Genomic DNA, 71,823 nt, shown 5'->3' with positions numbered 1-71,823 from the left:
CAATCTCATTGTCTTCAAATTCTGGCCTCAGGGGAAGGTGCTCTTTGTCAAGAAGATATGTTCATGTCCCCATCTTGGAGTTGATTAGCATATGTATGTGAGGGGCATATGCACATGATCTCTTCTGATCGGCTACAATTCTCTTCACTATTTCAACTATTAAGCTCATCACTTTGAACTTTTCTGGCACATCAAACATATGGAGCAAGTTGATGGAGTGACCATGGATCATCCTATGATCTCCTGACTTGGGTAATAGAGTGTGCCTCAAGATGGTGTTGATGGTGGTCAAACCTGCCAGCAGATAGTATATAGACCCAAGCTTGTGAGTCTCCAAGGCTTTATCAAGAATTTCCTTGTACATATTTGCCATGGAGTTGTGATCCTTACTTGGCTTGGCATATACATCAATGTCATTTTCATCTTCCTCGGGAGCATTGATCAACTTGGCCCATTCAGCAATTGAAGATTGATATCTGGTTCCTTCTGTCATCCAAACAATCTTTCCATCTGGATAGAAATGAGCAGTGGAGTAGAATTGCATAATCATTTCATCATTCCACTTTGTCAATTTCTGACCAACAAACTTGTTGATGCCATTCATCCTGAAGCTCTCATGCACACCTGGGAAGTAGTCCTCATTACCATCAATGTATGTGCAGTCAACCCATCTCATATCACTAACAATAGGCTTCTTGCCTAGGAAGACAATCTCATAGAAGTCCTGCTGTTCCTTGGTGTGGAAACGATAGTCTACAACAGTTCTTATCCTGGTGGCATATGGATCATCCTGTCTCCACAATCTCAGACCTGCATCCTTCTTTTCCTTCATGTTCTCAGCAACAGGATGATCATCACTATGATCAAGAATCTTTGGCTTTAACTTTCTGAGCACTTGTTGCTCTTCATCCTCTTGAACTTTTGGCACTGGGGCCTTGTTCTTCTCAGCAGCAAGGATGTTTCTGGTGGATCTCTTGGGTGTAGAAGGTTTTGAAGCGTGAGCTTGAGTTGGAGGCTTGGGGGCAGACTTGGGCTTAGATGGAGCAGCCCCTAATCTTATAGCATCCCCCATGAGCTTTTGAGTTTTTGCAGCAGGTGCAACTAGCTCTTCCTCCTCCTCTTCAGACTCTCTCCTTCCTCTTCTTTCCTCCAGCAGCCTCTTCCTCTCTTGGTTCAAGAGTGAACTCCATGGTTTCCTGAGTGGAGACTCTGGCATTAGACATGGGCTTCCTCTTGGCAGGATCTTTCACCTTCATCCCAGGCTTGGTGGTAGCAGCATACTCCTTCTTGAGCACTTTCTTCTTTGAGGTCACCTCCTCATCAACAACAAAGTCCTCATCCTCTGAATTTAAGGTTCTCTTCTTCCTTTGCCTAGTATCAGCCTTAGGCAAGTTGCTTGGAGTGCTTCTGCTACCATCATCATAACTGCTATTGGAGGGACTAGTGCCCTCATTGAGATTCACCTGCTCCTCAGACCTGTTCTGACTATCACTGCCCTCTGACATCTCTGAAACTGACCCTGTGAATAGATAGGTATAGGTAGAGTGGATGAGTATCAAAAAGTACAACTATTTTTCAAAAAAATAGAGTCAAAAACTTAACTTTAGTTTTCTGCAGAAAGCATTTCAGAGCTACCGATATGACAAACTCGGTGACACCAAAGCAGCAACAAAGTCTAAACATGCAATTTCGGTCAGACCAAAATGCAGTTTGATGACTCCGAGATGCCAGGGTTTCACAGAGTGAGTGATTTCGGTCACACCGATTAGTAAGCTTTGGTTAGACCGATTTGTACTTGTGCCATGGCCTGAGCCAAATTGGTGAGACCGAGATCCTCAGATTGGTCGGCCCGAGATGAGTTCGGCCGAAACCTAACCCTAGGTTTTTGCATCAAGTCTATTCTAATGGACTTTTCGGTGGATAGACTGATCTCATTCGTGGCAAGAATAATGATAATAATTTTTGTGCAAGAATTGGAAAAGGAACGCACAAAGAGGTCGAGTCCGTACCCTAACTTGGCGATGAACTCGCTACGGTGACAACAACGGTGAGATTTCCATTGACAGCGACGGAGTCCAGTGGCAGGAGGACACTAGTGACGATGGAGACGATCTGGAGACCAAGGGGGCGGCAGAGCTGGGAGGCACGGACGAGTGGTTTGGAGGAGTTTCCAAAATTTCAACCTGTGGTATATATACCCAGTCACTGTCGGTGTGACCGAGTGGAACGACTTGGTGGCACCGAGATGCAAAACTGCTAGCATTTACTGCAACTTGGTGTGACCGAATTGTTCAAATCGGTTGCACCGAGGTGAAAACCTAGATCAACTTAATGAATTCGGTGAGACCGGGTATAGTGAATCGGTCGAACCGAGATGCATTAAGAGGTTTTGGAAGTTTAAGCCCTTGACGGATTGGTGGCTCCGGTGCTCCTCACCTGGAGGGTCCGAATTCGACTTGTTCAAGCTTTGTGATGTAGCATGAATAGAGTTTGAGACGAGAAAAGCATAGATAGCTAGAGGGAGTACTTAGGCATTCTTGTCCATCCATTTGGCAAAAAAAACCAAACAATCAAAGCAACAAATGGACGTCCTCGAATGGAGAAAATTATGCAACCAACATGCTCACACAATAAGATAGCAGATGAAATACGTGGCAAAGCATGCACAAACACTCTAGCATCTACCAAGCAATTGGCGATGACTAGGTCATCTATATATGAGTATATTTACTTAGGAGCCAAATGAGAACATTTGATCATAGGTCATACTCATTGTTTAAGCACAAGTGGGGTTACCACTTTACATAAAGCATTGTTGTGTTCACACCATTAGAGTTGCTTTATCTCAATTCTTAGAGCAAAGCTCCCCTTAGATGTGATATCCCCCCTTAGAGGGATGAACTAACCTTGGGTTTTGTCAATGATTGTTGGAAATATGCCCTAGAGGCAATAATAAAAGGATTATTATTATATCTCCTTGTTCATGATAATTGTCTTTTATTCATGCTATAATTATATTATCCGGAAATCGTAATACACGTGTGAATACATAGACCACAATATGTCCCTAGTAAGCCTCTAGTTGACTAGCTCGTTGGTCAACAGATAGTCATGGTTTCCTGACTATGGACATTAGATGTCGTTGACAACATGATCATATCATTAGGAGAATGATGTGATGGACAAGACCCATTCCTAAGCATAGCACAAGATCGTGTAGTTCGTTTTGCTAGAGCTTTTCCAATGTCAAGTATCTCTTCCTTAGACCATGAGATCGTATAACTCCCGGATACCGTAGGAGTGCTTTGGGTGTACCAAACGTTACAACGTAACTGGGTGACTATAAAGGTGCACTACAGGTATCTCCGAAAGTGTCTGTTGGGTTGACACGGATCGAGACTGAGATTTGTCACTCCGTGTTACAGAGAGGTATCACTCGGCCCACTCGGTAGTGCATCATCATAATGAGCTCAAAGTGACCAAGTGTCTGGTCACGGGATCATGCATTACGGTACGAGTAAAGTGACTTGCCGGTAACGAGACTGAACGAGGTATTGGGATACCGACGGTCGAGTCTCGGGCAAGTAACATACCGTCTGACAAAGGGAACAGTATACGGGGTTGCTTGAATCCTCGACATCGTGGTTCATCCGATGAGATCATCGAGGAGTATGTGGGAGCCAACATGGGTATCCAGATCCCGCTATTGGTTATTGACCGGAGAGCTGTCTCGGTCATGTCTGCATGTCTCCCAAACCCGTAGGGTCTACACACTTAAGGTTCGGTGACGCTAGGGTTGTATGAATATGAGTATGCAGCAAACCGAATGTTGTTCGGAGTCCAGGATGAGATCCCGGACATCACGAGGAGTTCCGGAATGGTCCGGAGGTAAAGAAAACTATATAGGAAGTGCTGTTTCGGCCATCGGGAAAGTTTCGGGGTCACCCAATATTGTACCGGGACCACCGAGAGGGTCCCGGGGGTCTACCGGGTGGGGCCACCCATCCCGGAGGGCCCCGTGGGCTGAAGTGGGAGGGGAACCATCCCCTAGTGGGCTGGTGCGCCCCCCTTGGCCCCCCTGCGCCTAGGGTTGGAAACCCTAGGTGGGGGGGGGGCGCACCACTTGCCTTGGGGGGCACTCCACCCCCTGGCGGCCGCCCCCTTGGGAGATTGCATCTCCCAGGGCCGGCGTCCCCCTGGGGGCCTATATAAAGGATGGAAGGGGGGGGGGCAGCTGCACCCAAGTCTTGGCGCCTCCCTCCCCCTGCTACACCTCGTCCTCCTCCCGCAGCAGCTTGGCGAAGCCCTGCCGGAGTTCTGCTGCATCCACCACCACGCCGTCGTGCTGCTGGATCATCATCAACCTCTCCTTCCCCCTTGCTGGATCAAGACGGAGGAGACGTCACACTGACCGTACGTGTGTTGAACGCGGAGGTGCTGTCCGTTCGGCGCTAGGATCTCCGGTGATAGGATCACGACGAGAACGACTACCTCAACCCCGTTCCTTTGAACGCTTCCGCTCGCGATCTACAAAGTGGTATGTAGATGCATCTCTCCTTTCACTCGTTGCTTAGATGAACTCATAGATGGATCTTGGTGAAACTGTAGGAAAATTTTTATTTTCTGCAACGTTCCCCAACAGTGGCATCATGAGCTAGGTCTATGCGTAGTTCTCTTTTGCACGAGTAGAACACAAATTTGTTGTGGGCGTAGATCTTGTCAACTTGCTTGCCGCTACTAGTCTTTTCTTGCCTCAGCGGTATTGTGGGATGAAGCGGCCCGGACCGACCTTACACGTACGCTTACGTGAGACAGGTTCCACCGACTGACATGCACTAGTTGCATAAGGTGGCTAGTGGGTGTCAGTCTCTCCTACTTTAGTTGGAGCGGATTAGATGAAAAGGGTCCTTATGAAGGGTAAATAGAAGTTGACAAAATCATGTTGTGGTTATTTGTAGGTAAGAAAACGTTCTTGCTAGAACCCAATTGCAGCCACGTAAAAGATGCAACAACAATTAGAGGACGTCTAACTTGTTTTTGCAGCAATTGTCATGTGATGTGATATGGCTAGAAGTTGTGATGAATGATGAATGATATATTGTGATGTATGAGATCATGTTCTTGTAATAGGAATCACGACTTGCATGTCGATGAGTATGACAACCGGCAGGAGCCATAGGAGTTGTCTTTATTTTTGTATGACCTGCATGTCATTGAAGAACGCCATGTAAATTACTTTACTTTATTGCTAAACGCGTTAGCCATAGAAGTAGAAGTAGTCGTTGGCGTGACAACTTCATGAAGACACAATGATGGAGATCATGATGATGGAGATCATGGTGTCATGCCGGTGACGAAGATGATCATGGAGCCCCGAAGATGGAGATCGAAGGAGCTGTATAATATTGGCCATATCATGTCACTACTATATAATTGCATGTGATGTTTATTATGTTTTATGCATCTTGTTTACTTAGAACGGCGGTAGTAAATAAGATGTCCCCTTATAATAATTTCAAGAAAGTGTTCCCCCTAACTATGCACCGTTGCTAAAGTTCGTCGTTTCGAAGCACCACGTGATGATCGGGTGTGATAGATCCTTACGTTCACATACAACGGGTGTAAGACAGATTTACACATGCAGAACACTTAGGGTTAACTTGACGAGCCTAGCATGTACAGACATGGCCTCGGAACACAGAGACCGAAAGGTCGAACATGAGTCGTATGGAAGATACGATCAACATGGAGATGTTCACCGATGATGACTAGTCCGTCTCACGTGATGATCGGACACGGCCTAGTCGACTCGGATCGTGTAACACTTAGATGACTAGAGGGATGTCTAATCTGAGTGGGAGTTCATTAAATAATTTGATTAGATGAACTAAATTATCATGAACTTAGTCCAAAACTTTTGCAAAATATGTCTTGTAGATCAAATGGCCAACGCTCATGTCAACATGAACTTCAACGCATTCCTAGAGAAAACCAAGCTGAAAGATGATGGCATCAACTATTCGGACTGGGTCCGGAACCTGAGGATCATCCTCATAGCAGCCAAGAAAGATTATGTCCTAGATGCACCGCTAGGTGAAGCACCCATCCCAGAAAACCAAGACGTTATGAACACTTGGCAATCACGTGCTGATGATTACTCCCTCGTTCAGTGCGGCATGCTTTACAGCTTAGAACCGGGGCTCCAAAAGCGTTTTGAGAAGCACGGAGCATATGAGATGTTCGAGGAGCTGAAAATGGTTTTCCAAGCTCATGCCCGGGTCGAGAGATATGAAGTCTCCGACAAGTTCTATAGTTGTAAGATGGAGGAAAACAGTTCTGTCAGTGAGCACATACTCAAAATGTCTGGGTTGCACAACCGCCTGTCCCAGCTGGAGATCAACCTCCCGGACGAGGTGGTCATTGACAGAATCCTTTAGTCGCGCCCACCGAGCTACAAGAGCTTTGTGTTGAACTACAATATGCAGGGGATGGTGAAGACCATTCCTGAAATATTCTCAATGCTGAAGTCAGCAGAGGTTGAAATCAAGAAAGAACATCAAGTGTTGATGGTCAATAAGACCACTAAGTTCAAGAAGGGCAAGGGTAAGAAGAACTTCAAGAAGGACGGCAAAGATGTTGCCGCGCCCGGTAAGTCAGTTGCCGGGAATAAGTCAAAGAATGGACCCAAGCCTGAGATTGAGTGCTTTTATTGCAAGGGGAAGGGTCACTGGAAGCGGAACTGCCCCAAATACTTAGCGGACAAGAAGGCCGGCAACACTAAAGGTATATTTGATATACATGTAATTGATGTGTACCTTACCAGTACTCGTAGTAACTCCTGGGTATTTGATACCGGTGCCGTTGCTCACATTTGTAACTCACAGCAGGAGCTGCGGAATAAGCGGAGACTGGCGAACGACGAGGTGACGATGCGCGTCGGGAATGGTTCCAAGGTCGATGTGATCGCCGTCGGCATGCTACCTCTACATTTACCTACGGGATTAGTTTTAAACCTCAATAATTGTTATTTAGTGCCAAGTTTGAGCATGAACATTGTATCTGGATCTCGTTTGATACGAGATGGCTACTCATTTAAATCCGAGAATAATGGTTGTTCTATTTATATGAGAGATATGTTTTATGGTCATGCCCCGATGGTCAATGGTTTATTCTTAATGAATCTCGAACGTAATGTTACACATATTCACAGTGTGAATACCAAAAGATGTAAAGTTGATAACGATAGTCCCACATACTTGTGGCACTGCCGCCTTGGTCACATTGGTGTCAAGCGCATGAAGAAGCTCCATACTGATGGACTTTTAGAGTCTCTCGATTATGAATCATTTGACACGTGCGAACCATGCCTCATGGGTAAATGACCAAGATTCCATTCTCCGGAACAATGGAGCGAGCAACCAACTTATTGGAAATCATACATACCGATGTGTGGGGTCCAATGAGCATTGAGGCTCGCGTAGGATATCGTTATGTTCTCACTCTCACTGATGACTTGAGTAGATATGGGTATGTCTACTTGATGAAACACAAGTCTAAGACCTTTGAAAAGTTCAAGGAATTTCAGAATGAAGTAGAGAATCAACGTGACCGAAAGATAAAATTCTTACGATCGGATCGTGGAGGAGAATATTTAAGTCACGAATTTGGTACACACTTAAGAAAAAGTGGAATCGTTTCACAACTCACGCCGCCTGGAACACCTCAGCGTAACGGTGTGTCCGAACGTCGTAATCGCACTCTATTGGATATGGTGCGATCTATGATGTCTCTTACCGATTTACCGCTATCATTTTGGGGATACGCTCTAGAGACAGCTACATTCACTTTAAATAGGGCACTGTCTAAATCCGTTGAGACGACACCGTATGAATTATGGTTTGGGAAGAAACCTAAGCTGTCGTTTCTAAAAGTTTGGGGATGCGATGCTTATGTCAAGAAACTTCAACCTGAAAAGCTCGAACCCAAGTCGGAAAAATGCGTCTTCATAGGATATCGTAAGGAAACCATTGGGTATACCTTCTACTTAAGATCCGAGGGCAAGATCTTTGTTGCCAAGAACGGATCCTTTCTGGAAAAAGAGTTTCTCTCGAAAGGAGTAAGTGGGAGGAAAGTAGAACTCGATGAAGTACTACCTCTTGAACCGGAAAGTAGTGCAGCTCAGGAAAATGTTCTTGTGGTGCCTACACCGACTGGAGAGGAAATTAATGATGATGATCAAGGTACTTCTGGCAACCCTGTCCTGGAAATCATGTTGTTAGACAATGCTGAACCTTCGAACTATGAAGAAGCGATGGCGGGCCTAGATTCCAACAAATGGCTAGAAGCCATGCAATCCGAGATAGAATGCATGTATGAAAACAAAGTATGGACTTTGACTGACTTGCCCGATGATCGGCGAGCGATAGAAAACAAATGGATCTTTAAGAAGAAGACGGACGCGGATGGTAATGTCACCATCTATAAAGCTCAACTTGTCGCTAAGGGTTATCGGCAAGTTCAAGGGATTGACTACGATGAGACTTTCTCTCCCGTAGCGAAGCTTAAGTCCATCCGAATCATGTTAGCAATTGCCGCACACTATGATTATGAGATATGGGAGATGGACGTCAAAACGGCATTCCTTAACGGTTATCTTAAGGAAGAGCTGTATATGATGCAGCCGGAAGGTTTTGTCGATCCTAAGAATGCTAACAAAGTGTGCAAGCTCCAGCGATCCATTTATGGGCTGGTGCAAGCATCTCGGAGTTGGAACATTCGCTTTGATGAGATGATCAAAGCGTTTGGGTTTATGCAGACTTATGGAGAAGCCTGCGTTTACAAGAAAGTGAGTGGGAGCTCTGTAGCATTTCTCATATTATATGTAGATGACATACTTTTGATGGGAAATGATATAGAATTCTTGGACAGCGTTAAGACCTACTTGAATAAGTGTTTTTCAATGAAGGACCTTGGAGAAGCTGCTTACATATTAGGCATCAAGATCTATAGGGATAGATCGAGACGCCTCATAGGTCTTTCACAAAGCACATACCTTGATAAGATTTTGAAGAAGTTCAAAATGGATCAGTCCAAGAAAGGGTTCTTGCCTGTACTGCAAGGTGTGAGATTGAGCTCGGCTCAATGCCCGACCACGGCAAAAGATAAAGAAGAGATGAGTGTCATCCCCTATGCCTCAGCCATAGGATCTATTATGTATGCCATGCTGTGTACCAGACCTGATGTAAACCTTGCCGTAAGTTTGGTAGGAAGGTACCAAAGTAATCCCGGCAAGGAACACTGGACAGCGGTCAAGAATATCCTGAAGTACCTGAAAAGGACAAAGGACATGTTTCTCGTTTATGGAGGTGACGAAGAGCTCGTCGTAAAGGGTTACGTCGACGCTAGCTTTGACACAGATCTGGATGACTCTAAGTCACAAACCGGATACATGTATATGTTGAATGGTGGAGCAGTAAGCTGGTGCAGCTGCAAGCAGAGCATCGTGGCGGGATCTACATGTGAAGCGGAGTACATGGCAGCCTCGGAGGCAGCGCATGAAGCAATTTAGGTGAAGGAGTTCATCACCGACCTAGGAGTCATACCCAATGCACCGGGGCCGATCAAACTCTTCTGTGACAACACTGGAGCTATTGCCCTTGCCAAGGAGCCCAGGTTTCACAAGAAGACCAGGCACATCAAGCGTCGCTTCAACTCCATCCGTGAAAATGTTCAAGATGGAGACATAGATATTTGCAAAGTACATACGGATCTGAATGTCACAGATCCGTTGACTAAACCTCTCTCGCGAGCAAAACATGATCAACACCAGAACTCTATGGGTGTTCGATTCATCACAATGTAACTAGATTATTGACTCTAGTGCAAGTGGGAGACTGTTGGAAATATGCCCTAGAGGCAATAATAAAAGGATTATTATTATATTTCCTTGTTCATGATAATTGTCTTTTATTCATGCTATAATTGTATTATCTGGAAATCTTAATACATGTGTGAATACATAGACCACAATACGTCCCTAGTAAGCCTCTAGTTGACTAGCTCGTTGGTCAACAGATAGTCATGGTTTCCTGACTATGGACATTAGATGTCGTTGACAACGGGATCATATCATTAGGAGAATGATGTGATGGACAAGTCCCATTCCTAAGCATAGCACAAGATCATGTAGTTCGTTTTGATAGAGCTTTTCCAATGTCAAGTATCTCTTCCTTAGACCATGAGATTGTGTAACTCCCGGATACCGTAGGAGTGCTTTGGGTGTACCAAACGTCACAACGTAACTGGGTGACTATAAAGGTGCACTACAGGTATCTCCGAAAGTGTCTGTTGGGTTGACATGGATCGAGACTGGGATTTGTCACTCCGTGTTACGGAGAGGTATCACTGGGCCCACTCGATAGTGCATCATCATAATGAGCTCAAAGTGACCAAGTGTCTGGTCATGGGATCATGCATTACGGTACGAGTAAAGTGACTTGCCGGTAATGAGACTGAACGAGGTATTGGGATACCGACGATCGAGTCTCGGGCAAGTAACATACCGTCTGACAAAGGGAATAGTATATGGGGTTGCTTGAATCCTCGACATCGTGGTTCATCTGATGAGATCATCGAGGAGTATGTGGGAGCCAACATGGGTATCCAGATCCCGCTGTTGGTTATTGACCGGAGAGCTGTCTCGGTCATGTCTGCATGTCTCCCGAACCCGTAGGGTCTACACACTTAAGGTTCGGTGACGCTAGGGTTGTATGAATATGAGTATGCAGCAAACCGAATGTTGTTCAGAGTCCCGGATGAGATCCCAGACGTCACGAGGAGTTCTGGAATGGTCCGGAGGTAAAGAAAACTATATAGGAAGTGCTGTTTCGGCCATCGGGAAAGTTTCGGGGTCACCCGGTATTGTACAGGGACCACCGGAAGGGTCCCGGGGGTCCACCGGGTGGGGCCACCCATCCCGGAGGGCCCCGTGGTCTGAAGTGGGAGGGGAACCAGCCCCTAGTGGGCTGGTGCGCCCCCCTTGGCCCCCCTGCGCCTAGGGTTGGAAACCCTAGGTGGGGGGGCGCACCACTTGCCTTGGGGGGCACTCCACCCCCCTGGCCGCCGCCCCCTTGGGAGATTGCATCTCCCAGGTCCGGCGCCCCCCCGGGGGCCTATATAAAGGAGGGCAGGGGGGCAGCTGCACCCAAGTCTTGGCGCCTCCCTCCCCCTGCTACACCTCGTCCTCCTCCCGCAGCAGCTTGGCGAAGCCCTGCCGGAGTTCTGCTGCATCCACCACCACGCCGTCATGCTGCTGGATCATCATCAACCTCTCCTTATCCCTTGCTGGATCAAGACGGAGGAGACGTCACGCTGACCGTACGTGTGTTGAACGCGGAGGTGTCGTCCGTTCGGCGCTAGGATCTCCGGTGATAGGATCACGACGAGAACGCCTACCTCAACTCCGTTCTTTTGAACGCTTCCGCTCGCGATCTACAAAGTGGTATGTAGATGCATCTCTCCTTTCACTCGTTGCTTAGATGAACTCATAGATGGATCTTGGTGAAACCGTAGGAAAATTATTATTTTCTGCAACGTTCCCCAACAGTGATGACTTCATGTAGATGTTGAAGATGTGGGTGCTCAATGTTGATGTATATCATTTGGAGCAATCCATTAGAGTGAGTTGCACTTTCAATACCTACATGGGTTAGTCCCACAAGGAACAAACAAGGATATCCATAGACATAGAGTGAAGTACACATATGATGATGTCCATGGAAGCATTTGGTTACCTTGTCCCTTGACCTACCAACAAGAGGGTTTGTGACTCCTTGAACTAGTGCAAGATATGGAAGTTGATTGAACTTGTCCTCGCCAAAGTGAATATGAGTGAAGTATGTTGGCAGAGTCATCCTCAAGAACTCTCTAGTTCTTCTTCTTTGGGACCCACATCAACTTGATGGGAATCCTTGGAGTTGTAGTCGTACTTGATGAAGTAGAACTTGATGTAGTCTTGGGAACCCACTTGACCAAGGCCTTAGGAGCTTCTTCAAATGCATCAATCTCCTCTTGAAGCTTGTCTTTGCCTTTTTGCTTGTGGTCTTGTGGTGGAAGATCATCTTGAGCGTGTGTTCCCTTGAAATAAGTAGGGTCATACTTCTCTTGTTGAGGAACAAACTTCGTCTTGGGGTATTGATATTCTTCCCACTCAACTCCATTGGCATTGAACTTTCGTTCAAAACCAACACCTTGATTCTTCCAGTGCCTTCCTTGCTTGCGTACAATTTCCTCAAATTGCTTAATTCCGGCAAGGCTCTTGTAAACACCTTTCTCTATAATTCCCTTCAATAAGATATTTTCTTGCTCAAGTGTAACTTGGATAAGAGAATCATTAGTGAAATCAAGAGAACTACTAGAAGCAACAATATTGGATTTAGCATGATTATTGTTACTACTAGAAGAAGAATCTTTCTTGCTCTTGTTGCTAGATTTTACTTGTGGCATGTAAGTAGACAAGAGTAAATGCTTGGCAATGTAAGAAGAACTTTTCTTTTGAAGATAATCATTGATTGCTTTTAAGAACCCATGCTCTTGCTCCAAATTGAGCTTCTCAAAGCACAACTTCTCATGAGTCTTTAAAAGCTCTCAATGATCCTTTAAAGTAGTTTCATGAGCTGACTTAAGAGTGTTTAGTTCTTCAGTTAGATGCTCAATCTCCTTCTTATCATTTTCATTCATTTTATCTTGATTAGCATGATTAATATCAATTTCATCATATTTTTCATCACAAGTGTTGTCAACAAGTAAATCATCATCACCTAGCAAATCATCTTCATCACTATTTAAATCAACATACTCAGGGTGTGATACCTTGGAGCCTTTAGCCATGAAGCATCTTCCAATCCCTTCATTTGGTGAGTCAAATATGTCGTAGGATTAGGATGACACAAGTGCAAGACCGGCAACACCTTCATCTTGAGTATATTTGGAGTTGGAGTGATAACTTCTCTCGGAGTAGTTGTCGGAGTCGGAACCGGATACCCATTCACCAACGTGAACTTGATGTCTTCGTCTTGTGTAGCTCTTTGATAACTTGTCCTACTTTTTTGAATCCTTGCTTCTACAAGAGGGTCTTCATTCACAAGGATCATCTCTACTCCTTCTCTCTCTTGGTGGTGATTCATCTCTTTTATTTCTCCTTTTAGGCGAGTCTTCTCTTCTTTTGTAGGGAGCCATACACTCATTGGAGTAGTATTCGGGTCTTCCACAATTGTAGCAATTGCGATCATGACTAGAAGATCTTTTGTCATTGTAGGACCTTGACTTGGAACTTCTCTCTTTGCTTCTACTCTTGTAGAACTTGTTAAAGTTCTTCATCGTTAAGCTCAATTCTTCATTGAAGACTGATACGTCTCCAACGTATCTATAATTTTTGATTGTTCCATGCTATTATATTATCTGTTTTGGATGTTTAATGGGCTTTAATATGCTCTTTTATATTATTTTTGGGACTAACCTATTAACCGGAGGCCCAGTGCTAGTTTCTATTTTTTTTTGCCTATTTTAGAGTTTTGCAGAAAAGGAATACCAAACGGAGTCCAAACGGAATAAAACCTTCGCGATGATCTTTCTTGGACCAAAAGCAATTCAGAAGACTTGGAGTTGAAGTCAGAAACACCAGGAGGCGTCCACGAGGCAGGAGGGTGCGCCTAGGAGGGGTAGGCGCCCCCACCCTCGTGGGCCCCTCATAGCTCCACCGAGGTACTTTTTTCGCCTATATATACTCTTACACCCTAGATACATCAGGGGGAGCCACGAAACCACTTTTCCACCGCCGCAACCTTCTGTACCCGTGAGATACCATCTTGGGGCCTTTTCTGGCGATCTGCCGGAGGGGGAATCGATCATGGAGGGCTTCTACATCAACACCATTGCCTCTCCGATGAAGCGTGAGTAGTTTACCATAGACCTTCGGGTCCATAGTTATTAGCTAGATGGATTCTTATCTCTCTTTGATTCTCAATACAAAGTTCTCCTTGATGTTCTTGGAGATCTATTTGATGTAATACTCTTTTGCGGCGTGTTTGCCGAGATCCAATGAATTGTGGATTTATGAACAAGATTATCTATGAATATTATTTGGTACTTCTCTGAATTCTTATATGCATGATTTGATATCTTTGCAAGTCTCTTCAAATTATTGGTTTACTTTGGCCTACTAGATTGATCTTTCTTGCAATGGGAGAAGTGCTTAGCTTTGGGTTCAATCTTGTGGTGTCCTTTCCCAGTGATAGTAGGGGCAGCAAGGCACGTATTGTATTGTTGCAATCGAGGATAAAAAGATGGGGTTTATATCATATTGCTTGAGTTTATCCTTCTACATCATGTCATCTTGCTTAATGCGTTACTCCGTTCTTATGAACTTAATATACTCTAGATGCATGCTGGATAGCGGTCGATGTGTGGAGTAATAGTAGTAGATGCAGAATCGTGTCGGTCTACTTGACATGGACGTGATGCCTATGTTCATGATCATTGCCTTATATATCTTCATAATTATGCGCTTTTCTATCAATTGCTCGGCAGTAATTTGTACACCCACCGTAATGCATGCTATCTTGAGAGAAGCCACTAGTGAAACCTATGGCCCCCGGGTCTCTTTTCTATTATATTACATCTCTTTTCCATTATATCGCATCTCGTTTACTATTTTGCAATCTTTATTTTCCAATCTATACAACAAAAATACCAAAAATATTTACTTTACTATCTCTATCAGATCTCACTTTTGCGAGTGACCGTGAAGGGATTGACAACCCCTTTATCGCGTTGGTTGCAAGGTTCCTTATTGTTTGTGCAGGTACTAGGTGACTTGTGCGTCGTCTCCTATTGGATTAATACCTTGGTTCTCAAAACTGAGGGAAATACTTACGCTACTTTGCTGCATCACCCTTTCCTCTTCAAGGGAAAACCAACGCAAGCTCAAGAGGTAGCAAGAAGGATTTCTGGCGCCGTTGTTGGCGTGATCTACGCCAAGTCAAGCCATATCAAGTACCCGTCATAAATTCTTCTCCCTTGCATTACATTATTTGCCATTCTCCTCTCGTTTCCTCTTCCCCACTTCTAAAACGATTTTAGAAAACCTTTGCCCTTTTCTTCGCCCTTCTTCCGTTCGATCTTTTCTTTGTTTGTGTTACCATGTGCCTTCTTTTTGCTTGCATCTTCGCTTGCTAAAGTTTATGGATCCTCATCCACTTGCTAATCTTTTTAAGAGATCCAATTATGATGAACCAATTGCTAGTGAGTTTTGTGCACTAGATTATCTTTATGAAGTTTTGCTTGAAATTCATGAATCTGAAAATTGCGATGAAGAAATTTATGAAGAGATTCACGATAGCTCCTTGAATAAAAAGCATGATTGCAATGATTTTACTATAAAGTCTATTGATGTCAATTGTGCTAATAATATGCAAAACCCTAAGCTTGGGGATGCTAGTTTTGCTATGTCGACTACTTGTTGCAATGATCATGATTGGGGTGATTCTTCTTATGATCTTGAAAATTTATTGATGCCCCATGATGAATATGAGATTGATAATAATTTTGCAGTAATATTGAAAGTGGGTTTGGAAGAGTGTCAACTTTAGATCCCACATATTTGGAGAATGTTAAATCTTATGAAATTTTTGATAAAAGTGGGTTTGGAGAGGTCATGACTTTAGTTAATGTTAATCCCACTATTTTGGAAGAGTGTCAACTTTGCATGCATGTGGACCGTGTTGAGAATATGTTATGTGATAGCTATTTTGTTGAATTTTCTTATGATCCTCCATGTAATTATTATGAGAGAGGAAAATATGGTTGTAGACATTTTCATGTTACTAAATTGCCTCTCGTTATGTTGAGATTGCTATTGTTTCTTTCCACTTCCTTGCATATGCTAGTTTTTGCTTACAACAACAACAACAACAAAGCCTTTAGTCCCAAACAAGTTGGGGTAGGCTAGAGGTGAAACCCATAAGATCTCGCAACCAACTCATGGCTCTGGCACATGGATAGCAAGCTTCCACGCACCCCTGTCCATAGCTAGCTCTTTGTCGATACTCCAATCCTTCAGGTCTCTCTTAACGGACTCCTCCCATGTCAAATTCGGTAGACCCCGCCCTCTCTTGGCATTCTCCGCACACTTTAGCCGTCCGCTATGCACTGGAGCTTCTGGAGACCTGCGCTGAATATGCCCAAACCATCTCAAACGATGTTGGACAAGCTTCTCCTCAATTGGTGCTACCCCAACTCTATCTCGTATATCATCATTCCGGACTTGATCCTTCCTCGTGTGGCCACACATCCATCTCAACATACGCATCTCCGCCACACCTAACTGTTGAACATGTCGCCTTTTAGTCGGCCAACACTCCGCGCCATACAACATTGCGGGTCGAACCGCCGTCCTATAGAACTTGCCTTTTAGCTTTTGTGGCACTCTCTTGTCACAGAGAATGCCAGAAGCTTGGCGCCACTTCATCCATCTGGCTTTGATTCGATGGTTCACATCTTCATCAATAACCCCATCCTCCTGCAACATTGACCCCAAATACCGAAAGGTGTCTTCCGAGGTACCACCTGGCCATCAAGGTTAACCTCCTCCTCCTCACACCTAGTAGTACTGAAACCGCACATTATGTACTCGGTTTTAGTTCTACTAAGCATAAACCCTTTCGATTCCAAGGTTTGTCTCCATAACTCTAACTTCCTATTTACCCCGTCCGACTATCGTCAACTAGCACCACATCATCCACAAAGAGCATACACCATGGGATATCTCCTTGTATACCCCTTGTGACCTCATCCATCACCAATGCAAAAAGATAAGGGCTCACAGTTGACCCCTGATGCAAAAAGATATGCTAGTTTTTGCTTGCTATGATAATTTGTTTGCCTATAAGATGCCTATGCATAGGAAGTATGTTAGACTTGTATGTGTTTGTCACATGTTTCATGATGCTCTTTGCGCTTCAATTCTTGTCTTTCATGTGAGCATCATCGAAATCTCAATGCCTAGCTAGGGGCGTTAAACGATAGCGCTTGTTGGAGGCAACCCAATTTTATTTTTTGTTATTTGTTTTTTGCTGATGTTTAGTAATAAATAATTCATCTATATTCTGTTTAGATGTGGTTTTATGTTTTAATTAGTGTTTGTGCCAAGTAGAACCTTTGGGAAGACATAGGTGAAGTCTTTGCGATCTTGCGGTAAAAAACAGAAACTTTTGCGCTCACGAGAATAGTTGTCAGTTTTTACGTAAGAGTGATTTTAGGTTGATTATTTTTGCAGCTGATTAATAGACAAATTACTGAAGTCCAAAAATTTATTTCAGAATTTTTAGAGTTACAGAGGTATTCTAAAGTTACAGATTGCTACAGACTGTTCTGTTTTTGACAGATTCTGTTTTTCGTGTGTTGTTTGCTTTTGTTGATGAATCTACGAGTAGTATCAGGGGGTATGAACCATAAATAAGTTGGAATACAGTAGGTTTAACACCAATATAAATAAATAATTAGTTCATTACAGTAACTTAAAGTGGTGGTTTATTTTCTTATACTAACGGAGCTCATGAGATTTTCTGTTGAAGTTTTGTGTTGTGAAGTTTTCAAGTTTTTGGGTAAAGATTTGATGGATTTTGGAATAAGGAGTGGCATGATCCTAAGCTTGGGGATACCCAAGGCACCCCATGGTAAAATTCAAGGACAACCAAAAGCCTAAGCTTGGGGATGCCCCGGAAGGCATCCCCTCTTTCGTCTTCGTCTATCGGTAACTTTACTTGATGCTATATTTTTGTTCACCACATGATATGTGTTTTGCTTGGAGCGTATTGTATGATTTGAGTCTTTGGTTTTTAGTTTAACACAATCATACTTGTTGTACACACCTTTTGGGAGAGACACGCATGAATTGGAATTTATTAGAATACTCTATGTGCTTCACTTATATCTTTTGAGCTAGACAATATTGCTCTAGTGCTTCACTTATATCTTTTTAGAGCACGGCGGTGGTTTTATTTTATAGAAATTGTTTATCTCTCATGCTTCACTTATATTATTTTGAGAGTCTTTTAGAACATCATGTTAATTTGCTTTGGTTATAAAATTAGTCCTAATATGATGGGCATCCAAGATGGGTATAATAAAAACTTTCATATAAGTGCATTGAATACTATGAGAAGTTTGATGCTTTATGATTGTTTTGTGATGCTTTATGATTGTTTTGAGATATGAAGATGGTGATATTAGAGTAATGCTAGTAGAGTAGTTGTGAATTTGAGAGATACTTGTGTTAAAGTTTGTGATTCCCATAGCATGCACGTATGGTGAACCGTTATGTGATGAAGTTGGAGCATGATTTATTTATTGATTGTCTTCCTTATGAGTGGTGGTTGGGGACGAGCAATGATCTTTTCCTACCAATCTATCCCCCTAGGAGCATGCGAGTAGTACTTTGTTTCGATAACTAATAGATTTTTGCAATAAGTATGTGAGTCTTTATGACTAATGTTGAGTCCATGGATTATACGCACTCTCACCCTTCCACCATTTCAAGCCTCTCTAGTACCGCACAACTTTCTCCGGTACCATACACCTACCATATACCTTCCTCAAAACAGCCACCATACCTACCTATTATGGCATTTCCATAGCCATTCCGAGATATATTGCCATGCAACTTTCCACCATTCCATTTATTATGACACACTCCATCATTGTCATATTGCCTTGCATGATCATGTAATTGACATCGTATTTGTGGCAAAGCCACCGTTCATAATTTTTCATACATGTCACTCTTGAATCATTGCACATCCCGGTACACCACCGGAGGCATTCACATAGAGTCATATTTTCTTCTAAGTATTGAGTTGTAATTCTTGTGTTGTAAGTAAATAAAAGTGTGATGATCTTCATTATTAGAGCATTGTCCCAGTGAGGAAAGGATGATGGAGACTATGATTCCCCCAAAAGTCGGGATGAGACTCCGGACTAAATATAAAAAAAAGAGGCCATGAAAAAAGAAAAGTCCCAAATAAAAAAATGAGAGAAAAAGAGAGAAGGGGCAATGATACTATCCTTTTACCACACTTGTGCTTCAAAGTAGCACCATGATCTTCATGATAGAGAGTCTCCTATGTTGTCACCTCCATATACTAGTGGGAATTTTTCATTATAGAACTTGTCTTGTATATTCCAATGATGGGCATCCTCAAAAGTGCCCTAGGTCTTCGTGAGCAAGCAAGTTGGATGCACACCCAGTTAGTTTCTTTTGTTAAGCTTTCATACACTTATAGATCTAATGCATCCGTTGCATGGCAATCCCTACTCACTCACATTGATATCTATTGATGGGCATCTCCATAGCCCATTGATATGCTTAGTTGATGTGAGACTATCTTCTCCTTTTTGTCTTCTCCACAACCACCGTTCCTTTCCACCTATAGTGCTATGTCCATGGCTCACGCTCATGTATTGCGTAAAGATTGAAAAAGTTTGGGAACATCAAAAGTATGAAACAATTGCTTGGCTTGTCATCGGGGTTGTGCATGATTATATACTTTATGTGATGAAGATAGAGCATAACCAGACTATATGATTTTGTAGGGATAGCTTTATTTGGCCATGTTATTTTGAGAAGACATGATTGCTTTGTTGGTATGCTTGAAGTATTATTATTTTATGTCAATATTAAACTTTTGTCTTTAATGTTTCGGATCTGAACATTCATGCCACAATAAAGAAAATTACATAGATAAATATGTTAGGTAGGATTCCACATCTAAAATTCTGTTTTTATCATTTACCTACTCGAGGACGAGCAGGAATTAAGCTTGGGGATGCTTGATATGTCTCCAATGTATCTATAATTTTTGATTGTTCTGTGCTATTATATTATTTGTTTTGGATGTTTAGTGGGCTTTAATATGCTATTTTATATTATTTTTGGGACTAACCTATTAACCGGAGGCCCAATGTCAATTTCTGTTTTTTTTGCCTATTATAGAGTTTTGTAGAAAAGGAATACCAAATGGAATGAAACCATCGCGATGATCGTCTTGGACCAAAAGCAATCCAGAAGACTTAGAGTTGAAGTCAGAAATGCCACGGGGCGTACACGAGGCAGGAGGGTGTGCCCAGGGGGGTAGGCGCGCCCCCACCGTTGTGGGCTCCTCGTAGCTCCACCGACATACTTCTTTCGCCTATATATACTCTTATACCCTAGAAACATAAGGGGGAGCCACGAAACCACTTTTCCACCGCCGCAACCTTCTGTACCCGTGAGATCCCATCTTGGGGTCTTTTCTAGCGATCTGCCGAAGGGGAACCGATCACGGAGGGCTTCTACATCAACACCATTGCCTCTCCGATGAAGCGTGAGTAGTTTACGACATACCTTCGGGTCCATAGTTATTAGCTAGATGGCTTCTTCTCTCTCTTTGATTCTCAATATAAAGTTCTCCTCGATGTTCTTGGAGATCTATTTGATGTAATACTCTTTTCCGCTGTGTTTGCCGAGATCTGATGAATTGTGGATTTATGAACAAGATTATCTATGAATGTTATTTGGTTCTTCTCTGAATTCTTATATGCATGATTTGATATCTTTGCAAGTCTCTTCGAATTATAGGTTTAGTTTGGCCTACTAGATTGATCTTTTTTGCAATGGGAGAAGTGCTTAACTTTGGGTTCAATCTTGCGGTGTCCTTTCCCAGTGATAGTAGGGGCAACAAGGCATGTATTGTATTGTTGCCATCGAGGATAAAAAGATGGGGTTTATATCGTATTGCTTGAGTTTATCCCTCTACATCATGTCATCTTGCTTAATGCCTTACTCCGTTCTTATGAACTTAATACTCTAGATGATGCTGGATAGCGGTTGATGTGTGGAGTAATAGTAGTAGATGCAGAATCGTTTCGGTCTACTTGACACAGACGTGATGCCTATGTTCATGATCATTGCCTTAGATATCTTCATAATTATGCACTTTTCTATCAATTGCTCGGCAGTAATTTGTTCACCCACTGTAATACATGCTATCTTGAGAGAAGCAACTAGTGAAACCTATGGCCCCTGGGTCTCTTTTCTATTATATTACATCTCTTTTCAATTATATCGCATCTCGTTTACTATTTTGCAATCTTTACTTTCCAATCTATACAACAAAAATACCAAAAATATTTACTTTACTATCTCTATCAGATCTCACTTTTGCGAGTGACCATGAAGGGATTGACAACCCCTTTATTGCGTTGGTTGCAAGGTTCTTGATTGTTTGTGCAGGTACTAGGTGACTTGTGCGTTGTCTCCTACTGGATTGATACCTTGTTTCTCAAAACTAAGGGAAATACTTATGCTACTTTGCTGCATCACCCTTTCCTCTTCAAGGGAAAAACCAACGCAAGCTCAAGACGTAGCTGAGGGAGTCCTGGATTAGGGGTTGTCCGGATAGCCGGACTACCATCATCAGCCGAACTATCATCGGCCGGACTATCATCATCAACCGGACTCCAAGACTATGAAGATACAAGATTGAAGACTTCGTCCCGTGTCCGGATGGGACTTTCCTTGGTGTGGAAGGCAAGCTTGGCGATACGGATACGTAGATCTCCTACCATTGTAACCGACTCTATGTAACCCTAGCCCTCTCCGGTGTCTATATAAACCGGATGGCTCTAGTCCGTAGGATACAACAACAACCATTACAATCATACCATAGGCAGCTTCTAGGGTTTAGCGTCCTTGATCTCGTGGTAGATCCACTCTTGTAAACATCCACAATATCAATATCAATCAAGCAGGACGTAGGGTTTTACCTCCATCAAGAGGGCCCGAACCTGGGTAAAACATCGTGTCCCTTGTCTCCTGTTACCATCCGCCTAGAGGCACAGTTCGGGACCCCCTACCCGAGATCCGCCGGTTTTGACACCGACATTGGTGCTTTCATTGAGAGTTCCTCTGTGTCGTCACCGATAGGCTTGATGGCCTCTTCAATCGACAATGACGCAGTCCTGGGTGAGACTTTTCTCCCCGGACAGATCTTCATATTCGGCGGCTTTGCACTGCGGGCCAACTCACTTGGCCATCTGGAGCAGATTGAAAGCTACGCCCCTGGCCGTCAGGTCAGGTTTGGAAGCGTAAACTTCACGGCCGATATCCGCGGGGACTTGATCTTCGATGGATCTGAGCCACAGCCGAGCGTGCCGCGCTGTCACGATGGGCACGACCTAACTCTGCCGCTGGACAGCACCTTGGAGGCCGCACATGAATCCGCTCCGACCCATAGTCCGGAGCCGATCGCTCAAATCGAGGATGGATGGCTGGACACCGCCTCGGGAGCTGCAACTTCTACGGCGATGGAGCCGAACACTTACCTTGTCCCGCATAAAACTCATGACTCCGACTGGGCGCCGATGGAGCTGCAACTTCTACGGCGATGGTGCCGGACTCTCTCCCGGACTCCGAACCTCCTGCGCCCCTGCCGGTCGAATCCGACTGGGCGCCGATCATGGAATTCACCTCTGCGGACATCTTTCAGCACTCACCTTCTGGCGATATCTTAAATTTGCTGAAGCATCTCTCACTATCCGGAGAGCCCTGGCCGAACTACGGCCAGGATGGTTGGCATGCGGACGACGAAGAAATTCAGGGCCCACCCACCACCCACTTCGTAGCCACCGTCAACGGTCTAACTGACGTACTCGACTACGACTCCGAAGACATCGACGGTATGGACGACGATGCCGGAGACTATCAAGAACCAGTGCCTACAGGACACTGGAAGACCACCTCGTCATACGACATATATATGGTGGACACCCCAAAAGATGGGGACGGCGAAGAAGCAACGGAGGCTGATTCCTTAAAGAAACAACCCAAGCGCCGGCATCAGCGGCGCCGCTCTAAATCCCGCCACTGCAAGAATAGAGATTCCGGCATAGGAGATAATAACACCCCAGAAAGTGCCGAAGACAACCCCCTCCAGCACGATCCAGCGCAGGAGGAGGCAGAAGCAAGCCCTCACGAGAGGGCGGCAGACGAAGAGGTCGAGGATGATAATTACGTACCTCCCTCTAGAGACGAGGCAAGCCTCGACGACGACGAATTCGTCGTGCCTGAGGATCCCGTCGAACAAGAGCATTTCAGACGCAGGCTAATGGCCACGGCAAACAGCCTAAAGAAAAAGCAGCAACAGCTTCAAGCTGATCAAGACCTACTGGCCGACAGATGGACCGAGGTCCTCGCGGCCGAAGAGTATGAACTCGAACGCCCCTCCAAAAGTTACCAAAAACGCAAGTTGCTCCCCCGACTAGAGGAGGAAGCGTACAAACCTGCACCACCAGCGCACAATACGGCAGACCGACCACCTCGTGGCCGCGACAGAGAGGCATGCAAGCCCTCCACCAAAACCGTACCCCGGCATCGCTCAAAAAGCATGAAGCCACGGGGGAACGGGCCGGACTTGCGGGATATATTGGAGGACAAGGCAAGACAATCCAGATCTATCTATGGATCACGTGGGCGCCCCAAGACCCACGACGAATACCGTCGCGCCGGATACAACTACTCCGGCGGGGCCGAACACAGAAGACAGCGCTCTCTCGAGCTACGTCGTGATATTGCTCAATACAGAGGCGCCGCACACCCACTATGCTTCACTGACGAAGTAATGGATCATCAAATCCCTGAAGGGTTTAAACCCGTTAATATTGAATCCTACGATGGCACAATAGACCCCGCGGTTTGGATTGAGGATTATCTCCTCCATATACATATGGCCCGCGGCGACGATCTTCACGCCATCAAATATCTCCCGCTCAAGCTTAAAGGACCAGCTCGGCATTGGCTTAACAGCCTGCCCGCAGAGTCAATTGGATGCTGGGAAGACCTGGAAGCCGCATTCCTCGACAACTTCCAGGGCACGTATGTGCGACCACCGGACGCAGATGACCTAAGCCACATAATCCAGCAGCCAGACGAATCGGCCAGGCAATTCTGGACATGGTTCTTAACAAAGAAAAATCAAATCATCGACTGTCCGGATGCAGAGGCCCTCGCTGCCTTCAAACATAACATCCGCGACGAGTGGCTGGCCCGGCACCTAGGACAGGAAAAGCCGAAATCCATGGCAGCCCTCACATCACTCATGACCCACTTCTGTGCGGGAGAGGATAGCTGGCTAGCTCGCAGCAACAACCTCAGCAAAAATGCTGGCAGTCCGGATAACAAGGACCGCAATGGCAGGTCGCGTCAAAACAAAAACAAACGCCGCATTAACGGCGACAGCAATGAGGATACGGCAGTCAACGCCGGATTCCGAGGCTCCAAGCCCGGTCAGCGGAAGAAGCCATTCAAAAGAACCACTCCGGGCCCGTCCCATTTGGACCGAATACTCGACCGCTCCTGTCAAATACATGGAACCCCCGAAAAGCCAGCTAACCACACCAATAGAGATTGTTGGGTATTCAAGTAGGCAGGCAAATTAATCGCCGAAAACAATGACAAGGGGCTACACAGCGATGACGAGGAAGAGACCCGGCCGCTGAACAACAGAGGACAAAAGGGATTCCCCCCTCAAGTTCGGACGGTAAACATGATATACGCAACGCATATCCCCAAGAGGGAGCAGAAGCGTGCACTAAGGGACGTATACGCGATGGAGCCAGTCGCCCCAAAATTCAACCCATGGTCCTCTTGCCCGATCACTTTCGATCGAAGAGACCATCCAACCAGTATCCGCCATGGTGGATTCGCCGCCTTGGTTTTAGACCCAATCGTCGATGGATTTCACCTCACGAGAGTCCTGATGGACGGCGGCAGTAGCCTGAACCTGCTTTATCAGGATACAGTGCGCAAGATGGGCATAGACCCTTCAAGGATTAAACCTACAAAGACAACCTTCAAAGGCGTCATACTAGGTGTCGAGGCCAGTTGTACATGCTCAGTCACACTGGAAGTGGTCTTCGGATCCCCGGATAATTTCCGAAGCGAGGAGTTAATCTTCGACATAGTCCCGTTCCGCAGTGGATATAAACGCTCTGCTCGGACGAACCGCGTTCGCAAAATTCAATGCGGTGCCGCATTATGCATACCTTAAGCTCAAGATGCCAGGCCCTCATGGAGTCATCACGGTCAATGGAAACACGGAACGCTCCCTCCGAACGGAGGAACATACAGCGGCTCTCGCGGCAGAAGTACAGAGCAGCCTTTTAAGGGAATTTTCGAGTCCGGCCGCTAAACGACCGGACACGGCCAAACGCGCCCAGAGCAACATCAATCAAGACCACCTGGCACATTCCGAGCACGCGTAGCAATGCGGCCTCAACCCCAGCCCTCGCACAATTGTAAGACAAACTCTCCGCGTACATAATTACGCCCTGGAGATACCATGGGCATAGGGGGAGAGGCACAACCACAACAGACCCAGAGTGCGGTTCGACCACACCAGGGGCTCCCAAGTGTGTCGCTCTTTTTATCTTTTATTTCTCTCTTTTTTATACAGAACTCTGTCCGGCGGCGAACCTGCCGAACTCATGATGCAACAGCCAGGGAGGGACAAAGGCCGCGATGAACACTCAGGTGGTCTCCTTTACGAGCATTAAATTTGTTAAATACACCATTCCGCGGCCTACCCCTGGAGGGAGACGCCTTTAATTCGTCCAATACCTTGCTTTTCGCACTATTTGTATCATTCCGCACTCATAGCAGCTCTTCTCGAATAAAATGCAGCACTTTTTGCCCATAATTGCATTACCTTATATATATATATATGTTCATTTACGACATGTTGCATCCGTACATTTTGGTACGGCCAAATACACCAGGGGCTTATGTTCCCCGCATTATGGTGTGATAAAGTCCGAACACTTTCACAAGTGCGGCACCCCGAACTTATAGCATTATATGAATCGGCTCCGAATCATGTCTTGGGTCAATAGTTGGGTTTGCCCGGCTCCCATGTTTGGCACCTTACATTCCGTTCTATCGGCTAAGGTAGCACTGGGAGAACCACTGTGATTGCGCCCCGGTTGAGCCGGGTTAACGCCTCAGTGGGGAAAGCTAAAACTGACTGTCATGATAAGGTGAGAGACTGGTCGCTGTTCGAGAGGTCCTTTCGGGTCCTTAAAGACCTACGCCGCTTCGAGCGAAGTTCCGGATAATGTCCGACGAAGGCGTGGATAGCGCCCCGAATTCGGTCTTCCGAATACTAGGGGCTTCGCCGAAATTTAAAATTATAGAATTCTATGGCTAAGTGAGAGTGTTCAAGCACTATAAGTCTGGTTGCCTCGTTCGTTGTGTTGAGCGCCTCCCTAGATGGACCCAAAAATGGGAACAAGAGTGCTCAAGTTTATCCCGAACACCCCAGCACTCGTGGCATGGGGGCTGAAGCCGACGACTTGCCATCTCTCAGATTTAATAAACGGCCGCACAGAAGATAAACTTGCCATCTCTACAGCGCCTCCAACAAATTGTCCGGCGCCTCCAGTTGTACGGAAGCCGCCGGCGTCACGGTCTTGCCCTTCGTGCGAAGGGGCCGCCGGCCGGACTCGGGAACCACTGCGGGTTCTGATATGGAGTCCGGCGCAAAGTCCGGGAGGACGCCTTGTGGCGCCTCCGGAGCCTCCCCCTGATGGGTCCCTTCTTGGGATCCCACCTCGGCGTCCTCGGTATCGCGAGGGGTGGATGCGGTCAGGATGGAATCTACATCCGACAGAGCCAACGACCCGCTCGATGAAGCAGGGAGATCATCATTGGCCGGACTACAGGCAGCATGCGGCATCAGAATGACACTATGTGACACAGAAAAAGAAATTATAAATCACTCAGGAATCCAGATACTTACGATCTCGCTGGAGGCCTAGCCCTTGAAGGCCATTCTTCCTCGCCAACGTTGATGTTGGCGGAGCTGTCCGGGGGAATAGTCCTTCCCCTCTTGGACCCTTCGGCCTCCCCTGTTGGGGAAGCCTTCCTCTTCCTCTCTCCCTCCTCTGGGAGAGAGTCCTCTTTCTCCTCCTCGTTTTCAGGGGAGGAGTCCGCCCCGGAGTCGTCGGACACCTGAAAACGGGAACTCTTTCGAGCACCCGTGGCCTCCTTCTTGGCCTTCTTCTCCGGCACCACGTGCAGTGCCGGAACCAGCAGCCTCGCTAGATGGGCATCTACTGGGTTTTCTGGCATGGGAGCCGGGCAGATAATCTGCTGCGCCTTCCTCATCCAGTCCTGTCAAAGGAAAAGGGGAAATTAAAACCCGCATAGAGTCAAACTATGAAAAGCAAGTGTCCCGTAAAGGGGTAGAATCACTTACCTCGTCGGCTTGGCGCTGCGAGCGGAATCCGCGATCTTCAGTCGCGGATGCGGGGGCTTCGGCGCCCTTAAACAGCACCCTCCAGGCGCCTTTGTACGTCATGTCGAAGAGCCCGCTCAGCGCCTGGTGCTGTTCCAGATTGAACTCCCATAGATTGAATGCCTGTTCTTGGCATGGGAGAATTCGGCGGACGAGCATGACTTGGACCATGTTAACCAGCCTAAGCTTCTTCACCAGCTTCTGGATACAGGCTTGGAGTCCCGTCAGCTCCTCTGAACTACCCCACAGCAAGCCCTTCTCTTTCCAGGAGGTGAGCTGTGTGGGGATACCAGATCTGAACTCGAGGGCCGCCGCCCACGTAGGGTCGCGCGGCTCGGTGATATAGAACCACCCCGATTGCCACCCCTTGACGGATTCCACGAAGGCCCCTTCGAACCAAAGGACGTTGGGCATCTTGCCCAACATGGCGCCTCCGCACTCCGCTTGAGTGCCCTTCACTACCTTCGGCTTGGCATTGAAGGTCTTGAGCCACAAGCCGAAGTGGGGCTGGATGTAGAGGAACGCCTCGCACACGACGATAAACGCCGAGATGTTGAGGATGAAGTTTGGCGCCAGATCATGGAACTCCAGGCCATAGTAGAACATGAGCCCCCGGACAAAGGGGTGAAGTGGAAAGCCCAGTCCGCGAAGGAAGTGGGGAAGAAAAACGACCCTCTCATGGGGCCTGGGGGTGGGGATGAGCTGCCCCTCGTCGGGCAGCCGATGCGCGATGTCGCCGGACAGGTAGCCGGCGCTGCGCAGTCTTTCGATGTGCTCCTCCGTAACGGAGGAGGTCATCCACTTGCCTCCCGCTCCAGACATGACTAGGGAAGGTTGAGACTAGATGTGCGAGCTTGGGCGCTGGAGCTCGATTGCGCGGAGATGGATAAGCAAAGGAGGAAGAAGGCGTAGGTGAAAAGGTGAATCCTTATCCCTTATATGGGCGGGCGAAGTCTACGCGTCCCCCACCGGCCTGGTAAAACTCGCTTATCCCCCAAGCGTCACCATCAATGGCGCAGTTGGGTTACCCACGTCCGTATTGATGAGAATCCCGGATTAAGGGGGAACACGATCTCTGCTTCAACGAGACGTGCCAAGGAAACCGCTTCGCTAAATGCGCTGAGGTGGTAGAGAAAAAACGATTCAAGTAATGGCTTGGTAGTGGCGTGACGTCATGCCGCAAAAAATGTCAGCAGATTGAACTTGTGTATATATTATTCTCTCTACGGTGGAATGTGGAATTTATTTTGCAGAGCCGGACACTATCCTGGTGTTCACAATCTTCTATCATTTGGAGGAGGAACCCGCCTTGCAATGCCAAGCAATATACGCGCCGGACTTATCGTCATTGAAGCCTGGTTCAGGGGCTACTGAGGGAGTCCTGGATTAGGGGGTGTCCGGATAGCCGGACTACCATCATCAGCCGAACTATCATCGGTCGGACTATCATCATCGACCGGACTCCAAGACTATGAAGATACAAGATTGAAGACTTCGTCCCGTGTCTGGATGGGACTTTCCTTGGTGTGGAAGGCAAGCTTGGCGATACGGATACGTAGATCTCCTACCATTGTAACCGACTCTATGTAACCCTAGCCCTCTCCGGTGTCTATATAAACCGGATGGCTCTAGTCCGTAGGACACAAGAACAACCATTACAATCATACCATAGGCTAGCTTCTAGGGTTTAGCCTCCTTGATCTCGTGGTAGATCCACTCTTGTAAACATCCACAATATCAATATCAATCAAGCAGGACGTAGGGTTTTACCTCCATCAAGAGGGCCCAAACCTGGGTAAAACATCGTGTCCCTTGTCTCCTGTTACCATCCGCCTAGACGCACAGTTCGGGACCCCCTACCCGAGATCCGCCGGTTTTGACACCGACAGTAGCAAAGACTTGTTTTTCACTTGATGTTGTAGGAGCATCACAAGAAGCTTTGTAAGCACCACTAGACTTGTTGTGAAGCTCTTCCTTATCCTTGAGTGACATCTCATGAGCAACAATTCTACCAATGACTTCCGTTGGCTTGAGATCTTGGTAGTTGGGCAACATTTGCATCAAGGTGCACACTGTCGGTGTCAAAACCGGCAGATCTCGGGTAGGGGCCCCCGAACTGTGCGTCTAAGGCTAATGGTAACAGGAGGCAGGGGACACGATGTTTACCCAGGTTCGGGCCCTCTCTATGGAGGTAATACCCTACTTCCCGCTTGATTGGTCTTGATGATATGAGTATTACAAGAGTTGATCTACCATGAGATCATAGAGGCTAACCCTAGAAGCTAGCCTATGATTATGATTGTTGTTCCTGTCCTAGGCTAAACCCTCCGGTTTATATAGACACCGAAGGGGGCTAGGGTTACACAGAGTCGGTTACAGAGAAGGGAATCTACATATCCGAATTGCCAAGCTTGCCTTCCACGCAAAGGAGAGTCCCACCCGGACACGGGACGAAGTCTTCAATCTTATATCTTCATAGTCCAACAGTCTGACATAAGCATATAGTCCGGCTGTCCGAGGACCCCCTAATCCAGGACTCCCTCAGTAGCCCGTGAACCAGGCTTCAATGACGACGAGTCCGGCGTGCAGATTGTCTTCGGCATTGCAAGGCGGGTTCCTTCTCCGAATACTCCAAAGTAGGTCTTGAACACAAGAATCGTGTCCGGCTCTACAAAACAAATTCCACATTCCACCATAGAGAGTACAATATTCCACGAGTCTAATCTGCTGACAACTTTTCCAAAGCGTGACATCACGCCGTGGCCCGGTCGTTATTCGAACCGTTTTTTCAACCTGCTACTGCACATCTTGCGAGGCGGTTTTATTGACACGTCTTGTCGAAGCAGAGATTGTGTCCCCTTATCAAGGGATTCTCATCAATACGAGTGTGGGTAACCCAACCGCGCCATTAGTACGGTGCTTGGGGAATAAGCGAGTTTCTAGGGAAAGTGGGGAGGCGCATGATTTCTGCTACCTTTATAAAGAGAAGGATTCCCCTTTTTCACCCACGCCTTCTTCTTCCTCTTCTCATCCATTCTCAAGCTCCAACACCCAAGCGTTCACCTTCTCCGCAAAACACATTCCGAACATGTACGGAGCGGGAGGCAAGTGGATGGCCTCCTCTGTCACGAAGGAGGACATCAAGAAGCTTCGGGAGGCCGGATACCTATCCACAGACATCGCGCATCGACTTTCGGCCGAAGGACAGATCATCCCTACCCCGAAAACCCAGGAAAGGGTAGTATTCCTTTCTCACTTCGTCCGTGGGCTGGGATTCCCCCTCCATCCGTTCGTCCGCGGACTAATGTTCTACTACGGGCTGGACTTCCATGATTTGTCCCCCAATAAAGTGGTGGTTTATTTTCTTATACTAACGGAGCTCATGAGATTTTCTGTTGAAGTTTTGTGTTGTGAAGTTTTCAAGTTTTTGGGTAAAGATTTGATGGATTTTGGAATAAGGAGTGGCAAGATCCTAAGCTTGGGGATACCCAAGGCACCCCAAGGTAAAATTCAAGGACAACCAAAAGCCTAAGCTTGGGGATGCCCGGGAAGGCATCCCCTCTTTCGTCTTTGTCTATCGGTAACTTTACTTGAGGCTATATTTTTGTTCACCACATGATATGTGTTTTGCCTGGAGCGTCTTGTATGATTTGAGTCTTTTCTTTTTAGTTTAACACAATCATACTTGCTGTACACACCTTTTGGGAGAGACATGCATGAATCGGAATTTATTAGAATACTCTATGTGCTTCACATATATCTTTTGAGCTAGACAATATTGCTCTAGTGCTTCACTTATATCTTTTTAGAGCACGGCGGTGGTTTTATTTTATAGAAATTGTTGATCTCTCATGCTTCACTTATATTATTTTGAGAGTCTTTTAGAACATCATGGTAATTTGCTTTGGTTATAAAATTAGTCCTAATATGATGGGCATCCAAGATGGGTATAATAAAAACTTTCATATAAGTGCATTGAATACTATGAGAAGTTTGATGCTTTATGATTGTTTTGTGATGCTTTATGATTGTTTTGAGATATGAAGATGGTGATATTAGAGTCATGCTAGTAGAGTAGTTGTGAATTTGAGAGATACTTGTGTTAAAGTTTGTGATTCCCATAGCATGCACGTATGGTGAACCGTTATGTGATGAAGTTGGAGCATGATTTATTTATTGATATCTTCCTTATGAGTGGCGGTTGGGGATGAGCGATGATCTTTTCCTACCAATCTATCCCCTAGGAGCATGCGAGTAGTACTTTGTTTAGATAACTAATAGATTTTTGCAATAAGTATGTGAGTTCTTTATGACTAATGTTGAGTCCATGGATTATACGCACTCTCACCCTTCCACCATTGCTAGCCTCTCTAGTACCGCACAACTTTCGCCGGTACCATACACCTACCATATACCTTCCTCAAAACAGCCACCATACCTACCTATTATGGCATTTCCATAGCCATTCCGAGATATATTGCCATGCAACTTTCCACCGTTCCGTTTATTATGACACGCTCCATCATTGTCATATTGCCTTAGTACGACGCTTGGGGAATAAGCGAGTTTCTAGAGCAAGTGGGGAGGCGCATGATTTCTGCTACCTTTATAAAGAGACAAGGGTTCCCCTTTTTCACCCATGCCTTCTTCTTCCTCTGCTCATCCATTCTCGAGCTCCATCGCCCAAGCGTTCACCTTCTCCGCAAAAAACATTCCGAACATGTCCGGAGCGGGAGGCAAGTGGATGGCCTCCTCCGTCAGGAAGGAGGACAGCAAGAAGCTTCGGGAGGCCGGATACCTGTCCACAGACATCGCACATCGACTTCGTCCGTGGGCTGGGATTCCCCCTCCACCCGTCCGTGGACTTCGTCCGAAAGGCAGATCATCCCTACCCCAAAACCCCAGGAAAGGGTAGTATTCCTTTCTCACTTCGTCCGTGGGCTGGGATTCCCCCTCCACCTGTTCGTCCGCGGACTAATGTTCTACTACGGGCTGGACTTCCATGATTTTTCCCCCAACTTCATCCTCAACATCTCGGCTTTTATCATTGTGTGCAAGGCCTTCCTCCGCATCCCGCCCCACTTCAGCCTATGGCTGAAGACCTTCAACGTGAAGCCAAAGGTGGTGGGCGGCCAACAAGCAGAGTGCGGAGGCGCCATGGTGGGCAAGATGCCCAATGTCACCTGGCCCGAAGGATCCTTTGTGGAGACTGTGAAGGGGTGGCAATCGAGGTGGTTCTACATCACCGAGTCGCGCGACGCCAACTGGGCAATGACCCCCTAATTTCGATCCGGTGTCCCCATGCGGCTCACCTCCTGGAAAGAGAAGGGCTTAGCCTAGGGCTCAGCGGAAGAACTAACCGGACTTCAAACCTGCGTCCAAAATATGATAAGCAAGAAAGTCAAGCTCGTCAACGTGGTCCAGGTTATGCTCCTCCGCCGGATTCTTCCGTGTCAGAGACGGGTTTACAATCTATGGGAGTTCGACCCGGCCGAACACCAGACGCTGCGAGAGCTCTTAGGCACGATGCACGAAGACGTCTGGAAGGTACTTTTCAAGGCCAATGAGGTACCACCGCCCATAACCGAAGATCGCGGACTCAACGCAAAACACTGAGCCAATCTGGTAAGTTTTCATATTTTGCAAGATATGCCTTTTACCAGCACATCCGCGGGAGGAATCTAAGCCTCCATGCCAATTTTATAGGCCTGGGTAGCGATAGCGGAGCAGATTGACTATCCGGCTCCGCTACCTGAAGATCCAGAATCGTCTCTCCTAACGAAGATGCTGTTTCCGGCGCCCTATGAGGTGCCAGAGAAGAAGGCCAAGAAGACGGCCACGGGGACCAGAGAAGGTCTCCGGCGCAAGGTTGCATCGGACATGACGTCCGAAGACACCAAGACACACTCCTCCACCGAAGACGAGGAGGAGGAGGAGGAAATCCACCCCCCTACCAGGGGGAGAAAGAAGAGGAAGGCCGCCACGCATGGGGTGGCCGAGGTGTCCAACAACGGAATAACCTTCCTTCCGGACCACACCACCGCGACCACCAACAACGGCGAGGAGTGAGAATCCAGGGTCAAGCCCCTGGCTAAGTCGTAAGTATCCGGACACAATAGTATTTCCGGTATGTTTGCTTTATTGCTTCTTAACATGCCAGACGTGCACCTGCAGCCCGGCCAAATCCAACATCGAGATATCCTCCTCTTCGGAGGGGTCTCTGGACCTGTCGGCGATGAACAACGATTCACTTTCGACAGCCTCCTCCCCCAGGGCCGCAGACGACACCGAGGTGTTGTCTCGAAGGATACCAGGCCAAGGGAAGACAGTTCCGGAGATGCCCCCAGGCGAAATCCCAGTCGCCGGGCACATGGGGGGAAGACCCCCATGGACTCCGATAATGGGGGCTGCAGCCAGTATGGCCCCCGGCCGAATACGGCTCCGGAAACCCAAGTGGTTCCAGATTCAGGCAGGCAGCCTCTCCCTAAGGAGGGCGAGATGCCTGTACCGATGACCTCTGTCCATCCAGAGGCACCGGACAGCTTGCTGGAAACACTTTGCAGCGCTTCCATTGATGAATAACACTGTACTCTTATGAGTACGGTGATTGAGAAGGTCCGGTCTGCCAAAAGTGGATTGACCGAAGCCTGCGCTAGCCTTCTAACAGGCTTTGGGGTAAGTAATAAAATAGTGAGAGAATATCACAATGTAGACAGTAGCCCCTGATGCTCTATTTGGTGTTTGAAAAGAGAAGCCGAACAGAGGATCAAATAATATTCGCAGGAGTCTAACATAAGATGTCTATGTAAATAAGCAGGCGTCGTTGCTGGCCGTTGCCGCTCGTACTGCGGAGATCTCTGGACTAAAGCAGGACCTGGAGCGGACCGAGGGAGAGCTCATCCTCATGAAGAGGCAGCTGGAGGAAATTCAAGGTATGCAATACCCTGCCTGTATACTTATAAAGGATAAATGGTTTCTGCTGATAGAAGTGTCATGAACTTTGATAGGGGCCACGACCGAAGTGTCGGCCCTTAAGAAGGCACTGGCCGAGGCCGAGGACAAAGCGGCCAAGGAACGCGCTGCGTGCGAGAGGCAAGAGGCCCGGGTCAGCAAGGTCCAGCAAGAGCTCCAGGATTTCGTCCAGAAGTACGAGTCCTTGGAGCGTGACTCTAAGACCCAGGAGTCCGAGCTTGCCAAGACCCTCCAGAGCGCACAAGACACCAGAGCCGAAGCCCAGAAGGCCCTCCAGGAGATCCAGGCGGCCAAGAAGATTGCGGCGGGTAAGGCATTTGTTATGCAAAGCAAGCATGTGAAGGAGACTTTCCTTTTACTTACCTGAATTTGGAGTTCTCCAGGAGCGTTTGCGGATCTGCCGCGCAGCATATTAGATGCCGCAGAGTTCTACCGAGCCGAAGAAGGGAGCTCAACAGAGAAGTTGTTCTGGACTCAATATCTTGGGACAGAACATCCGATGCCCTTGAGCAACGAGCTGAAGCAACTGGTCTAGCTGCACAAGGCAGCCGAACTGGCCATGAAGGACCTCATAGTTCGGCTATGGCCTGCCGAGCCTATGCCCAACAGCTACTTCGGTCTTGTGAAGCGGCTTGTGAGTGACTGCCCACGACTTGAAGTCATAAAATGGTCGGTTTGCATTTAAGGTGCGCGGATGGCCTTAGCCCGTGCAAAGATGCATTGGGCGAAGATGGACACCACGACACTGATGACCGAGGGGCCACCGAAGGGCAAGGAGCACCGCCGACCCGAAAATTATTATGATAGTGTCCTGAAGGGCTCCCGCCTTGTGATGGAGCAATGTACCAAGGATGTAATCTTTGAATGAATACATTCATTTTATCCTATAATATGAAACAAGTTCATTTGCTTAATATAATACTTGTTGATTTAAAATTTTATCTCCTGTGCGTCCATTTACAAAATCTGAGAGTTGGCCAGTCGTCGGCTTCTGCCCCCATGTAACTAGCACAGGGGTGTTCGAGATAAACTAAGCACTCTTTATCCATGTTTTTGGTCCTTTAAGGAGGTGTTTAGACCAACGAACAAGGCAATCGGACTATACAAATTTATCACCCTCACTTAGCCATAGGAGTTCTATACTTTTAAATTTTGGCATAGCCCCTGGTATTCGGAAGGCCGAACTTGGGGCGCTATGCACGCCTAAATCGGACAAAGACCGATTCCTCGCACAAAGCGGAAAAAATCTTTAAGGATTTGAGACCTCTCGACCAGCGACCAACTCTCGCCGCATCATGATAGTCAGTTTTCGGCTTTCTCTACTAAGGTGCTCGTCCGGAAGAACTGGGCCACAATTGCAGTAGTTATCCCTTTACTACCCTAGCCGATATAGCGGAACGTAGGGTAGCAAGCACAGGAGCCGGGCAACCCAACTATTGACCCAAGACATGATTCGGAGCTGATGCATATAGTGCTATAAGTTCGGGGTGCCGCACTGTTCAAAGTGTTCGGACTTTCTTGCCATGTTATGGGGTGCACTGAAGCCCCTGGCGAACTGAACGTACCAGAATGTACGAGTGCGATTTGTAATAAATAAACAGTCAAGAAAAAAATAAAGTAATAAGTTGATGCTGCAAATTATTTTCCATTGTTATTTGAATAATACGTCAAGGCGTATGTATACAAGTAGTGCAATGAGCAAATAGGGCTATTTAACATGCCCTAACCAAGAGCGAGCTGCGTGTGGGTATGTAAAACAGGTATAGCGATCGTTAGCAGAGACCACGTGGGGATTCCCTTTGTACGTCAAAGCTCCTTGCTTCCTTGGTGTGTCTGTCCCGTGATGGGTCGATGATCAGGTTATCGGAAGAGCCTCAAGAAGAGAAGAACCTGCAAGAAAGAAAAAAGTGAAGGTATGCGGGTCCAGGGCGGTTGAGCCGCATTGTGGACCGTGGTCTAGCTATGCCTCCGTCCATGCCCATGGCATTTTAAGTGTGTAATTATGTACGCACGACACGAACTTCACCGCTTGAGTGGGACTAGGACGAAGGCCGAATTGCTAGGAGAGCTCTGGACAGGCCGGACGATCCTATTGCAGAGTACTTCGGACTCGCTTGACGGTGTCCGGGGGCTTTATTGCCGAATTGAGGGTCTGCCTAAGGAGGCTTCTCTATACTCCTGCTGCAAGGGCTGCAGTGTGCTCCTCCGTACGGAGGGAGCGCTCTATTTTTCCATTGACTATTATAACACCGCGGGGTCCAGGCATCTTGGGCTTGAGGTAGGCATAGGGTGGCACCGCATTGAATCGAGCGAATGCAGTTCGTCCTAGCAGTGCATGATAACCACTGCGGAAGGGGACGATATCGAAGATTACTCCTCGCTTTGGAAGTTGTCCGGGGATCCGAAGACCACTTCCAGTGTGATTGAGCCTGTACAATAGGCCTCTACACCTGGTATGACACCTTTGAAGGTGGTTTTGGTGGGTTTGATCCTTGAGGGATCGATACCCATTTTGCGCACTGTATCCTGATAAAGCAAGTTCAGGCTGCTGCCACCGTCCATGAGGACTCATGTGAGGTGGAATCCGTCGATGATAGGGTCAAGGACCAGTGCGGTTGAGCCGCCATGACGAATACTGGTCAGATGGTCCCTGCGATCAAAGGTGATCAGACAGGAAGACCATGGGTTGAACTTTGGGGCGACTGGCTCCATCACGTAGACGTCCCTTAGTGCGCGCTTCCTCTCCCGCTTGGGAATATGGGTGGCGTATATCATATTTACCGTTTTTACTTGGGGAGGAAATTTCTTCCGTCCCCCTGTGTTCGGTGGCCGGGGCTCCTCGTTGTCATCACTATGCGACCCCTTTTCCTTCTTTTCAGCATTTAGCTTGTCGGCCTGTTTAAATACCCAACATTCTCTGTTGGTGTGGTTGGCTGGTTTATCGGGGGTGCCGTGGATTTGACATGAGCGATCGAGTATGCGGTCCAGACTGGACGGGCCCGGATTGTTTCTTTTAAATGGACTTTTCCGTTGACCGGACTTGGAGCCACTGAATCCGGCATTGACGACCATGTCTTCGGCGTTATCGCCATTATTGCGATGCTTGTGTCTATTGAGTCGGGGCTTGCCGTTGCTATCTTTGGTGTCTGAAGTGCCAGGATTTCTTGATGTGCTGTTGCTACGAGCCAACCAGCTATCCTTGCCCGCACAAAAGCGGGTCATGAGTGTCGTGAGGGCTGCCATGGATTTTGGCTTTTCTTGGCCGAGGTGTCGGGCGAGCCACTCGTCACAGATGTTATGCTTAAAGGCCGCTAGGGCTTCGGCATCCGGACAGTCGACGATTTGGTTCTTTTTAGTTAAGAACCGAGTCCAGAATTTCCTGGCTGACTCTCCGGGCTGTTGGGTTATGTGACGTAAGTCATCAGCGTCTGGTGGTCGCACATAAGTGCCCTGAAAGTTGTCGAGGAATGCATCTTCCAGGTTCTCCCAACTGCCAATGGAGTTTTCTGGCAGACTATTCAGCCAATGCCGAGCTAGTCCCTTGACTTTTAATGGGAGGTACTTGATTGCATGGAGATCATCGCCGCGGGCCATCTGAATGTGGAGAAGGAAATCTCCAATCCATACCGCCGGGTCTGTTGTCCCATCATATGGTTCGATGTTTACAGGTTTAAACCCTTCTGGGAATTCATGCCCCATTACTTCGTCAGTGAAGCAAAGGGGGTGTGCGGCGCCTCTATGCCGGGCTACATCGCGACGCAGTTCGGATGAATCTGGTCTGCTATATTCGGCTCGGACGGATTTGTATTTAGTATATCTGCGTGGCGGTCATCGTTACGCGTTGGGGCGCGCCCCCGCGATCCATAGATCGATCTTGACTATCCTGCTTTGTTTTCCAATTCATCTCACAGGTCATGCATGTAGCCCCGGGCCTTCATGTTTTTATTTGCTTGGTGGCTGGGTGCGGGCTGGTGTTCGGACTGATACGCCACTTTATCTCGGCCATGAGGTGGTCGGTCAGCCGCATCCTGTGCTGGTAGTATAGGCTCTAGTGCCTCGTCCTCGAATTGAGGTAACAACCTACGCCTCGGGTAACTTTTGGTTGGGCGCTCGAGTCCGTATTCCTCGGCCGCCAGTACCTCAGTCCATCTATTAGTGAGCAGATCTTGATCAGCTTGAAGCTGCTGCTGTTTTTTATTCAGGCTCTTTGCAGTGGCTATAAGTCGGCGCTTGAAGCGCACCCGCTCGACGGGATCCTCAGGCACGGTAAATTCTTTGTCGCCGAGGCTCACTTTGTCTTCGGAGAGGGGCATGCAATTATCATCCTCTGAGTCTTCATTCATGGCATGTCCATCGGGGCTAGCTTGCCCATCCTCCCGTCCGGCCTGTCTGAAGCTTGGCTGGGCGGGATTGTTTTCGTCTTTGGCATCATCCGGAGTGCTATTATCTCTTGTGTCGGTATCACTGTTTCTACCATGGCGTGGTTTAGAGCGGCGCCGCTAACGTCAGTGCTTCGGCTGCTTCTTGAGAGGATTACCCCCCGTTGCATCCTTTGGATCCTCGCCATTGTTTTCTTTGGGTGTGTCCACCATATATATGTCATATGATGAGGTGGCTGTCCAGCGCCCTGTGGGAGGTGGTTCCTGTTCTTCTCTGGCATCATCGTCCATACCATCGATGTCTTCGGAGTCGAAATCAAGCATGTCGGTTAAGTCGTCGACAGTGGCTATTAAGTGGGTGGTGGGTGGGTAACGAATTCCTTCGTCGTCCGCTTCCCACTCAAGCCGGACATAGTTTGGCCCAGAGTCTCCTGACAAGGAGAGAGATTTTAATGAGTTTATCACGCCGCCCAAGGGCGAGTGCTGAAAGATGTCTGCAGAGCTGAACTCCAAGATCGGTGCCCAGTTAGATCTAGTGAGCGTGAATACGCGCGGTTCGGAGTCTATGGTCGTAAACGAGTACGAGTGTCCGATGACACATACCTTATTGGAAGTGAAATCTGTGTTCAGCGCTATCGCCGTTGAGTGTGCGGCTTCCGCGGCAGGGTCCATCCTCCCGTCCTCAGATGGCATGTTCTGTGCTAGATTTAAAGCCAGGGCAGCTGCAGGTGTGATCTCCTGAACACCATCTGATGGCAGATCTAGGTCATGCTCATCGCGACTGTAGGGTGTACCTGTCATGGGATCGAATCCGTCGAAGATCAAATCTCCGTGTATGTCGGCAGTGTAGTTCAGGCTTCCAAACCTGACCTGATGGCCAGGGGCATAGCTATCGATCAGCTCCAGATGGCCAAGCGAGTTGGCCCACAGTGCGAAGCCGCCGAATACGAAGATCTATCCGGGGAGAAAAACCTCACCCTGGACTGCATCTTTATAGATGATTATAGGAGCCATCAAGCCTTGTGGTGACGACACAGTGGAACTCTCAATGAAATCACCAATGTCGGTGTCAAAACCGACGGATCTCGGGTATGGGGTCCCGAACTATGCGTCTAAGGCTAATGGTAACAGGAGGCGGGGGACACGATGTTTACCCATGTTCGGGCCCTCTCTATGGAGGTAATACCCTACTTCCTGCTTGATTGATCTTGATGATATGAGTATTACAAGAGTTGATCTACCACGAGATCATAGAGGCTAACCCTAGAAGCTAGCCTATGATTATGATTGTTGTTCTTGTCCTACGGACTAAACCCTGCGGTTTATATAGACACCGGAGGGGGCTAGGGTTACACAGAGTCGGTTACAGAGAAGGGAATCTACATATCCGAATTGCCAAGCTTGCCTTCCATGCAAAGGAGAGTCCTACCCGGACACGGGACGAAGTCTTCAATCTTATATCTTCATAGTCCAACAGTCCGGCATAAGCATATAGTCCGGCTGTCCGAGGACCCCCTAATCCAGGACTCCCTCACATACGGTATCATATTTTCCATCCAAGGCTCTTAGGATCTTCTTGATGATGAATCTGTTGGTCATCTCTTCGCTTCCTAAGCCGGCGATCTCATTTGTGATGAGAGCAAGCGTAGAGTACATTTCAGCGACTCGTTCACCATCCTTCACTTTGAACTTGTCAAGTTGACTTTGAAGCACATCCTATCTGGATTCCTTGACGGACTCGGTACCTTTGTGCATATCAACCAAAATATCCCAAATTTCCTTTGCATTCTCAGGACGGCTAATTTTGTTAAATTCTTCAGGGCACAATCCATTGAAGAGGATATTGCAAGCTTGAGCATTGTATTGCAACATCTTCAATTCTTCTACGGTCGCTTCACGATCCGGTTCTCTTCTATCCTCGAAGTATTCACCTTGCAAACAAATACGCACAATAGCCCAAATGGCGGGGTTATGACCAAGAATATGCATTTTCATCTTATGCTTCCAACTAGAAAAATTAGTACCATCAATGTAAGGACCTCTACGGTGCTAATTTCCCTCGCTAGACGCCATACTCTCCTAGGTTATGAAACCAAGGCTATGATCACCAAAAGCTATGGAAATCAAGGCAAATGGAGAACAAAGCTCTGATACCACTTGTAGGATCGAAAGTAGGTATAGAGGGGGGTGATTAGACTACTTGACCAAATAAAAATCTAGCCTTTTCCCAATTTTAAGTCTTAGCAGATTTTAGCAACTTAGCACAAGTCAAGCAATCAACCTACACATGCAATTCTAAGAGTGTAGCAGCGGAAAGTAAAACATTGCATATGAAGGTAAAGGGGAAGGGTTTGGAAAAGGCAAATGCAATGTAGACATGGAGATTTTTGGCGTGGTTCCGATAGGTGGTGCTATCGTACATCCACGTTGATGGAGACTTCAACCCACGAAGGGTAACGGTTGCATGAGTCCACGGAGGGCACACCACGAAGGGTCCACTAAGAAGCAACCTTGTCTATCCCACCATAGCCATCGCCCACGAAGGACTTGCCTCACTTGGGTAGATCTTCACAAAGTAGGCGATCTCCTTGCCCTTACAAACTCCTTGGTTCAACTTCGCAATCTTGTTGGAGGCTCCCAAGTGACACCTAACCAATTTAGGAGACACCACTCTCGAAAAGGTAATAGATGGTGTGTTGATGATGAACTCCTTGCTCTTGTGCTTTAAATGATAGTCTCCTCAACACTCAACTCTCTCTCTCTCTCTCATAGATTTGGCTATGGTGGAAAGAAGATTTGAATGGAAAGCAACTCGGGGAAGACTAGAGATCAAGATTGTTGTAGTTGGATCGGAATGTCTTGGTCTCAACACATGAGTAGGTGGTTCTGTCTCTCAGAAAATGAGTAGTGGAAGTGTAGGCACGTTCTGATGGCTCTCTCTCAAATGGAGATGGGGGTGGAGGGGTATATATAGCCTCCACACAAAATCCAACCATTACACACATTTGACCCAACTCGGTCAGACCGAATAGAAGAACTCGGTGAGACCGATTCAGTTCAAAACGTGAACCTTAGGAATCTCGATGGGACCGTTGTGCTAGGGCTAGGGAAAAACCTCATCTCGGTGAGACCAATTGCATGAACACAGTTAGACCGATTTCAGCAATGAGCAAACAGAGAGTTGGTCAGGCAAACTCGGTGGGACCGATCGCTCATTTCGGTGAGACCGAAATGTTATGAAGGGAAACAGAGAGTTTGTAATGCCATCTCGGTGAGACCCAGATCCGTACCGGTGAGAATGAATTGTCTAGGGTTTCTGGTAGTGGTTGTGTCAACAGAACTCGGTGGCGCCGGATAGATCAAATCGGTGGGGCCGAGTTTTGACTTTAGGTTTTGGACATATGTGGAAAATGGGAAAGTGGCTGAGGGTTTTGGAGCAATATCACTAAGCATTTTGAGCAAGTAGACCATTAAGCAACACCTCATCCCCTTTTAATAGTATTGGCTTTCCTATAAACTCAATGTGATCTTTGATCACTAAAATGAAAATGAAGAGTCTTGAGCCTTTGCCAATCTTTGTCCTTAGCATTTTGAGGGGTCCACATCTCTAGTCAATGCCATGCCAATCATTGAAGTTTTTAAAATAATTAACTTGAATGGATATTAGTTCAATGAGTTATATGTTGTTATGAATTATCAAAACCACCTGAGAATTAGTTGCACTTTCAAGGAGGGACCAAACCGGAGAGGCGCGCCCAAGAAACAACGTGACATTGGGCGTGGCGTTTGATAGTGTACTACATTTCTAGCTCAAATCTACTTTGCCCTTATCAGTCTCCCCCATCTCATATACACTGGATGCCACCTCAATCGAAAAAAAGTTCTTGCCACTCATGCAATCAGTTGCGGCCCAATATTTTGGGAAAGTGGGCCAGTAGTTAATTTCCATAGAATATTGGGCCAAGCTGGGTCTTCCTTTACTTTTATGTAATTTCTTCTCTATGATAGGCATGTCTATGTCTCACTTTCGGGACCTCCTATATGTCGCATTCTACAACATATTATCGAGCAAACACACATGGGGAGTCCGCCATGAGCTAGTTCAGCAGTGAGCGTGCATTGTAGCGCGTGGTCGAAAATCCAAAAAAATTGTATGCTTGCTAGGCACCGAACCTGGGACCTCACACGGTCGTGAGCGTGTTGCTTGCCAACAAACCCAACTAGTTTTGGTGACACATACATGGCCGTTGTTTTAAGAACTCTCAACTCGAAGGGGCATACTATAATGACTGACCGATCTACTCTACCTAACGCACTTTCTTAAAATGAACATTTTTTAAATTTTGAAATGTTTTGGAAACATAAACACTGTTAGAAAAACTATTAAATATTTCTCATAATTTGAACCTTATTTTGAAATCACGAACATTTTTTCAAATATGCGAACCTTTTTCAAAACCTATGATTTTTCTCTTGAATTTTGCAAACAGTTTTCAAAATTTACAAACATTTTTTGAAAACACGACTATATGTTTTTTGAAAAATGTGAATTTTATTTTGTAAATCTTGAATATTTTCTGAAATCACAAACATTTTCTAAATTTTGAAAGAAGGAAACGGGAACATTTGGTAAATTAACAATAATTTTTATAAAACGTGAACACTTTCTGAAAATGCGAACAAATTTGTATTTTACATTTTTTTACAAAATCCGAACAAAATTTGAAACTTGGGAAGTTTTGTCTAAATTTTGAACAAAATGTTGAAACCGTTCACATTTTTTTTGAAATTCCTAAACATTTTTAAAAAATGAACATATTTCCAAAATTGCAAACAAATTCTGAAAACAAGAGCATTTTTTGCAATTCCTGAACATTCATTTTAACATGATTTTTTAATTTGTGCAAATTTTGAAGACTATATTTTTTTGGAAGTTACTAAATATTTATTGAAGCACGTTTTTTTTTTGGAAATTGTGAACAATTTTTCAAAGCAACATTTTTTTTGAAATTCTTTACCATTTCATGAAACATGATTTTTTTTTTTTGAAAATGAGAAGATTTTTGAAATTCTTAAACAAATTTTGAAACACACTCTTTTTTTAAATTGTGAAGAAATTTGGAAAATGTGATCATATTTATGGAATTTTCGAACAAAAGAAACCAAAAATAGAATCAGAAAAACAGAAACAAAATAAAAATGAAAAACCAAAAAGAGAGAGAGAGAAAAAGAAATAGAAACAAAAGCAATAATGGAAAAGGAAAAATAGAAAAACTGGTCCAGGAACCTTCTAGAAGGTTACCAAAACCGATAAAAATCATTGGAAACCTTCTAGAAAATTCCCAAAAGCGGAACATGAAAGATGTACCTATGCTACAGATGGGCATGCCCAATCGCTTGCTCGGTCGCTTCGTATGTGCAATTGGCCGACAGTTTGACACCAAATGCGTCAAATAAGGATTTCCCTCGCATTTAGGTAGAATGACGACCGCCTCGGCTACGACATCAGATGAAATGGGCCACGCCCAGCTACCAAGAATGGCTCTTATTTTGTATAGGAAGAACAGATCGACCAAAATAAATGTGGATGGTGGCATCTGTAGGTCAGGATGATCAGTGATTATATATGGGCGCTTTAGCTCTCGTCTTGCCGGGAGTTACTGATCCTGCAGACCTGGAAGCTATTGCTTGTTGCGAAGGCATTGCCTTGGCTATTGACTTGAATCTCGAGAGGGTGCATATGGCGACGGATTGCCTAAATATGAGGTGATTTTCAAGGATATTAATGCTTCTAGATCTTCTTTCACCTTAAGTAATTTCGTTCATGAAAAAAGAGGCTCAAATTACGAAGCCCGCAATTTAGCTAGGTTTGCATTTACTTTAGATCAGGGGAGACACACATGGCTTGGTCTGCCCCATAACACTCTTTGCATTCCGATGATTATTAACGAATTAACCTAGTGGATTGTGCTAAAAGAAAAGGAAAACCGTTCAAGCAGCTCAGAAAAAGTGTCCATGCATTTTTAATAAAAATTTCATGACACCAACTATTTTCACTAATTTATAAAAAATATTCGTGACATTTAAAAAATGGTGTACCATCTAACAAAAACTCGTTTAAAATTTGTTCATGAAATACAAAAATGTGCTCACTCAATTTTTAAAACAAGTTCGTGACTTATAAAAAGTGTTTTTTACCATTGAAAAATGATTTCAGCATTTATAAAAATGTTCATGAAAATGTAAAAAATAGATAGTGTAAATTTTGGAGAATTTTCACGGCATATGACTACATGTTCGCAACATATTTTTTTTATGAAAATGTGAAAAATTGTCCGCACTTTTTTTAAAAAAGTTCATGCCATATAAAAATGTTCACTCTTTTATTTTACAAAGAACATGAAAAGAAAAAGAAAAAAAATAACAGGAACGAAGAAAGAAAAAAGTATAAAAATCGGTAGAAAAAATATTGGAAAGGAAAAAAAGTCTGAAAGCTTCCGAAAAAGCACGGAAGGTTCCAAAAAAAAATCAGTCCCTACTGTACATAGAAGCTCCTCAAAATGGCACATGGAAGCTTTTCAAAACCGTTGTTGGGTTGGCCCACTTGAATGAGCGACGTAGGCGACCGCTCATTTCGTCTCGCAGTAAGCAAGATTCAACATTTGCTCGCTATGATAAATAAATGATTAGGAAATCTTATGGTGGACTGTGGCCCACCCGTCAATACCTGGGTCTATCCCTTTTATTATCTCTTATTTGCTTTTCTGCTCGGACACATGTCACTCCCATCTCTTCCCAAGCACGCACGCCATCCGTTTGTGAAAGATTCATTGTTAATTTTTTTCAACAAAATTGTATTATCTGATCATACAAACTTTCCTGATCCCAGGTAGAGATCAGTTGTGTTCTAGAACAAACTAATGGTGCTCACTCTTGAGTGAATCTACCATTGATGCGACACCTTATGTTAGACATTTTTCATATGATGTTTTTTTAATTAAAAATGGCATCTTAGATGGACACGGAGTTTGTGCTCCAAGGCTCATCTGCACCCCCTCTCAGAAAAAAAATTCAAAACAAATGCTAAAAAAATTCAAAAAATTCCAATTTTTTTGGGTGGTAGATAATTTGATGCGTGAGGTTCGCACCAAATTTCAACTTATTTAGATATCTGAGCAGCTCTCGGCAAAAAAGACAAAATGGGGGTCTATAAAAATATTTACTGTTCACACACTGTTCTGACCCGATTTGTCTTTTTTGCCGAGAGCTGCAAAAATATCAAAATGTGTTGAAATTTAGAGCGGACCTCACGCATCAAATTATCTACCACCCAAAAAAAATTTGGATTTTTTTGAATTTTCTAGTATTTATTTTGATTTTTTTTTCTAAGCGGGAGCAGATGAGCCTGGGCACCGAGTTGGATTTCCGATCTTAGATACCTTAGTTTGTGCTTTGCTCGGCCTTCGAGAGGTTTCTGGATCCACCAAAGGTGATTAGATAAGGTGCTAAGTGCATCAAAGAATTTATAAACTAAACTCCCCAATGCATGCATAGGTGCTTAGCCTATTGTAGCTAAGTTTCCTTCATTTGATTGTTTAGCAACAAAAATTCCTCATGCTATGTGTTTTGCATAGATTTGCTCGCTTACATCATTTCTTCCTCGGGTCTCGATTCTCCCTGTTTTTCTTAATTTCTTTGCTATGTCAACTTTTTGCCTACGTGGCATTCTTAGCATCATGGAGCGCTGAGAAAAGCCTAAAGCACATGAAGACAAGAACTAGCTAACTGCCAAAAAATTTTGTTTCGAGAGGGATGCGCTTGCATTACCAACCTGTAAGTGACATACCATGTGAACTGTGGGCGCGGATGGATTGATACAAACATGTTCGCTTCCACGTATTCCATAACCATCATCTTTATCATCCACACACGATTTCAATCAAATTTCTCTTGGGATGGATGACAACCATAAGGTTGCCTTTTTGCCGTTGCCACGCGTGATTAAAGACACTTTTGTTGTCATTGGCGGAGTCGGCTCCTTGGCAAGGCAAGAAAGACAAGGTGCGATATTTGTCCATAAGCTCTTTAAAAAAACATGTTTAAGGAGTGATATGCAACTAGCAATTGATCTGTCATTGTTGCGTGTGGTTAAAGATTGCCAGTGGAGTTTGGAAGAAGATTAGCCCTCCAAACACACTCACAGTTAGGAGTTTTTGTTTTCATCCGCTTTACATGGCTGGCAAGATTTCACCAAAAAAGAAAAAAAATACATGGCTGGCATGAACACGCAACATTTACATACAACAACCGTCACGTGAACATCCCACATGCCACAACAACCATCTCCTATAACTATGAGCCATCCAAGCCTAGTCTCAGCAATCCATCAACCAAATCCATCAACCAAGATAGCCTGCCAGCCATGGGAAGCAAGGGCTTCAAGGGTGTGATAGTGTGTTTACTCATACTGGGGTTGGTTCTGGAACAGCTGCAGGTAGAAGGCAAGAGCTGCTGCAGGAGCACCCTGGGAAGAAACTGCTACAACCTTTGCCGCGCCCGTGGTGCTCAGAAGTTATGCGCAGGCGTCTGTAGGTGTAAAATCTCAAGTGGCCTAAGCTGCCCTAAAGGCTTCCCTAAATTGGCCCTTGAGTCCAACTCAGGTAAAGAGAATGAACTCCTTCTATTTTATATACTACCTCTTTTTTTAAAATAGAATAGATGTCATTCTGATAAGCATATAGTCAAGTTAAAATTTCCTAGTTTTCTTACTAATATGATAACGTATTTTGAATGTGTTAGATGGCGTTAGATGATCAGATTTGCCATGGATATTTTTCCACAAGTTTTTCTTTCACGATTTTCTACCAACAAGTAATAGGAAAAATAACTAACAAGGAACGAATGATAGAGGCCATGTGAATATCCAAAGCATATTGTAAGTGAGGAATTATTTGTTTCGGACAGGATTTTATTTACACGCTATATATTTTAATTTGACAGATGAACCAGACACCATTGAGTACTGCAACTTGGGATGTAGGTCTTCCGTGTGTGACTACATGGTCAACGCAGGTAAAGAAAATTCATCTTGTATTTGCATTCCTGTAAACTAATTGATGAAAAAGGCTAGTTATTGACACATAATATGTTATTTGGGCACCAGCTGCTGACGATGAAGAGATGAAACTCTATGTGGAAAATTGTGCTGATGCTTGTGTCAGTTTCTGTAACGGTGATGCTGGCCTCCCATCCCTTGATGCGTACTGATGCGTGTCCATGGTCTGAGATTTCACAGGGCAAGGTCGTGTCTCACCTTTGCGTTCAATAAAATTGGATCCCATCGAGAGTATCCAAACCAGTGTGTCACCCTGTTTTATGTGTGTGTATGTCCATTCCTTGTTCGAAATAAAAGCCATCATGATGGATGCCATGTTGCTGCCCTGATGCACTACCATGACTGAGATATAATGGTGTATGTTGTATCATTTGCCTGTGGGTATAAACTCTGTCTGGGAGACCCCAGTGCTGCGTGGCGGTGGTTGCTCGCGCGCCGGCTCAAAGGGCTCAGATCGGGGCAGCGCCTGATCTGCTGCTCCGTCTTTGGAGGTGACCTCTTGGGGTCGGTGACGGCACAGCTGCACTTTTTCCTCTACCGGACGGCGTAGAAGCGGCGATGGGTGCGGCAGTGCGGCGCGTGGCGAGTGGTAGCACACTGGTGTTGGTGGTGGGCGTCGTTGGTGTGCTTTGGTCGCGGCTGCACGGGCAGCAGGCTAGAGCGTTAGTTGGCGGCGAGGTTGGCATTCGTCGACAGCGCGGAGGCGAGGCGGTTGCTGCATTGTGGCTTCAAGACTACTCGTAGTAGTGGTGGTGGTGGTGCCAACACGTATGCAGGCAGCCCTCCATGGTGTTGTGGAGGCCGCGGCGTTTCTTTTTCCTTTTGGTTTGGTTCGCCGTTGTTGATGTTCGCAGGGGCCTGGCCCCTACCTTGGATAAGAGGCGGGGAGGCATAATACTCTGGGCGAAAGCCTTGTTCTTGGTCGGGGGTCGTTGCCCGTGATGTCGGTGCCCATGGGCGTCCTCCTCCTATATTGTCGAAGAGTACTTCTTCACGCTAATCTGTGACTGGTCGGCGAGGAGTGGCATCGGAACCTAATGGCTAGGATTGATCTATCCCAATTTTTGGCGGGGCGGTCATGCAGGGGTCCATGCGAAAGCTTATTGATTGATGGGGGTTGATGCCGGTGAGGACGGCGTTCTCGGGCATTGTTTTTCCTTCTTGAAGTCGTCATCGAAAATCTTGCTTACTATCGCTCCGGATTGTGGTCATGTAAGGTGGTGGTGGCATGTTTGTGTTGGTGTCGGTGTTGGTTCATGTTGGTTTTCAGCCTTGTTTTTCTTTTAAACCGGTCAACTCTGAATTAGTTCTCTCTTAATGAAATCGATAGAGCTCCTGCCTTGCTTGTAAAAATGAAAGTAATTTACAATGGTGCATTCAGTGGACGTGTAAACAAGGTAGGATTGTTCTTTGTAAAAAATAGTATTACTGGTTTTAAAAGTTTAGAATGCAACTAATCTGGTTTTAAAGTTAAAGGATTAAATCTAGACTTTGTCAAGAGTTAAGAGATGAAAAGTATATTTTTCTCTTAAAGTTAAAGATAGGAGTAGTATAGGGGAAAAAACAAAGCTCTAGTTTAGATGTCATATAGAGCCATGTATCTACACACGAAAAACTTCCCGCGGCAAGCGTGATCAGCAATCTACAAATCTTGCACATGAAAAACCAAGGTGACATTGGTCACACGTTGTTTGATATACATCGCCAGCTCAAACCTCAAAGTCATGCACATGTGTACAGCAAAGAGATGTCTTTCTGGCATGCACGTATCGTTCCCAACAAAAAAGAAAAGGTATTTCGTTGGCATATAATACGACACTCCCGGACGCAGAGTTTCTGCACCCGAGCTCAAATGAGCTCGGGTGAACAGTAAAATCAAAACTAAATAAAAAAAGTTCAAAAAAATCCAATTATTTTTTGGGAGAACATTGACAAAAGTTTTAAGTGCTTGCAAAAAATCGTCATGAAATCACATTTCTAGAAGGCGTGCCAAAAAAAAACAAAATCGGTACTCTGAAAATGCTACTTTCAAAAGCATTTTGGAGCACTGAATTTGTTTTTCTTTTGCCACGCCTTACAGGAATGTGATTTCATGATGAATTTTTGCAAGCACTTAGAACTTTTGTCAATGCTTCTCACAAAAAAAATGGAATTTTTTGAATTTTTTTTTTGTATTTTGTCCAAACCCCGCCCCATAGTTGCATGCTGCGACAAAATAGGACCTGCTAGAGTGAAATCGGATTTTTAAAGTTTCAAAAGAAAATCTAAACAAAATGTGCTTGTGCCAAAATACATTACTTTATTTTGTTTGTGTAGCTCACGTCAAAAACGCATTTCATTGTATATACGAGTATATTTTTATAGAAATGTAGTAAAAAAAAACTCGCCGGCTTGCACGTAACATCCTACTGGATAGCTTCGTGCAGGTCACAACACCGTCACCGTCGTCGTCGGCGGCTCCGGCCAACTTTGTCCGCGCGCCATCGATCCAACTTTTTGCCCCGTGTGGGAGAAGAAAAGAAACTATGGCCCCGGTGTGCTTTGGTTTTTCACGTGCAACAACCAGTACTCATCTAGACACTCCCACGGCCATCATCTCCTAGTATAAAAATCGATACCAGGAGCCCATCGAGCTCACTCTAATCTCATCAGTCCTTCAACCAAAAGCCCCCATTAGTACTCGTGCCTTCTGCAAGAGAGCCCGGCAGCCATAGCCATGGGAGGAGGCAAAAAGGGTCTGGAGAGTGCGATCGTGTGCCTACTCGTGCTGGGGCTGGTCCTGGAGCAGGTGCAAGTAGAGGGCGTGGACTGCGGCGCAAACCCCTTCAAAGTGGCCTGCTTCAATTCTTGCCTTCTCGGTCCTAGTACAGTGTTCCAGTGCGCAGACTTCTGTGCTTGTCGACTCCCCGCGGGCTTGGCCTCTCTACGCAGCTCCGGTAAAGACAGACAACTCGCTACTTCTAATTTATATAATTTCTCCTTTTCAATGTAGATGTGATCCTAAAAATGTGTAATGTCAAATTAACAAAATTCCAAGTTTACCTATTAATATACTGTAATAAACTGTTCTGAATTTGTTAGCTGATGTTTGTATGATAAGATTTGACATGAATGATTTTTCATAATGCTAAAAAACATCTACCAAAAATTATTGTGAAAATAGCTAATAGAGAATGAATGATAGAGGCCATCCCAATACACAAAACATCGACATATTGTAACCGAGGAATTGTTTATCTCAGATCTACTTCGTTTTGGCAGATGAACCAAACGCCATTGAGTATTGCAGCTTGGGATGCAGGTCTTCTGTGTGTGACAACGTGATCAGCACAGGTAAATAGAATCCATCTGAGTATATTTATGTTTCATTTGTACATGTAAACTAATTGAAAAGTTAGTTCTTGACGCATACTATCCTGTTTTGGCACCAGCTGACAACACTGAAGAGATGAAGCTCTATGTGAAACGCTGCGATGATGCTTGTGACAGTTTCTGTAAGGGAGATACTCTCTTGGCATCCCTTGATGACTAATAATGCATATGCTTGGTCTGAGATTTCACAGGCCAAAGTTATGTCTCACCATCGAGTTCAATAAAGCAGGATCCCATCGAGAGTATCCAAACCAGCGTGTCAGTTTGTTTATGTGCTTGTGTGTATTTTCTTTCGTTGCTCCAATAAAAGATATCATGGTGGATGCCATGTTGATGCCTGCTTCATGTACTGCCATGATTGAGATATAATAATATATGTTGTGTCATTTATGGATATAAACTCTATGAGCATATGCCTCACGTAATATTCTTTGATCTTTGAATTATTTATTTTAGGCTTGACCTCAAGTTGTTTGATGTCTGTGATGTAAACCATGAAATGTATCTTGTTTTCCGCATTTTCAGTGAACACTTCTCTGCAGTATTCTGTTGATACGCAGAGGGTTACCTCCTTTTCGAAGAGGAAAATATTTAGTTGATATTTATGGCATCGACCAAACAAGTCCAGGCTACTACTTCAGATGGAACCGCCCATTTTCTGCAATATTCAAGGACATGTTCGATGCATAGAAGTAACTGCCCTAGTCCCTAGTCAGATGCATGTGTCTAGCAGTCTTCCGTATTTTCACCATGTCTCCATCTACCATTAGCCAATAACTAGTCGCTTGCGCTTAAACAGGCGAACACTTTTGATAAATATTTATCCAAAAGCTTGTATAAATTAGAATTGTTGGGGAAAAAAGATGTTCTATGAGTTTAACAATTTTTTAAATACATGATTAACATTATTTTAAATATACAAGTTTTGATATCTATACTTTCTGTATACATCAAGAGAATAAATTATAGAAGTTTAATTTTTTAATACATGATTAACATTTTTTCAAATACATGTTTTGATATCTACTTTGTGCCAGACACATTGTACATTTTTCGTATACATCTGAAACATTTATTTTATATATGTTTAACATTTCTCAAATACATGATTAACATTTTTTTCAAACATGTGTTTTTGAACATTGTTGTTCGCATATGTATTAAACAGTTTTTCAATTACGTGTTGAAACATTTTTTTCAAATGCTATCACCATTTTTTTAAAGTTGCACAAACATTTTTTTAACACTGCACAAATTTTTTCAAAAAATATATTTTGATGTCTACATTTTTCATACACCATCTATATTTTTTATATACATCATAAAATATATACACGTTTAACCTTTTTTCATATATATGTTTTGATGTTTTTTTTTCATACATGTTGTATATTTTACCTATACATTAGAAACAATTTTCTGTACATGTTTTGAATAAGAAATTATACTACCATCGGGTTTCTCAACATAATTCAAACTTGGCTTCATCTTTTTGAAACCGAAATAGTTAGAACATACATGTCTCATTTGAGACCAAATGTAAGCCAAGTATGAAACAAGCAAATCCATTCATTTTTTTTAAATAAACCAATCGGGACAACTTTGATTGCAATAATAAGTCACTATCGGTCATTGTAAATGGCACAACATGTTACCGATATGCTTTGTAACAATCTTATTGCTAACAAATAAATTACCCTTCTCCATTGGTCTCTCAAGATTGTTTATAAGGACTTTTTTAATAGATGCATCAACAACAAAGTTATGACCAAATCTTAATATAGGTCATTACTTGCTAGAGACCTCTTGAAATAGGTTGGGAGAGCATAATGGTTGCATGACTTGAATAATATCTTGCTCCGCTTTTGGATGACTCCCCAACACCTTGTCTTCATCTTTTTCTTGATTGTTTGCATAATTACTTTGAAGATCTTTGTCAACCGAACTTTGTTCAGCTACTTGTTGTTGTCCTTGAAGCTCATCAACTTCTATGGCACGAAACTTATAGGGCTGGAAGTAAGTTCCATTAACTTCAGAAAAATCAAGCATGATGCCCTTTCTCAATAATGCTTGCCTCTTTGGATTTGATGAATTTAGAATATATACTACTTAATTCGGCCTTTTCAGCCGAAGCATTTTCACGTTCTAAATCCTTCTTTTCATTGATTCTACTAATTCGCAATGCTTCTTTTATTTGAGCCAATTCTTTTTTTGTTTGTTCTTGGCCCATGACCGAGTCCGCGAGCAGCCCACGATCTGACGTCTTGGACAGTGGCACTACTTAGCGGCTCGTCAATTAATCTGCGATTAATTAATCATTTTTGACTGGGAAAAATAAGCTTCGGCTCGTTCCGGCAACCCATGGCGCGCACACGTCGTGACGACGCGAGGCTTGCGGAGGAGGAGGAGTGGGCATGTACAACTCCTCTTCCCAAGCTTTCAATGACATGTGGTAGAGCGTCCCTTCTAAAGGGGTCTCACTCTCACTCTACTAGCAGTATGGTACTAAACTTACCATCATTTGCCATGCATCTAAATGAGCCTTAGAGATTAGCCAGGGATTATTGTCTTGTATATGCATAAGCCCATCTATAATCCAACATATTTAAAACCAATGTTTTTTTTTTCAAAACCATGTTATCCTTGGAAAACTTCAAAAATGCTGAGCTGCCAAATACAGCCTGATCTTTTTAGAGATTTCAATATGAGTTATATATAAAATTATAAATGTATATGAACGTATTTTATAGTATAGACTTATTTTGCTTCGCATGTAATTTATGTTGAAATCTCTAAAAAAACTTATATTTAAAATGAAGGAAATACTAGAATGTAGTAAAAAAACGCGCCGGCGTGCACGTAACATCCCTACTGGATAGGTGCGCCCAGGTCACAACTTTGTCCGCGCGCGCCGTCGATCCAACTTTTTATCCCGTCTGGAAGAAGAAACTATCCCGTTCTGCTTTGGTTTCACGTGCAACAACCAGTACTCATGTACACACTCCCACGACCATCATCTCCTAGTATAAAAAATCGATACTAGTAGCCATCCAAATTAATCTAGTCTCAGAAGCCCTTGAACCAAAGCCCCCATTATTACTCGTGCCTTCTGCAGGAGAGCCATGGGAGGAAGCAAGAGGGGCCTGGAGAGTGCGATCGTGTGTTTGCTCGTGCTGGGGCTGGTCCTCAAGCAGGTGCAGCAAGTAGAGGGCGTGGATTGCGGCGGGAGCATCTTCAAAGTGGCCTGCTACCATTCTTGCCTTCTGGGTCCTAGTACAGTGTTTTAGTGCCCAAACTTCTGTGGCTGTTACCTCCCTGCTGATTTGGCCTTTGTACGCAGCTCCCGTAAAGACACATAACTCAGGACGCGGAGGAATTGATCCCGGGCACCAGTGATCCCGGATGAACAGTAAAATCCGAAAAAATAGTAAAAAAATTCAAAAAAATCTGAACTTTTTTGTCAAGAAACTTTGATATTTTTTCTACATGCGTGCCAATTTTCGTGATGAAATGACATTTGTGGAGGTGTCAGCAAAAAAACAAAATCATGCTCCAAAAAAACTGTTTTTGGAAGCATTTTGGAGCATCGATTTTGTTTTTTTTTTGCTGAGACCTGCATGAATGTCATTTTGTCATGAAAATTTGTACGCATGTGAAAATTATATCAATGTTTATTGCCAAAAAAATTCAGATTTTTTTGAACTTTTTAAATATATTTTTTGTTTGTACTGTAGCAAAGGGTGCCTGTGAGCTCGAGCTCACAATAGCACTTTCGCATAACTCACTACTACTTTTAGTTTATACTCCCTCCTGTCTCATATACTAATAACACTCAATCTGATCTATCTAGCACTAAAATACGTCTAAATACATTCGTTGAGCGACAATTAATACGAGAGTATATGCTACTCTCTCAGTCCCACTGGGACCAAGGAAGTATATACTATCTCCTTTTTGAAGTAGACATTGATGCTAAAAGAGTATTTTCCCAAGTTTACCTACTAACATAATATAAACTATTATTAATTTGTTTAGATGATATTTGTATGATCATATTTGACATGAATAATGTTTCCATGATCCCAAAAAGTAGTTGTGTAAATAGCTAATACAGATCTATTTCGTTTTGGCAGATGAACTAAACACCATTGAGAATTGCAGCTTAGAATGTAGGTCTTCCGTGTGTGACAACAAGGTCATGGTCAACATAGGTAAATAAATCCATCTGAATATATTTATATTCATTTTGTATGTGGAAACTAATTGAAAAGTTAGTAATTGACGCATACTATGCTTTTTTGGCACCAGCTACCAACAGTGAAGAGATGAAACTCTTTGTGAAACTCTGCGGTGATGCTTGTGATAGTTTATGTAAGGGGGATGCTCTACTGGCATCCCTTGATCTTGATGACTAATAATGCATATGCATGGTCTGAAATTTCACAAGCCAAAGTTATGTCCCGCCTTCGTGTTCAATAAAACTGGATCCCATTGAGAGTATCCAAACAAGTGTGTCGGTTTGTTTATGTGCTTGTGTGTATTTTCTTTCGTTCCTACAGTAAAAAATATCATGGTGGATGCCATGTTGCTGCCTGCTTGATGTACTGCCATGATTGAGATATAATAATATATGTTGTATCATTTGCCTATGGATATAAACTCTATGAGCATATGCCTCATGTAATATTCTTTGGTCTTTAATTTATTTATTTTAGGCTTGACCTCAAGTTGTTTGATGTATGCGATGTAAACCATGAAACGGATCTTGTTTTCCGCATTTTCAGTGAACACTTCTCTGTAGTATTCTGTTGATATGCCGGGGGTTTTGACCTCCTTTTCGAAGAGAGAGAAAAAATATTCCGTTGATATTTATGGTATCGCTCAAACAAGTATGGGCTACTACTTCAGATGAAACCGCCCATTTTCTGCAATATTCAAGGACATGCTCTTTTTTTGCATGATATACAAGGTCATGTTCGATGCATAGAAGTAACTGTCCTAGGCAGATGCATGTGTTTAACAATCCTCCCTATTTGCACCATGTCTCCATCTACCATTAGCCCATAACTAGGCGCAACACTCGCGCTTAAACGGGCGAACACTATTGATATATATTTATCCAAAAGCTTGTATAAATTAGAATAGTTGGAGGAAAAAGATGTTCTATGAGTTTAACAATTTTTTAAATACATGATTAACATTATTTTAAATGTGCATATTTTGAGATCTAAATTTTTTATACATCAAGAAAATAAATTATACACGTTTAAATTTTTTTAAATAGATGATTAAAATTTGTAAAGATGATAATTATCATTTTTTTAAATACATGTTTTGATGTCTACTTTGTGCGAGACGCATTGTACATTTTTCGTATACAGCTGAAACATTTATTTTATACTCCCTCCGTTCCTAGATATAGGGTGTATAGTTTTTGAACATTTATTTTATACTCCCTCCGTTCCTAGATATAGAGTATATGTTTAACATTTTTCAAGTACATGATGAACATTCTTTTAAACACGTGTTTTTGAACATTGTTGTTCTCATATGTACTCCCTCTGTAAAGGAATATTAGTAGTGATCTAAACGCTTTTATATTTCTTTACGGAGTATTAAGCATTTTTTCAATTACGTGTTGAAACATTTTTTTCAAATGCTATCACCATTTTTCAAAAGTTGCACGAACATTTTTTTAACACTGCACAAACTTTTTCAAAATATATATTTTGTTTTATACATTTTTTATATAAATCATAAAAAAATATACACGTTTAACATCGTGTCATATACTCCCTCCGGATCTACTACATTGGTATGGAGTACTCCCTCCGTAAACTAATATAAGAGCATTTATACACGTTTTATATTAGTTTACAGAGGGAGTATATGTCTTGAGGTTGTGGATCACCAGCGGGCCGGCCGATTATCGTCCGCTTCTGTCTCGCTACAAGCAAGTCATACTCGCGCCCGCCTCCAGATCCTAAAGAAAGAAAAATCTCGCCCACCTCCCCTGTACGGCGGCACCGGATCCTGTAGGGGAGGCCAAGGAGGACACCACCCTCTGCCGCGTGCGCCGAGCCGACCACCGAGAAGGGAATCGAGGAGGCGGCGGCGCCCTTCCGCGCTCGGTCCCTGACCTGAAGCGGCTGGCCGGTGGCCGCGAGGAGGACCGCAAGGCAGCGGTATGGCCTTGCATTTTGCGCCCTTCTCCATTGCATTGTTCAAGATTTCGTGTGCCGCGGTCTCCTGCATGGCCGGGAGCAGGAGTATGCCGAGTTCCTGTATATGTCGAAGCGCCACTCCACTGATTTCGGTGAGCGCTCTCTCAATTTCTCTGTTTCCTCGCACGAGGACGATTAGTAGCCAGACTTTAGGAGTACATTGTTTTTGCATATTTGACACTAATGGAAAAAATATATATGCCTGAGTAGGATTCCCAAGAGCGTTTGTGAGGCACAAATAAGCAATTTTCTCTGTTGTTCTAGCACAAATAAGCAATCCCTTCTAGTACTAGATAGCCAGTCAGATATACAGTACTTATCATCTTGAGCTTCAGTTCAGTGCATGTGTCCTTCTTTGATCCAAAAAAAAAAAGTTCAGTGCATGTGTAAGCATGTGACTCTGCCGGTTTCCTCGGTGATTGTTGGTTACCACTGTCATTAGTTTTTGTTTCTGGCTGCTAGCTAGTGTGTAGACTAGGAAGTGGAGCTATGAACAATGTTGATCAGCTGTCCTAGTAAGTAGGACAAATTTTGCAGACTGGATCTGCCAATCACTGACATCCTCAATTCAGATCGACAACAACCCCAGCCAAAGAAAACCGTCCCTGACAACCTTGTGTTTTCTTAGGACTTCAAGCGAATATTGATGCACAATAGCTATAGTTTAACAGGTCAGTACAAAGTTTAAACACAATACTGAACCTAACTAGCTCTCTACAGGTAAAGCTATTAGTGGATCAACTTAGGACTGCTCATATGCCAGTCCCATCTCTAGAGACAGGACTCGAGAGCAACACTTGTCTCAGGTCTCCACTGGAAGGTCGAAGCATTGATCTGCCTAGCTAGCTGGTGCGTGCCGGTACGTATGTACTTGATCCTTGTTTTTTGTTCCTTATTATCCTCTCTCTAGCATGGATGCAACATCTCGATAACAGTAACAGCTAGCTAGACTACATACTACTACTAGTAGATGTTTTACACATATATGTGATCTAGTTATAGTGTATGGCTATGTGCATCGGTCAATCCAGAGGCCGGGGGTTATCCTCATGTTGAAAAAAAAAACTGATATAGTATAGCTAATCTGAATTTCGGTGCATGCAGGACAGGAGCACTTAATGGCTAGTACATGCTTTTTTGCGGGACCATGGATAGAGCAGGCGGTCGATGGGTGGAGCAACTGGATGTACCGGACAGTGGCGCTTCTCAGCTTAGCGTCACATCTTATCCTTGTCGTCTTCGCCGACATCCGCCGGCGCAAAAGCAGAAGTTTGAGGAGAGGGTTGGTGTGGGTGGCATACCAGCTGACCGACTGGGCCCCAGCATATATCATGGGCAACCTGTACATCGAAACCTCGCCGCGCAAGAAGATGATCTTCGCCTTCTGGGTGCCGTTCCTCTTGCTACACAACGCTCGCCCTGATAACATCAGCGCCTACAGCATGGGGGACAGTGGGCTCTCGGCGCGCCTAACGATAGTTGTTCCCTTTCAAACCTTGGGATCCATCTACCTTATGTGCAGGTATATACTTGCGGACTATAGTACCGGATTGTTGCGCTGGGCCTCCTGCATCATGTTGTTCTTGGGCATTTTCAAGTATATAGAGAGTGGGGTGGCGCTATGGCGAGCCGACTTGGGCTACATCTGGAGGTCATTCAAGCAGCAGCGACAGCGGCAGCACCCAAGTAGCTTTGGTGATGATTATGGTGGAGGCAGGGAGCAGGTGCTAGAAGATGAGAAAGCCCTGCTGGTTGCTCACGACCTGTTCGATATTTGCAAGGGTGCCTTTTCCGATTATCCGGTGGACCTGCGTCATCATAAAACCGGCATAAGCATGTTCTCTGGTAGATGGGAGAGTATGTGCAAGGTGGTGGAGATGGAACTCTCCCTTATGTATGACATCCTCTACACCAAGGCAGCCGTAGTCCACACCTGGCGTCTGGCCTCGCCATTCCTTACCGCCATCGCGCTCCTGCTGTTTGGCCTCCAGTGCAAAGAGGGCTTGAAGAACTCCTTGAAGACGGAAGATACAGTTATCAGTTATGTATTGTTGGTGACGACCTTCCTCCTTGACGTGAGATGCTTGCTCATTGCACTAACGTCAGCCTGGACACATTCATACTTCAAACATATGCAAAACAATTGGTTGAAGCATGAATTTTGGTGCCTGGAGAGATGGGAGAATCTCCGCCGGTTTGTCGTGCCTCTGGGTCTTTCCCGGCTCTCCATGTGGTTGGGGACATGTGAATGTGCAAAGGAACCGAAAAGCTACAGGAGGTGGCAGGGCAAGTTCCAGGGGCGCAACATGTTGTCTGAGTGCACTCGTGGCTGGGACACCCTATACAGCAGATTTGGACTGCTGAAGAAGATTGGATGGGAAGATCAGCCGAGCGGCCTTAGGAGTCCAGACTATGTCAGGGAGCTGAAGTTAAAACACGTATGCACACAGTTCTTTGCTCCTGCAGTGCAGTTTGTCGACAATATGGAAGATGATCCTCCTGGGCTGCCTGACCCCAGTCAGAAGGACCCTGTCGGTATGAGACTCACTCCTGTTGATCTGGAACAAAATGTGCAAGCTGCACAGTCAATGCCCATTCCCTCCGAGCAAGTTGATCACTGGAGCCTTGGTCACGCCAATTTCATGTACGGTCAAGCCCTGCCTGAACTGTATGAGCAACAGACTGATCACCGGAGGTATGATCGAGCCCTTCCTGAAGCTTATGAGCGAGTTTATCCACGGAGGCATGCCCACACCGGTTCCAACTATGATGGGGCACGGCCTGACATGGACGAGAAAGCTGCTCGCACTATTGACCAGTCAGACGAAGACATGTCCTTTCCTCCTGAATTTCAAGAGGTTATTCTTATCTGGCACATTGCCACAGACATCTTCCTCTTGTGCAGCCCGAAGATCATCGGAGGAGTGCTCGAGGAACATGTGAAGGGGATCAAGGAGTTGTCAGATTACATGATGTTCCTCGCCACTGCAAACCACAACATGCTACCAGGCCGTAAGTTCCACACCATGTACAAAACAACCCTCAGTTTGCTTAAGATGCTGGCCAGGGAATCTAGTTCCAGTGGTTATACAGGGAAAGAGAAGCTTTCCATGTGGGATGCTGGACCACAAGGATCATCTTAGAAGCCTTGTAGTTAGTACTACTAATCATCTCGAGCGCACAGCTAGTATTTGCATCTTGGCAGGAACTCAACTTGCTGGGAAGCTGCTAAGTCCACGGCCCAAGTATGGTGAAAGAATGATTATGAAAGCAGAGGAACATATGTTGAAAGGACATGCACACTGGATTCCAGGTTTGGCGAATGAACTTCCTGGGGGCACAGAAGGCATGTTGGAGTTCATCCTGGATGCGTGGGTGCGTCTGCTCATGTTTGCGTCCCTCCGGTGCAGCAGGGATTCTCATGCCAAGCAGCTCAGCTATGGTGGCGAGCTCACGACCCTCGTATGGATCATCACGGAACATACAGAAAAGAGTGTCCTCAAAAAGCATCTCAAGACACTTCTCCTTTGAAAACTACCATGCATATTCCTCTGCAATAAACTTTGTTATGATGCTTTTTTATCTCACTAGCTAATCTGTACTCTCCTTCAGTCTCTGTTTTGTACTCATGTATCTCTGGATTAGTAGTTGTGCTCCTTTATCTCTCGTTTAATTGGTCGTCATTTCCCTGCTATCCTTGATTTGCATTATTAGTGTGTGCTATGTCTGAACCTTATCTATAAGAACCATTCACTAGTCTGTGACTTGATCTACAAGACCACACAGTTTCTTCATTGTGATTGCACTTTCTTGCAGTCACTAACAAAAAAGGGATGAAGACTGTTGCTGAATGGTAAATTATTACAGCCTGCCTTTGAGTACAATAATAGCACTTTTCATGTATTTATGTATGTGAGTACAATATAATAGACTCTGAATACAAGAACAGCCGTACCGGAAGTTGTACTCTGCTTTTGGCGGTCTCAGTTTGTATTCATGTATTCTGTCTCATCCAATTTGGTCGTATTTGTGCAATTGTGCTCATGTATCTCTCTTTCTCTAATGAGAGAGAAGTGTCTATTATTCACAGTTTGGTCGGTTTCAAAGCTGTTACATATAATCTGTCACAGTTTGTGTGACAGTATGGAAGTTGGTATTTGCTGCAATCACTTGGACCCTGTGGGAGACAAAGAAATTGTTTCCTGGGACAATGTCCTAGTCCCCGTAAGCCAACAAGGGCAAAAGTATTGCCAACAAGGGCTGCTGGGGGTGGTAGCAGCAGCAGAAGGATTGGCACTTACAAGTCAAAGACTTGGCGTTTTTCATTTTTTGCTTGTATTGTAGATCCGGGAGCTTATTTCCTACTCCATCCGTATGTAGTCCGCATTGAAAGGCTTATATGTAGAAACAGAGGGAGTATTTTTGGTCGAACTGAACTGTGACTATTTAAGTCTGATCACCATAACGGAATTGTGGAGAAATATATGTTTCCTTTGTGTTTGTGTTGGTCGTCTGCAATTACTATCAAAATCAAATGGCATGTCTGATATCTTCATCTACAAGAAGCATTCACTGGTAGTGATCTCAACATCTTGTAGTAGAGCTGTAGGCGAGTGTGGCCGAGGATGGATGCATAAACAACAACAGCGTAGTAGCAATGGTAAAACAGGCAAACAATTCAGGGTGCCTAACTAAGAGAACGATGAAGACACCCGACTGAAAATTAGATATGATTACAAATCGACAGCGGTAGAATGTTAAACACACTGAAATATAATATGGTAACAGATCGGCCTACGGCCCTTCGTAAGATAATACAGTAACGGATCCAAATGAATGACGGTTTACATGTCTCATGATTAATAAAAAGCATAAAAGGAATAGAAGGGAGTAATACTGTTTGGAATGAACAGAGGAAGTTCTTGCCAATCCAACTACTACATTTCATTCTTAAGCGAGACCCAGCAGTTCCAATGTTAACAACCTGTCTGAACGAGATTCAAGCAGCATGGAACAGTTTTGCAAAATGAAGGTTAAATTATTGAATTCGCAAGAGAAGCTAGAAACCATGAAAAGATTCAAACCCAGAGTCCCAGACTAATTACTGTATAGGCAGCGGCAACCATGCAGCAAACCAACAGCAAAAGGAAAGTATGATCAGTAGACACAACCTCTTGCCATGACAGACTGAACATGTAACAGAACATGCCACTCATGGATTCAATATAGGAGTAGATCGATTGGCATGTTCTGGGTATAATGAATGTAGAGTACTGAAAGTCACAGTAATTATCTAAAAACACTCCAATCTCACGACATAATCATCCACCTTGTATGTAATTATTACAACAAGACTGCGGCATGTATGCATTCATCATTACTCTCCAAGCTCTATGATGTAGGCAGTGACAACCACACAGTCGATAGATGGCAGGCAGGGCACCATCAGCCGGTGGAGGGAGGAACCCTGAGGAAGTCCAGCTCGAACAGGTAATCATCGGTGAAATGAGCCTTCCCCACAAGGGTGTGGCCCTGATCGTTCTTGGTGACGCGGCACTCCCAAGGACCGAGGGTGATGGTGTAGCCAAGATTGGCGAGCTGGCTGCTGGAGACCAGGTTCTTGTCGATCCCAGGGACGTAGTACACATTCTGGAGAGACATGGTCGCCGTTCTCAGCCACCCCATGCTGCGGACTCGCCTAGACCCCATGTTGGGAACCTGGACGGCGAGATCGGCCGGCGCGGGTGTGCAATTTGTCAGCTCGCTCTCGTCGCCGATCATGTGATTCGCCGCACAAGATGCAACCAGCCAGGCAGGCTCGGGCGTCTTGGTTAGTGGTGTTGTGCCTGATTCCCCTGCAGCTCACTAGTGTCAAAAACGCTTTTATATTAATAGACGGAGTGAGTAGTTGTTAACTTGCATGCTTGCTTTGGCCATCACAGAGTTAAAAGCAAAAGGACCACCACATTTACAGTTAGGTTTGCAGAAAATCACCAAATCGGTAATCTATTGCAAAAAGCACTGCATTCGCACTAAACTTGTTGCAGAAAGCACTGATCGGGTGATTTGACCCTAAACTTGTTGCAGAAAGCACTTATTGGGTGATTTGTCCAGTTTAATCACTTTCTGACAGGTAGGGCCAATTTGTAAGGAGCTGACTTGGCAAAATAATTACATACACACTCCTGGATCCAAAAATATAATGCCCTGCTCCCGATCCCCTGCTCTCGAGGGCTGTTTGGTTGCTGCCCTGGGCAATGTTGCCTGACCTGTGACTAGCCTGATGTTTGTTTGGTTGCCACCCTGAGATTTTTAGCCTGAGATCTCTGCCTGTGCCAAGGTGCCTGAGTCAGGCCTAGGAAATTGGATGCTTGAGATTGTTAAAGATTCCATCCCTCTTGCCTGAGCAAAATCTCTCTCATTCCACCGCGCTTTGACTTTTCCCTTCCCCTCACCAAACACTGCCTGCAGTTTCTATGCACATAGGCACAGTTTCATGATGACAATCAAACACAACCTAGAATAAAATGTGTGCCTGGCCAGGCAATACTGTCAGGCAGGGAATAATCTCAGGCACATCGGTTAGGGTAGCAACCAAACAGCCTCTCGATCCAATAGGGGGAGGCACAACCGCCTCCCCTTGCACCCAACCGCGCCGCACCCATCGGCTCCCGCCGCCGCGGCCGAAAGCCCACCGCTGGCCCCGCCTTTCCTCATCTCCTCCTCCGCGCCATGCGTCGTCGACGATGCTGGCCAGGACCTCCAGCGAGGTGTCGTCCCTCTGCCAACGAGCTTTTTACCGCGGCACTCCCTCCTCCTACGCGATGAGCCAGATGCCTTGAGCCGTCGTGCCCTTCTCCTACCCGACCAATGTGTGCGCCGCCCAGATCCGAGTGGCCTCGACTGCCCGACCTCTGCTGCCAGTCCATGGCGCGGACGTCGTCGCTCCTAGACAAGGACGAGAAGCATCACGCCCTGTGAGCTCGTCGTTGCCCTCCAGCGAGGGGCACCATGGGAGGCTGCAAGCAGGGTCGCCAGCGCAGGCGCCCATGGTGGTTGGCAAACCGGGCTATGGTCGTGTGGGACGGCGGCCGTCTTGAGGCAAGTGGCGGAGGTGGTCGTCCGATGGGGTTGCAAGGGAGGCAGGGGCAGATGCACTGCGGGTCGGGCGGGAGGCGGCGAACTGCGCGAGCAGAAACAAGAAGGGGATGAAGAGAGGGTGCGGCGCATGGAGGAGCTCACTATGAAAGGATCGATATAGTTGACTAGAGGGGGGGGGGGCGAATAGGCAACTAACAATTTTTAGTCTTTTTCTTTACCAATTTAAACTTTGCAATAATAAAGGTTGTCTAGATGTGCAACTAGGTGGACAACCTATATGATGCAAACAACACAAGCACAAGAGCAAGCAAAGATAGGAACATGATTAAGCTTGCACAAGTAAAGGGATAAGATAACCAAGAGTGGAGCCGGTGGAGACGAGGATGTGTTACCGAAGTTCCTTCCTTTTGAGGGGAAGTACGTCTCCGTTAGAGCGGTGTGGAGGCACAATGCTCCCCAAGAAGCCACTAGGGCCACCGTAATCTCCTCACGCCCTCGCACAATGCAAGAGCCGTGATTCCACTATTGGTGCCCTTGAAGGCGGCGACCGAACCTTTACAAACAAGGTTGGGGCAATCTCCACAACTTAGTTGGAGGCTCCCAACAACACCACGAAGCTTCACCACAATGGAATATGGCTCCACGGTGACCTCAACCGTCTAGGATGCTCAAACACCCAAGAGTAACAAGATCCGCAAAGGATAAGTGGGGGGAATCAAATATCTTGTGGTGGAAGTGTAGATCGGACCCTTGTCACCTAATCCCGAGCAAATCAACAAGTTTGATTGGCTAGGAAGAAAGATCGGGCCAAAATGGAGCTTGGAGCAATAATGGAGCTTGGAGAGTGAAGAGGTAGGCAACTAGAGGTAGAAGACGCCCCTTATATAGTCGTGGGAAAAACCCAACCGTTATCTACATGTTCAGCCCGCGACGCGCGGTACTACCGCTCCAGAGGCGCGGTACTACCGCGAGGCTGCGCGGTACTACCGCGGCGGACCACGGTACTACCGCGGCAGCAGCACAGACCGGAACTAGCCTGACTGAGGGGCAGTACTACCGCTCGCGCGGTACTACCGTTCCCACTTGCGGTACTACCGCAAGGCAGGAGAGTCACGGCCTGGGAAGGGCGCGGATGAAATAAATTACATCCGTGCCAACTTCCGCTGAAACAGAACCAGTGCGAAAACCCGACGCGGTACTACCGCGCCTGAGGTGCGGTACTACCGTGAAGGCGCGGATGTAAAAAAATTACATCCGCTCCTACTACCGTGACGCAACGGTACTGGATATGAGGGCACGGTACTACGGCTCCAAGAGAGTTGTACTACCATGACCACTCGCGGTACTACCGCGCAGGACGAGCGGTACTACCGTGTTGGCGCGGATGTAAAAAATTACATCCGCGCCTACTACCGTACCGGAGCTGCACAAGGCCTAGGAGCTGCGGTACTACCGCTCCAGCGGAGCGGTACTACCGTGGCGCCCAGCGGTACTACCGCGTGCACTTGCGGTACTACCGCAAGTACAGCAGTAGTTGTCAGATTTCCGCACAACCAAGATAACGAAGGGAAGCTCCAAAAAGCAAGGAAAGGAGGGACATGTGTACGTGTTGATTCCGCCCAAACCTTTCCGACGCGGACCCCCTCTTAATAGTACGGCTCTCCTACGACTCAAATCCACCAAAACGAAACGTAGGATGACGCCGTCTTCAATAGTCTCCGAGGGGCACCGAATCGTCTCGAGCCTAGAGATGAACCATCTGAGGAACTCAATGCAAACGATTAGTCCGCAAAAGTATCGTCATCAATCACCAAAACACTTACGGGATAAATATGTCGTTACAATCTCCCCCTTTTTGGTGGATTGATGACAATACGGGATTTGCACAAGGATACAATAATATAAAGCAAGGGCAAACCCCTCCTCTCCAAAATATAGACGGGCTCCCCCTAGATGTGTGTACTCTGGATGAATGCTTTGGACTGCATAGTACACGTACTAGGATCACCACTCCCCCTATATTTTAGAGACAAAGGCCCAAAGAATACCATCTAAGCAACATAGCACGAAATAACACAAGTTTGCTAAGATAGATAGAGTGCATATGTCTTACACCATATGACGGGAAAGCAACTAAACGAGGTTCAAACGAGGACGCAATAAACACACCAAACGCGAACACGACACAAGACTCGCAAATCCCTACACTCTCTCCCCCTTTGGCATCGAGACGCCAAAAAGGCAGAGAGGACACCTACACACAGGCGATGGCTCAAGCAATAGGGAACTCATCCCAACCCTCTCTGGCGGACTCCTCGGCAGCAGGGATGGACTCCTCGACGTCCTCCTCAGAATCAGTCCACCTGTAGCCTTGCTTCTCCATCCACTCGGCCTCTGGAGTGATGCGCTCCTCAGACCCGCCAGACACATCCTCACCATAGAGCTGCAAGATCTTCCTGTCCCAGCGACGACTCTCCTTGGACGCCACGTGAGTCCTGTACTGCCCCTTGGCTTGCATACAGAAGAGAGTCTTCATCTTGTCCTTCAGCTTCTTGGCCCACGAAGGCATAGAGGAACTCTGGGAAGGCCTAGCAGCACGGCCCTCAGCAGCATCCCTAGCGCCAGCATCCTCCTCATCAATAGCAGCCCTAGCAGCAGACGCCTCAGCACGAGTAGTAGTGTTGGCCCAGTTGGTCTTGACACGGAGACAGATGGGCTCATGGCGAATCCAGTCGGGAGCAAGGAACTCATCATCAGGGAACATCTTCTCCCAAGTCTGCGAGATCAGCAGAAACAGATAGGGCCCATAGATAGGAACCTTGCGGTTGAACACCGCAAACCGAAGCTCACACCACATGATGTGTGAGACATCAAGTGGCTGAGTCTGAGACACACGAGCCTCCTCGCAAATGAGCATCATATCCACCATCTAGGCATGAACCTTGTCCTTGTCACCAATGCGAGGGAATAAGGAATTGCGGAAGATGCGATACATGATATCCAGAAAGGAGTTGAGCACAAACCCCGTCTTGCCATTGGGAAGCGCCTTCTCAACATAGTATGGCTGAAGCTTGTCCTTGTTAGCAGATTCAGGATTAGCATGGGGGCGAACACCCACTGGAGAGTCGAGCCCGTCATCCGGAACGTGAAGCAAATCCATGAACTCCTTCCAGGTAGCAGACAGCATACAGCCATTGGACATCCAGGACATCCTCCGCTCCTCATTGGAGTGAAAGTATACGGAGGCAAAGAACTGGCAGATGATCTCAGGGTCATAGTCACGGTGAAAAGATATCACATGCTCAATACCAAATTGCTCTATCAAGTCCAGAGCCTCTCCAAAGTAATTACGGAACTGGTCCTTCCTCATGTGATGCATATCAATCCATTTCACATCCACATAGGTATTCTGCTTGTTCTTGATGACATCCAGATAGATGTTAGTCTGCTGCTTGTTCCAAAACAGCTCACAGCCCCTGACAGAGGAACGAGGGTGCACATACGGGTGGAGTTGCCTGAGACGGATATACTCAGATTGGGGTATCTCGTCCATGCCCTTAGCAGGCTCCTTGTGCTTGCTAGCTGTAGTCTTGACATGGCGCTTGGGGGCAGAGGAGGAGCCCTCTAGTGCTTCACCGGGGTTACACAGACGCTTGGAGCCAGTGTCACGACTAGGATTGGACCGGCGAGAGCCACCACCTGATACACACACGCAAAGCACAAAAGACGCAAAGAGAATCAATGCAAAGGCCAAGAAGAAGCACAAGAAACACATAGGAGACATAAGAGAAAGTTGGCATGCGATAGGTGTGAGCCATGGTAGGACTGCCACTGCCTGCGGTACTAAAAAATTAGTACTGCTCCAAACACGGTAGTACCGTGCGAGGTCACGGTAGTACCGTGGTTGGAGCGGAAGTAAAATTTTAGTGCCGCACAGAGCGCGGTAGTACCGCACCCGAGGGGCGGTAGTACCGCTCGAGCGGTAGTACCGCGCCGTCCGGGCGGTAGTACCGCATCGCAGCAGATTCCACTAGCGATTTGAATCTGGAAAGACCCGCGAAACAATGGAGGTGCTACAGTGATCATATCTAGTGCATGTCAACAATACACATATACATCCTATGAAATACCACACTCCTTCATCCTATTCTTGCAGAGATTAAGCCTAGCAATCTCAAGAACACACAAGCCTCCCCCAAAACCTAGAAACACCAAACACCATCAACAGGAGAGGGAGTTGGGGAAAAACCTGGGTCCATAGCAAGAGCACGCGGTGGGGAACGATCCCACCGGTCAGAATCACGGGAGGGCGGCCGATGGAGGAGATCCGACGAAGGACGCCGGTTCCGTTCTTGAGCAAGGGAGAGAAACAGGCGACGTGGGGAGGGGACTGCGAATGGGTATGGGGAGAAAGAACTCCCCCTGCCCGTCCTTATCCCCACGCCCTCGAACCGTCGCGGTAGTACCGCGCATCGCGGTAGTACCGCTTCGGGCGAAAGTTCCGCACCGAGGCAGTAGTATCACTCAACCGGGCGGCAGTAAAAAAATACTGCCGTGAGGTCGCGGTAGTACCGCGCTCCCGTAAGCGGTAGTACCGTGGCATGCTGCGGTAGTACCGTGGCATGCTGCGGTAGTACCGTGAGCTCAAGTCACCGCAAGTTTCAAAAGCGAGAAAAGGGGCCTTTGCAAGGGAACTAAACACACACAAGAAACCACACGAACAAGCACAAACCAGAGGCAGGAGACAACAAGAAACCACCAAGCGACAAGGCCTCTCAAGGAGAGAGGACGGTGGCCGAAGCCACCTATGTTTGAGTTGGATGGTATGGCACCGCGAAGAATTATCCTTGGGCCCATGACCAAAACTCGTCTTTGGAACACAAGTACCATAAAAAATGGTTAATGTGAAAGAGGTGGTCGATTTATGCATAATGGGGGGAGGAAGAGTTCATTGAGAGAACAACACTCCCCCTATGTCCATGCCTACACCTAAACTAGACACCAAGTTGAGTGAGGTGGGGAGTGCATGGGCTCAAGTCACATTGCTCAAATCGATGATATTTAGCTCATGCCTTAACTCGCGAAATCTTGCTTCATCTAAGGGCTTCGTGAAAATATCTGCAAGGTTATCCTGAATGTTGACATACTTGAGCTCGACTCCCCTCGCCTAATGTGATCCCGGATGAAATGATACCGAATCTCGATGTGCTTCGTCTTGAAGTGTTGCACCGGGTTGAGAGAAATCTTGATGGCACTTTCATTATCACACCAAAGAGGCACTTTGTCACAAATGACACCGTACTCCTTTAAAGTTTGCCTCATCCATAGGAGTTGTGCACAACAACTACCGGCCGCCATATTCCGCTTCGGTGGATGAGAGAGACACACAACTTTGCTTCTTGGAAGACCAACTTACCAAGGAGCAACCAAGAAATTGGCACCCTCCGGAAGTGGACTTCCTATCCACTTTGTCTCCCGCCCAATCAGAATCTGTAAAACCTTCAAGCTTGAAGTTTGTTCCTCTTGGGTACCATAAGCCAAAGTTTGGGGTATGAGCCAAATATCAAAAGATTCTCTTGACCGCCACATAGTGACTTTCCTTCGGTGCGGCTTGAAACCGTGCACACATTCCCACACTCAACATGATATCCGGTCTAGATGCACAAAGGTAAAGCAAGGATCCAATCATGGAGCGATATACCTTTTGATCCACCGCTTTACCATTGGGATCAGTGTCAAGTTGGCACTTGGTGGGCATTGGTGTAGTGGCCGGCTTGACATCACTTAGCTTGAATCTTTTGAGCATGTCTTGAGTGTATTTGGCTTGGTTGATGAAGGTTCCTTCTCTTCTTTGTTTGATATCGAAACCAAGGAAGAACTTCAACTCTCCCATCGAAGACATCTTGAACTTGGAGGTCATGAGAGCGGCAAATTCCTCATTGAAAGCTTTGTTAGGAGAACCAAAGATAATATCATCAACATATAGTTGGCATACAAACAACTCCCCATTGACCTTCTTAGTAAAAAGAGTGGGATCGATTTGCCCTACTTCAAATCCACGATCTTGTAACAACTCGGTAAGGTGGTCATACCACGCACGTGGGGCTTGTTTAAGGCCATAGAGTGCCTTATCGAGTTGATACACATGATCCAGGAAGTAGGGGTCCTCGAACCCGGGGGGTTGCTTGACATAGACCAACTCATTAATGGGACCATTAAGAAAAGCACTTTTCACATCCATTTGTTGCAACTTAAAGTTGTGATGGGAAGCATAAGCAATCAACAAACGAATGGATTCAAGACGAGCAACGGGAGCAAAGGTTTCACCGTAGTCGATACCCTCGACTTGGGAGTAGCCTTGTGCCACCAATCTTTCCTTGTTGCGAATGATGTTCCCATGAGCATCTTGCTTGTTCTTGAAGATCCACTTGGTTCCAATGACGTTGTGGTTCTCCGATGGCCTTGGCACCAACCTCCACACCTTGTTGTACTCAAAGTTGTTGAGTTCTTCATGCATGGCATTGAGCCAATCCGAGTCTTCGAGCGCCTCATAGACCCCTTTCATTAGGCTTCCAACCACATTCTCCATGAGATGACCTTTGGTAGTAAGTTTGGAAGCAATCTTGGCGGCACGACGCTCTAAATCTTCCTCGGAGGTGAGATGAGGAGGAGTCACTTGATCATCTTGAGCGTCGTCTTGAGCATGATCATGATCTTGAGCATGCTCGGGGAAGATAACTTGACCTTGGGCATCATTTGGTGTATCACCATCGTCTTGAGCATGATCTTGCCCTTGGTCATGTTCATGAGGTTGAGGGCCTTCACTTTGTTCTTTGGAAGCGTGTGGGCCTTGGGTTGGTGATGGCTCCACTTGAGTGGAGCATTGTCCTTCTCCTTCGTCCACAAGGGGCTCCTCAATGGGTAGGATAAAACCAACTCCCATTCTTCTTATGGCTTGGGGAGGAATTTCATCACCTACATCACAAGTGCCACTTTGCTCCACTTGGGAGCCGTTATTCTCATCAAACTCTACGTTACACGTCTCCTCAATAAGTCCCGTGGATTTATTGAGGACACGGTAAGCATGAGAGTTTGTAGCATAACCAACAAATATGCCCTCATGAGCTCTAGCTTCAAATTTAGACAAACGAACACCCTTCTTGAGAATGAAACACTTACACCCGAACACCCGGAAGTACTTGAGGTTGGGCTTGTTGCCGGTGAGTATCTCATAAGGAGTCTTGTTCAAGCCTTTGCGGAGATAGAGCCGATTGGAT

General features: G+C 45.6%; 4 protein-coding genes across 4 annotated transcripts; all 4 read left to right on the top strand.

The window, feature by feature from the left end:
- Positions 1–47,104: 47,104 nt before the first annotated feature.
- Positions 47,105–48,182, top strand: LOC119349548 (alpha-1-purothionin). Its single transcript, XM_037617592.1, has 3 exons — positions 47,105–47,394; positions 47,735–47,806; positions 47,898–48,182. Exons 1-3 carry the CDS (start codon positions 47,157–47,159, stop codon positions 47,999–48,001), a joined length of 414 nt encoding a protein of 137 aa, XP_037473489.1. The 5' UTR covers positions 47,105–47,156; the 3' UTR covers positions 48,002–48,182.
- Positions 48,183–50,440: 2,258 nt separating this feature from the next.
- Positions 50,441–51,621, top strand: LOC119349549 (type-5 thionin-like). The gene is made up of 3 exons (XM_037617593.1): positions 50,441–50,785; positions 51,111–51,182; positions 51,281–51,621. Exons 1-3 carry the CDS (start codon positions 50,566–50,568, stop codon positions 51,379–51,381), a joined length of 393 nt encoding a protein of 130 aa, XP_037473490.1. The 5' UTR covers positions 50,441–50,565; the 3' UTR covers positions 51,382–51,621.
- A 2,680-nt stretch (positions 51,622–54,301) lies between these two features.
- On the top strand, positions 54,302–55,763 carry LOC119349550 (type-5 thionin-like). The gene is made up of 3 exons (XM_037617594.1): positions 54,302–54,494; positions 55,355–55,432; positions 55,530–55,763. Exons 1-3 carry the CDS (start codon positions 54,344–54,346, stop codon positions 55,634–55,636), a joined length of 336 nt encoding a protein of 111 aa, XP_037473491.1. The 5' UTR covers positions 54,302–54,343; the 3' UTR covers positions 55,637–55,763.
- Positions 55,764–58,563: 2,800 nt separating this feature from the next.
- Positions 58,564–60,588, top strand: LOC119350871. Its single transcript, XM_037618498.1, has one exon. The coding sequence runs from the start codon at positions 58,564–58,566 to the stop codon at positions 60,586–60,588; it is 2,025 nt and encodes a 674-aa protein (XP_037474395.1).
- Positions 60,589–71,823: the final 11,235 nt, after the last annotated feature.

Source organism: Triticum dicoccoides, chromosome 1B (assembly GCF_002162155.2).
Source record: "Triticum dicoccoides isolate Atlit2015 ecotype Zavitan chromosome 1B, WEW_v2.0, whole genome shotgun sequence".
NCBI classification, from domain to species: domain Eukaryota; kingdom Viridiplantae; phylum Streptophyta; class Magnoliopsida; order Poales; family Poaceae; genus Triticum; species Triticum dicoccoides.
The sequence above is the reverse complement of the archived record's forward strand: the minus strand, read 5'-3'. Positions and strand labels throughout refer to the sequence as shown.

Coding starts and splice junctions, on each gene's coding strand:
- LOC119350871 (XM_037618498.1), top strand. CDS start 58,564: ATGGCTAGTACATGCTTTTTTGCGGGACCATGGATAGAGCAGGCGGTC.
- LOC119349549 (XM_037617593.1), top strand. CDS start 50,566: ATGGGAGGAGGCAAAAAGGGTCTGGAGAGTGCGATCGTGTGCCTACTC. Junction 50,786..51,110: donor GGCCTCTCTACGCAGCTCCG/GTAAAGACAGAC, acceptor TCGTTTTGGCAG/ATGAACCAAACGCCATTGAG. Junction 51,183..51,280: donor TGACAACGTGATCAGCACAG/GTAAATAGAATC, acceptor TTTTGGCACCAG/CTGACAACACTGAAGAGATG.
- LOC119349550 (XM_037617594.1), top strand. CDS start 54,344: ATGGGAGGAAGCAAGAGGGGCCTGGAGAGTGCGATCGTGTGTTTGCTC. Junction 54,495..55,354: donor TTCTTGCCTTCTGGGTCCTA/GTACAGTGTTTT, acceptor TCGTTTTGGCAG/ATGAACTAAACACCATTGAG. Junction 55,433..55,529: donor CAAGGTCATGGTCAACATAG/GTAAATAAATCC, acceptor TTTTGGCACCAG/CTACCAACAGTGAAGAGATG.
- LOC119349548 (XM_037617592.1), top strand. CDS start 47,157: ATGGGAAGCAAGGGCTTCAAGGGTGTGATAGTGTGTTTACTCATACTG. Junction 47,395..47,734: donor GGCCCTTGAGTCCAACTCAG/GTAAAGAGAATG, acceptor TTAATTTGACAG/ATGAACCAGACACCATTGAG. Junction 47,807..47,897: donor TGACTACATGGTCAACGCAG/GTAAAGAAAATT, acceptor TTTGGGCACCAG/CTGCTGACGATGAAGAGATG.